The 71,084-nt window shown below is 48.3% G+C and overlaps 3 protein-coding genes across 5 annotated transcripts in view; 2 read left to right on the forward strand and 1 right to left on the reverse strand.

Moving 5' to 3' along the window:
• PTPRU (protein tyrosine phosphatase receptor type U) overlaps positions 1–17,881 on the reverse strand; it is a 92,989-nt gene extending 75,108 nt beyond the window's left edge. The window contains exons 1-2 of the mRNA XM_019657687.1: positions 17,713–17,881; positions 1,785–1,916 (exon numbers count right to left, since the gene is read on the reverse strand). Coding sequence (XP_019513232.1) covers positions 1,785–1,916; positions 17,713–17,785 — 205 coding nt within the window. The 5' untranslated portion in view covers positions 17,786–17,881. The remainder of the gene's footprint in view (positions 1–1,784; positions 1,917–17,712) is intronic.
• Positions 17,882–24,196: 6,315 nt separating this feature from the next.
• Positions 24,197–57,187, forward strand: MECR (mitochondrial trans-2-enoyl-CoA reductase). 3 transcript variants are annotated; one of them, XM_019660206.1, is made up of 10 exons: positions 24,197–24,398; positions 37,017–37,114; positions 37,580–37,711; positions 44,161–44,304; positions 47,153–47,255; positions 48,518–48,620; positions 50,183–50,256; positions 52,430–52,490; positions 52,647–52,719; positions 54,120–57,187. In XM_019660206.1, the coding sequence occupies exons 1-10, from the start codon at positions 24,238–24,240 to the stop codon at positions 54,275–54,277; spliced, it is 1,107 nt and encodes a 368-aa protein (XP_019515751.1). In that variant the 5' UTR covers positions 24,197–24,237; the 3' UTR covers positions 54,278–57,187. The 3 variants fall into 3 exon arrangements, with proteins under 3 accessions (XP_019515751.1, XP_019515761.1, XP_019515772.1); XM_019660216.1 differs by having other exon boundaries at positions 24,345–24,421; XM_019660227.1 differs by lacking the exon at positions 24,197–24,398 and adding an exon at positions 24,470–24,598.
• Positions 57,188–60,865: 3,678 nt separating this feature from the next.
• Positions 60,866–71,084, forward strand: part of SRSF4 (serine and arginine rich splicing factor 4) — a 26,866-nt gene continuing 16,647 nt past the window's right edge. Inside the window, exon 1 of the mRNA XM_019660197.1 lies at positions 60,866–61,333. Coding sequence (XP_019515742.1) covers positions 61,227–61,333 — 107 coding nt within the window. The 5' untranslated portion in view covers positions 60,866–61,226. The remainder of the gene's footprint in view (positions 61,334–71,084) is intronic.

Below are 71,084 nucleotides of genomic sequence, written 5' to 3' on the forward strand. Positions count from 1 at the left end.
CTCTCTCTCTTTCCCTAGGTTTTTCTCACTCTGCATCCTTTCCCTTCTCTTTCATTTACTCCCTTCACCCCCATGGCTCTTCCTTCTCCTCCCTCCTGCTCTCTGTCTCTGAGTGACTCTCCCTCCTTCCTTCTGTCTCCACCCCCAACACCCTTCCCTAGAATGTGAGCGCCAAGAGAGCAGAGACTGCGTCTGTCTTGCTGACCACGGCATGCCCACGAGGCAGCACGAGGCCCATGTTAGATGCTGAATGTCTCTCCCCTCTCTCACTGGATGTGCCTCTGCTTGTGTGTGAGAGAGAGAGGCAGAGCCCACACAGGGGGTCAGGACTGTTAGAGGTGAATTCAAATCACCTTGTACCTGACTGCCAACCATGTACCAGACTGGGCCCTGGGGATATGGAGACGGCCCACATAGTGTCCCTACTATGTGGGGCACCTTGACAGATCACTGTCACACAGGTCAGACTTTGACACCTGATAGTCCAGAGTTCAAACAAGGAGCTGAAAGCAACAGATGAATGCCCCAGGGAGGGCACAGTGGCCCAGAAGAGAGAGGCAGAGAGGGCTCCAGGAGGCAAGGCCAGTGGTAGATGAGGGTGAGGAGGCTGCCTGTGCCATGTCTTGGAGTGCCTTTCTCCTGTTCGCTTCAGTTCCTGGCTCCACCACTGAGAATCTTTGCTGCCCCTCCCCCGCACCTTTGACAGCAGGCGCCATCTTGGCCATGCAGTGAGCTGAACAGTTAGAGCCTGGCCCACTACTGTGATAGGGCAAAGGAGAGGGGTCTGCAGGCTGTCCAATGCTTGGGTGCCCTCAGCAAGCCCATCTGGTTCTCACGCTATGCTGTGTCCTCCGACCCAGACTTCATCGGTAATAATGTTGATAATTTGTCTTATCCTCTTCTTAACTTCCAGTTGATTCTGTACCCAGTGAAAAGGGGTGCTAATAATTGGGCCCCATCAAACACCTCCAACAACAGCAACTAAACCTTAATTGAACCCCTACATGCCACCTCCCTGTTATGCACTTTATAGGTATTATCTAATAATCTTTGAAATAGATTATAGTTCTCCCCATTTTACAGTTAAGAAAACGAAAACTCAGAGACGTTAAGTGACTTGCCCAAGGTCACACAGCTGGTAAAGTGATAACGCCAGGACTTGAAGCCTGGAATCAGTGCTCGAGGGGCCACCATCAGAGTAGAAGGCCAGTACTAGAATCCACATAATTAGTCTCCTGACTCCCAGTCCGGTGCTCACAATGCCAAAAGTGACTTTTCCTGAAATAGAGTCAGAGCAACGTGGAAGCTGGGAAGGATCTGGGACTTATAGGAAAAAGGGGACAGAGGAAGGAAGGTTTTACACACATGCAGCCTCCAACATTACTGCTCTGTCAGCATCTTCAAGTCCTGGGAAACCAGGCTTCAGAAGCTCTCAGGAAGAAGAGAACCTCCCAACAGGTGGAGGATTTAGGAAGACCTGGTGGGAGTAAGGGTGCATCCTGAGCTAAGCTGCATAAGGAGTAATGGGAGGTGGGTTTTAACTTATAGCTTGTAAGGGTCTTTGGTTACTTGAACCTGCACCCATTTTACAGGTAAAACTACCTGATATACACAACTGACAGTGTCCAGAGAGTGCCATGTTCACAATGTCATATATGTCATTACAGATGCCAAAGCAGATGCGGCCCAGAGAGGTTAAGTAATATACCCAAGGTCACACAGCAAGTGGATAGAATGCCCCTAGAAGGAGACAAAGGGGGAATGGTGATTAAGAATAAGCTTACCGTGGGGCAGGTCTGCAGGAGCCCGGGTACCAGGGTGGATCCGCACTTGCTCCCACTGGAAGTCATCATACTGGGCCTGGCTGTACTCGCATGGCACTGCTGGGTCACTCACCTCCTCGAAGGTACAGCCGGCTGTGAGAACAGAGCCTGGTTAATGCAGGCTAAGGCAGGGCTGCCAGCCAGGAGGGCTCCCGGGCCTTCCCTCCAGGTGCCCCTACACTGTCTCCTCCTACCCAGGCCTACCCACCCATCCCCCACTGCTCCCTCCAACAAAACTCTCCCTCCTCCACCCTCTCCCTCTACCAAGGCCCTCTTTTCATCGTTCCTCCCAAACCCAGACCTCCTCATACTGCCCGCTCCCCTAGTACTCCCCAGGACACCCCCCTACTTAACGACCCATCAGAGACCCTCCTCAACAAAAACTAGTTATCATGACTACTATCATGATTACAGCCTCACACCAGCTTGTGAGATCAGGACTAGACTTATCCCCATTTTACAGATGAGGAAACTGAGGCCCAAAGAGTCTGAGTGACTCCCTTAAGGTCACACAGCTAATTAGGGGCAGATGTGGGGTTTGAACCAAGAGCTCCTGACTGCTAGTCAGCGTTCTGTCACCTGCCCCTCCATCTCCTGCACAGAGGACAGACATGGGGCCCTGGGACTGGCAGGGTCATGAATGCCCTGAGCCAGCCCTGATGGGATCTCCTTAAAAATAACAATGGCCACGATCATCTCAGGCTTACAACAAGCCCTGCACAGTGCTAAATGCTCTAGGTGCAGAGTCTCATTTAAGCCTCACCTTCTGAGGCAGGTGCCACTATTATTCCGACTTGACAGATGAGCTTAAGAGATGCGGTGATTGTCCAAAGTTACCCAACTTAGTTCTCTGTCTGCAGGAATGTGACATGCAAAAGCACAGTCATGTGTGGGTCAGGACATATATGACTAGAGGAAGCAAAGTCTCATAATTTGGAACCAACCTTTACAGTTTAAATGAGAAGAGGAGGAAGGAAAAAGAGATTGAAATAGATGTGAGGCCTTTGGTTGGTAATGAGATCCATAAATCTTAGCTAGCTCATCAGAGCCCTGCGTCAGGCACCTAATAAACACCACTGGTTCAGAAAGTAGCCGAGCACTGGTCCCTGCACTCACTCCTGAACCTCAGTGTTTGCAGCCCCGTTGGGGGTCATCCTAAGCATCTGAGACCGGGAAACTGCCTAAGTGGTGAGGAAGCAGGCACACATCATGCCAGGCCCTGTCCTGGGTGCCTGCCAGTCACTGGTACTTCTCCCCATTTAACAGATGAGGTGACTGAGGCTCCAAGGGGTGGAGGGTTCATCCAGTGTAACACGATAGATAGGTGAGTGGGCTTTGGCACCAGACAGACTTGGGATTGAATCTTGACTCTGCAATTTACGGACCCCTCTGATTGTGGCAAGTTGCTTCTCCTTCCTGAGCCTCAGTTTCCTCATGCACACATAGGGTTGTGGAGGACTCGATGTGGGGGTCCACTGAGCACAATGCCTATCCTAGCATGTGCAAACACCCAGGAAATAGCAGCTCTTCGCATGTGCCTCTTGAGTCTACACGAGCAACAGAAACAGGATTCGAACCCATGTCTGTCAGATGCCAAAGGCCACATTTCCCACCAGAAAAGGCTTCCCTAGGAAAAGGAGCAAACATGAGCTGCTTCCCAGGCTCAAGAAGAGGAGGAAAGAGAAATGGACAGTAATTAGGGAGCGGGTACCCTGTGCCAGGCACGGTGCTGGGCGTTTGCACATACAGCCAGTGACTTCACTTTTGGAGGCTCTTATTTCATGTTAGGCAGATCGCGTGAAGCAGGATACGGAAACACACCCAGCAGAGCCAGGCACAAAGGGGCTCACCCTCGTTGGGGGGGGACTCCCTTTATTCTCCTTGGGCCCTACCAGAGTATAAAATGATGACAAGTGGGGATGAGGCTGGCACCGAGTGGATAGGAGGACATAACAAAAGCCTCTCTCCAGAGCTGGGGCAGGACCTGGACTGAGCTCTTTGCCTCTTGGTGTGAAAAACCCTGGTCAGCATAGTGGCTGTGGCCTGTGGAAGGTGGGTTTTAACCCCATCTGTGCTAAGAATGCCTCAGCTCTCCCACTAGAAAATGATCCACAGAGAGAGGACATGGCCAGTAGGGGTGGTCAGGGAGGGCTTCCTGGAGGAGGCGACAGCTGACTTCATTCAGCCTGAGCTGTCTGTTCCTGAGGGTCTTAGCCAAGGCCTCCCTGAGACAAAGGGATTGCCAGAAAGGAAAGCCAAGGATTTAGAGCCCTGGTTGGGGCTCAAGCCCTTCCTGTTTCCTTCACAAATAACAAGACAGCTGCCATCTCACCCATGGCCCTGGGGTGAGCCTGGAAGTGCCAGCTCCTTGGCTTCCTTCAGTTCATCCTGAGCCAGGCCACATGAGCTGCCAGGCCTCCCAGACTGACTGACCTGGTCAAAGGGATCCCCAGACCATCTGACCTTAGCCAGAGTAGCCCCCAGACTGACTGACCCAGGTAAGTGACCCCCAGACAGATAGTCCTGAGCCAGAGTGGCCCCCAGCTGATTGTCCCTGGCCATAGTAGCCCCACTGTCATCCAGATTATGTCAGACCATCTGACTTCAGCCAGAACGACCACCAGATTGACTGACTAACCCTAGACCAGCTAACCATGGCCAAAGTGACCCCTGACCTCTGCCAAATAACTCCTACAACTGACCCCAGCCAGGTTGACCTCCCCAGCTGGCTGACTCCATCCAGAGTGCCCCTTTAGGCAAAATGACTCCCTCCCCCTGGTCCATGTCCATCCCCAGCTCTGTGTCTCTGGGTCAGGCTTATTCTAGCCACAGCCCTTAGGGGTAACATTTCTGAGGTCAGGCTCCCCAAAGACAGCCCCACGCCAACCTCCTCCCCAGCTCACCCAGGGATGAGAACAATCAGCGCTCCCGGGTTCTGGGAAATACCCCATCACCTCCAGTCCGGATGGCTCAGGAGCCCCAAAGCCAAGTCCCAACTCCTGCCAGAGACCCAACTCCTGCTAGAAGCCACCAGCCCAGAGTAAAAAACTATATCAGACTTTGGGCTCAGAGCAAGAATGGTAACCACCAATAGAGATGGGTGGAAGGGCATTTGAGGCAAAGGGCCAGCAGCGGGAAGAAAGGCAGTGAGTAAACACACAGTTCATCCAGGGCACAGAGGAGAGCCCAGATTGGCGAAAGTAACAAAGTAACGGGAGCTAAGAGTGGCGGGAGGGAGGTTAAGGCTACATCAGGGAGGCCTTAAATGTCAGGGTGAGGAGTTTGGCCTCCTTTCGAGTTGGGAAGCCGCAGTTAGGTGTCTGAGCAGGGGAGTGCCTAGATTCAGATGCGACAAGTGATAAATATCCTATAACCAGGAGAAGGGCAGATGGCTTCTCCAGAGTGCACTATAGGATCAGGAGTGGGACAAGCCACCAAGGGGTTGAGAGTCAGGTGTCAGGAACTGGTAAGAAAAGGAACCTCAAGGGGGCCAGCCAACTGGCTCAGTTGGCTAAGAGCACGAGCTCTGATCAACAGGGTCACCGGTTCGATTCCCACATGGGCCAGTGAGCTGCGCCTGAGCTGAGCTGCTACTGAGCTGCCAACAAGTGGGAGGATAGTTCAGCTGGTGAGAGCACATGCTCCTAACAACAAGGTTGCCAGTTCGACTCTGGCATGGGATGGTGGGCTATGCCCACCCGCAACTAAGATTGAACACCTTGAGCTGAGCTGACCTGAGCTGCCTACGGGTCGGCCAGATGGCTCAGTTGTTAGAGCTTGTGCTCTTAGCAACAAGGTTTCCAGTTTGACTTCTACATGGGATGGTGGGCTACGCCCACCCGCAACTAAGATTGAACAAGGCACGCGATCTGCCTACGGGCGGCAGCCGGATGGCAACTGGACTTGGAGCTGAGCTAGCTGTCCTCTCCACAACTAAGACTGAAGGACAACAACTTGGACAACAGCGCTGTTCCCCTTCCCCAATTCCCCAACATTGTTCCCCTTCCCCAATTCCCCAATAAAATCTTTTAAAAAAAGAAAGAAAAAGAAAAAGAAAGGCAGTGAGTAAACACACAGTTCATCCAGGGTACAGAGAAGATCCCAGATTGGCTGCAGTAATGGGAGAAGACTGGAGGGAGGGAGGTTAAGGCTACATCAGGGAGGCCTTAAATGCCAGGGTGAGGAGTTTGGCCTCCTTTCGAGTTGGAAAGCCGCAGTTAGGTGTCTGAGCAGAGGAGTGCCTGGATTCAGATGAGACAAGTGATATATCCTATAAACCATGAGAAGGGCAGATGGCTTCTCCAGAGGGCACTATAGGATCAGGAGTGGGACAAGCCACCAAGGGGTTGAGAGTCAGATCTCAGGAACTGGTAAGCAAACCTCAAGCCCCCATCCTGGGTGCAAGCAGCACACACTCCAATCTTTACCCAGAGAGATGCACAACACACACACACACACACACACACACACACACACACACACACACACACACACACACACCTTCTCTCAGCCTAGTCCAAGCCTTGGGGACACAGTCTCAACTGGACTAGGGACAGGGAGCAAACCAAGCCCCACCCTGTCTCTGTCTGCCAGGACCTCCCTGAGAGGGTGAGTTGAATCAAAGCAGGACCCCCACGAGTTCCCCCAGCCTCAACTGAAACTGGCCCAGCTACATTCCTCAGCTAATCTCCCCAGTCTGGCAGGCGGTTGCCTGAGCAACCGTCAGCCACAATTTGGGAAGGCAGGAGGATGGTTTCTCCACATCCGGCTAGGCTCTGGATGGGGTAATGTAAGGGGCAAAGCAACCTCTGCAGGAGGATCCAGAGTGTGGGAGGGGGTCTCGCTGGTGTAAGCCTGGTGTGAGGGTCTCCACTCCTCCATGTGCCCGTGTTTTCACATGCCGATGTGTGTGCGTGTGTGTGTGTGCGTGTGTGTGTGTGTGTGTACATGGCTGTAAGAGTGACAGCCAGGTACCAACTTGTAAGTACTCAACTGGGAGGCAGGAGACCTGGATCTCATTCTGGCTGAGCCTTTTACTCCCTGTGTGACCTTGGGCCGGTGGCTTGCCCTCTCTGAACCCCTGCTTCCTCACTTATGAGATGAAAATAGGGAACTAGGTGACCTCTAAGGCTGCTTCCACCTCGAGAATTCTGATTCCATTTGTGTGGGTATGCATGTGAGCAAGAATTACTTGAGGGCAGAGAGACACGCTATGGGGAAGAGGTGAGGGTGTCTCAAAGTGTGGTCCGCTAGGCAGTGCGCTGTGAAGTTGTGGGCGTGTCTCACACATTTGTGTGCAGAGGTATATGAGCACATTCAGTGATAAGCATGTGCCTAAGGGGGTGGTGAGTGTATATGGTAGGGTAGAGGGGAGTTTTTGTGTGTGTGCGCGCGCGCGCGCGCACGCGCACGCGCACGCACATGTGAGCACACCCTTTCCTCCCCACCAGAAAGGGAATGGTGCTCTGTGTCAACTGCAGCTACCAGCCGCCACCAGTGTTTTCTGAAGACCCTAGGTAAACAGTCTGTTTGCAATGAGATTTTTGTTCCCTTTGGTTTGTCAATAGAACACCCAGTTCCCAAGGGTGGCCCCAGGAGAAACAAAACTTTTCCCAAAAGATTACAAATTTAAGGGCTGGGACCACACCCAACCCCAGGCACAGCTCCAGCCCTGGCCTGGGGAACCCAAATACTACCCCAATGACAACACAGGTCTATTTCATCATCCAAAGCCACACCCTTATTCTAGATAGCCCAGCCCAAGACTGGAATCAACACTGGCCTCACCCCTGGACATTCTTACCCAACCAGCCCTGTCCTAGGTTCTCTACCCCAGCTACAGATCCACCTCAGACCCGTCTAACCTCCACCTCCTCCCTTCCTGAGGTTAGGGGCTGTCTCTTACACCTTGGAACCCCATCCCCAAGCCCTGTGGATAGTAGATGGCCAACAGTGGCTGGGCTTATTGACCCCGTGATCCCAGAGAGGCTGACCTCAACCAGCCCCACCCAGGCTCAAGGGCCATGACTGCAACCCAGAGACCTGACCCGGCCTACTTCACCGCTCTCCTTGTCCAGAGCAACACATCCAGTCCTCAGCCAGGGAGCCCTGGAGCTGCCCTCCAGTGCCCTGAATAACTGAATCGAGTAAGAGCAGGGCTGGCAGCAACGTGCCCACCTTCTAATCACCCAGGGATCAGCACAGCTGCAACTGGAAGCTCACCCAGAGCCGGCCACAGGGAGAGAAAGCTGAGCTGGTACCCCTACAGGAGCCAACACAGAACCCAGAGATGCCAACATCCTTCCATCTCCACTGAGGCTAGAAGAAAGCCAATTACAGCAGGGGAATCTTAGGCCAGACACTCCCCATCTCCCTGATGAATATGCACCCCGAATCCCAAGGTTAAGGGCAGGGCTGCCATATCCGGTAGTATATGGGGAAGGCACAGGACAGGGCCAGACCCCATACAGTGGCCAAGGGCTGAATGGAGGGCTGGGCCGTGCAGAGGTAACAGTGGGCAGAGTACACAGCCCCTTGCAGTGCAGACCCCCTACGTCATCACATAAAAACCCAGGGCAGGGCAGAGGCAGAGGACTGTGCACAAACCCGTGCAGTGCAAAGACCTACACTTTCTAACTGCTCCGTGGAAGGACAGGGCTATGCGCTGGCATGGTGTGGTGTGTTGAGGGTGGAGGGCAGCAACGCCACACTGGACAGGAGCAGAACTGGTCAGTGCCAAGATGCAGCATACAGGTGCCACATCCAGGTGGGCATGACCCAGCACTTCACAGAGGCACAGCGCACCCGTGCAGTGTGTTGAGTGTCCACGGAGCTGGCGCTCAGTGCTCTTTGATAGGTGTGTGGAGGAATGCCAGGTGCTGAGGTCAAGCCTTACTAGTTCTTCCCCCTCCAGACACTAGCACAGGGCCAGGCACATCGCTGGCGCTCCATGAATTCTCACGGACGTGAAGTGTCCAGTGTAGGCATGCAGAGCAGCACAGGGATACAAGGAAGAGAAGGATGTGGTGCGGTGCGGAAGGAACTGCTGGGTGTGGAAACCCAGTCTTGAATACAAGCTCCACACAGTCCCAGAGTAGGTGCAGATGCGAGGATTGGGGTAGAAAGTGGTACAAACATGGAGTGCAGTGACAGTACTGTGTGGGACAGTGAATTCAATGCAAGGGCTCTGGGTCCTGAGATCCAGAAGATTGCACATGACCCAACAGTGAGCAGGTACAGTGCAGGGTAGGGGTCGGGGTCAGTAATTCTGGGCAATGCACAGATGCAGTGCTGGGCACTGTGCAAAGGTGCTGCCCATAAAAAACTCAGGCCAGTGCCAAAGCCCAACAAAGTGGCCCCATGCTGCTGTGTAAGTACAGACCCTCTGGGTAGTATGCAAGGAGGGGCAGACGAGCATGCAGTGAGGATGTTGCTCAACTGGGGCTGCCAACAGAAACCTGGGAAAGCCTACCAGCCCGACACACCTCAGCGGTAATACTGGGAAAGGCTGAGATCCCACAGCGGGCAGCAGTACAGAGGCAGTGGTGCAGTGTGAAGGGCTGGGCCAGGAGCAGACACATATCCAGTGCGTGCAGTGAAGCAGTGGAACAGGAGTGCTATGTGAGCCAAAGGTGCGCTGTGTTGGTACAGTGCAACTGTGGAATGCAGGGGGGCTGTGTCCAGAAACTCAGGAAGCCCCCAGAACCAAAGCATTACAGATGCCCACCACAACAATGCAGTGAAGTACAGCAAGGCCATGTGATGCAAAGATGCAGTGTTGGGGTGGCATGCCATCTGTTGGCACAGCATAGTGGTGCATTGCTAGGAGCTGTGCCCAAATCCTAGGAGAGTCCACAAGCCCGATACAACAGTGATATTCCACAAAGTAATAGAGCACGGAAGAGAGCTGCAAAGACACAAATGGCAGTACAACTGCAGGATGGAGGTACAGTACAATGGGACAATGCAGAGAAGGAGCTAGCAGACACTCAGGAGAGTCCATGCAGCCAATGCAATGCAGAATCCCAGCACAGGCAGGCAGTGCAGGGCTGAGGTGCAGTGCAGTTCAAGAACACAAAGGTTCCTGAGGTGCAGGAACCCCAGATAGCACACACTCAGAGCAGTCCAGAGCCATGATAAAGCTCAGTTATTAGTGTGAGGCAAGGAGGATGTGACATGCTGCAAAAGTGTGGTGGGGAGGGGTGCACGTGCTGGAAAACCCTGTGCCTGAAACTCTGTCAGGCTGAACTGGCTACCCCGTGGTCAGGAGCTGAGGCCTCATCTACCCTGTGGGCTTCCCTCCACTCCATCCCCCACCCCAACACCTTCCACCTCAGTGACTCTCCAAGGGCACAGGATGAAACCACTGCCGCCCACAGGACAGGCAGCCAAAACTGAGCACATTGTCCAGGTATTTATATCTGGCAGGCAAACAATGAATTCAGATTCTGCTAAAAAGCTTTTGGACAATTAAAGCACATCCCCTGGCCCCCAGCCCAGGGCAGGGCAGTGGAGGGCAGGGCAGGGGAGAGACAGAGAGGAAGACCTATTGGACTAGGTCACGGTCCAGGGTGCGCAGGAAGTGGGATGAACAGGGGGAGGATGTGAGGAGCCAGCCAGACACAACCAACCTGGCTGGTGACTCCTGCCCTTCCCTTCCTGCTACCATCACCCCTCGCAGGCCTGGACTTCATCAGAAGCCAAGACTAAGATTTTCTGAGCACACAGGATGCCTGCACACATAGACACACACTTAATAGCTAACATTTATATATAGGCCACCAGGATCTGTTCTAAACTATACACGTATGTATACAAAATATATCCTCACAGCAAGTCCATGCAGAGTGTTCTGTTATTATCCCATCTCATAGATGAGAACACTGAAGGCCCAGGGAGGTCAAGTAACTTGCCCAAGTGTTACACGGCTTGCAGAGGTGGAGCCAGGGTTAGAACCCAGATGGTCTGGCTCTTAACCACCACACTCTAAGTAAAGCACACATTTACATACATGCACAACCACAAGAGTGTACACATGTGAACACACACATACACACGTATACACATTCTGAGCAATGCATTTCCCACTCTCTTGGCTGAGACCCACCTATCCTGTCCAGATAGGCTTCTGACACCTCCCCCTTCTCTCCACACCCCCCCCCACCCATTCCCCAACCACTGGTTGTTCCCCCAACGCCATCTATCCCCTCATTCCCAGCTGTTCCCATCCCTCAGACATATCATCACCGCTAGTGATCGCTCATCCCCCAGTAGTCCCCCACCAGCTGCTGTGATCTGCCCATCAAATATCGCCAATGACACCCCTTCCCAATTTTCCTATCCCACTCCTTCCCCCTGATTTCCATAATCAACTCCAAAACCTCAGCAACCACTCTAAGCCCCCTTTGGCCTCATCCCTTCTGATTCACCATCAGGTCCTGGGGTCTATACCCTGCTCAAGACCTCCTCTAGAGTCATCTAGCCTCTTCTGAGCTATCTACACCAGGTATCATGCCCTAGCCATTCCATGGGCAATGGCAGCGCCTGCCCAGAGCCAGCCAAGGGGGCATACCAGCCCTGATCCATGACTGCCTTCTGGAGCCCCAGCTCCACCCTCCACCCCTGCCAAGTCTCCCCTGTGTACTCAGGGGCTCACATCAATGCAAACACTGAGTGGGCACCTGCCATGTACAAGGAAGGCCCTTGGGGACGGGAGATGACAAAGACTTGGCCCAGCCCTCAGGGGTTCCCAGCCTAGTGAGTGGGAAAGGAGATAGAAAACAAGCGCAGCACACTGGGATAGGGAGAACTCTGACCCATTGTGCCAGAAGGGGTCTGAGAAAGCTCTGCTGGGGAAGCGACGTCACAGCTGGACTCTGAAGGCTGAGCAAGTAGGCAGGCCCTGGGAGGTAAGGAGGGCAGGAGGGCCTTCTCAGCGGGAGGCACAGCATTTGCAAAGGTAGAGAGGTTGAAAGGGCCTGGCAGGTTCTGGGATCAGCACTGGCCTGGTGATCATGGATCACAAGGTGGACAGGGAGAGGTGGGGTCAGGGAGGAAAGGCCTGAGCATGGAGCTGTCATAGAAAGCAGGGGCTGGGTCACGCGGGCCCTGCCGGCCATGTTAGAGTTTGGGGTTTGTCCTGCGGGTGCTGCAGAACCTTCAGCTTGGGGCAACAGCGTGGCAGCATCCTATGTCTCCCTGAGAGAAGTCATTCAGGTCTCAGGGCCATGGAAGCACTGGAAGGCTGTTGGCAGAATGGAGGCCAAGGAGGGGGCTACTGCAATGGTCCAGGCAACAAATGATGGTCTGGGGACAAGGGGACATGGATTCAACCAAACCTTCTTCACCATGCGTGAGTGATGGTCTGTCCAGACCCATTCCCCTCCCTGAAGTGTTTAGGCCTCACTGAAGATGATGCGGGCCTCGCACCTCTACACCAGCACTGTCCACAGCACTTCCGGCCATGACGGAAATGCCCTCGACCTGCACTGACCATACGATAGCCACTAGCAACATGCAACTCTTGAAGACTTGAAATCTAGCTGGTGAGACTGTGGGACTGAATTTTTATTTTAATGAATTTTTACTAACTTAAAGTTAATAACCACATGTGACTAAGTGGCCACCGTATTAGAGAGTGCAAGTAGAGAACATTTCCATTGTTGTAGAAAGTTCTGTTGGGATTGTGTGGCTCCAAGCAGAGCCATTGGGGCCTCCTCCAGAGGCTCCTGGCCTCAGGGTCTGAAGGGAGATCAGGAGGCAAGTCCAGGGAAGGGGGTGTCACAAGTTGATCTGGCACAGCCCCAGTCCCTGGCCCACAGCTGAGCACAGTCACCAGGACATTCCCCACCCAATACATGCACACCCCTTTCCAAGAGACATACACACCTAAACATACAAACAGATACACAGGGCATGCCATAGCCAGACTCCCAAACACCCACATACTCCAATGCATGTGTACCCTACTGCTGGATACATAGACATCCTACACTCAGATATCCAGACACTTGGATACTCCACACCCAGACACCCAGACACGCAGGCACCTGGACAGCCCCACAGCAAGACACAACACAGAGACACTCCTGCACTTGAACATGCATTAACCTAAGGCCTCCCAGACACCGGGATACACCCACCTCCGGATCCAGAGACACTAGGATATCCTTATGTTGGCACACCCTGACCCTCATGGCACTGGGAGACCCACACCTAGATACTGAGACACCACCCACTCAAATAGCTCCACACCCAAACTCCAGGAATTGAACACTTAGAGACCCAGATACCCTAGCATTGGGCTGCCTAGGGATCAAAGCATCTGGTTGCCTCCCTACTCCAAACTCAGGTGCTGCCACACGTGGTAACCAGATAGCTAGATGCCCTGACAGTCCACACATATGTCCTATGCCTCAGGCTACATTCACACAACCACAGTCATGCACACACACACACACACACACACACACACACACACACACACACACGCTCCCCACTCTGACAGCCCAGATTCCAGGATCACACCTGCACACAACTCAACCAGCCTAACCCCACCTGCAGGGGTCACCACAGGGAGCAGCTCTCTTCCCTTCCCTCAGGCTCACAAGCAGCCAGAACAGAGGCCGTGACCCTCCCTGCCCACTTCCAGATCTGGGACTGAGGGAGGGTCCCCTCTCCTGACGCAGGAGCCTCCCTTCTCCCCAGACACTCACACTGACGGTTGGGACTCAATGCCTCTCACCAACTGCCAAGGCCTCCAGCACAAAGGCCTGTCCACTGACAGGCCTCGCCAGCTGCTGGAGGTGGGGTTGGAGGCCAGCGGGAGGCAGTGCGGGGAGCTGGGGGAGGGGCTGGCAGGCAGAGACCTGCTCCTTTTCTCTCTGCCAGGGACTTAACCTGCCCAGCTCACAGCTCCCTGATGACACTCTCTCCATGTCCTTTTCGCACACAACACCATCCCCCAGCAGAATTTTCCAGATTCCTGGAGGGAAACCTATTTTTTTAGTCTCAATTTTCAGTGGAATCAGTGCGCCCCCATCTGGCACCTCCAGCTCAGAACTTAACCCGCTGGACTTCATTCGTTCTTTCATGCCACATATATTTCACTCAGCACGAGTGGGCCAGGCCTTGTGCCTGGCACTAAGGATTCAGAGGTGAACTAAATACTCGATCCCTGTCCTCACAGAGCTCATGGTCTGTAAGGGAAAAGGAACAATAAACTGTAATTATAATAATTACAATGCTACGAAAACAATCCAATCAACCCCACCTTCCCTTCCTTGGCTAGAACAGGTAGTAACCAAGGAAGACTTCAGGCAGGAGGTGATGCCTAAGCTGAGACCTGAAGGAGGAGCTGGAGCTCACCAGGTGAAGAGGTGACGTGACAGAGTTTGGGGGAGAACGCACAGCTTGTAGAAAGGCACAGAGAGGAGACAGTGGGCAATGGGCATTTAGGGGATATTGATAAGTAGGTCAAAGTGACCAGAGCATAGGATGCAGGGACAAGGGGCACAAAATGAGATGGGGCTGGACAGGCAGGCAGGGGATAGAACAGGCAACAGAGCAAAGGGGGAGGGACTTAAACCCTGAAGGCAATGGGGAGCCTTCAAAAGGGTTCCAACATGCGTTTTTGTTTTAAAAAGATCTCTGGCACCATGGAGGAAGGGATGGAAGGAAGAGGCTGGAGCCTTCCTGCAGTTGAGAAATGGCTGAGGGTGGAGAGATGGGGACAGATGAGAGAGATCCTGAGAAAGGATAGGATGCATCAGGATGCAGGGAAAGGGCTTGGAGGAGGGAAGGGGGTTGAAGGAGAAAGAGAGAAACAACGAACCCCTACAATTCAAGCTAATCCAGACCTGCATGAACAGGCCACCCCCAACTCTAGCTTAGCTGATGAAAGCGTGGAAGGATGGCAGCATGCCTTGAGCAAGCAGGGTCCCAGCCTCGATTTTTCCTGACACCTGAGCTGGGCAGGAGCTGCCCAGGAGCTCAGCACTCCCATCTCACCACTTCCTATGGAGTCCCCAGCCCCATGGTTCAGAAGGGCCAGCTGCCCAGACAAGCCTTTATTGCCCAACCTGAAACCACTGGGCAGCCTCTCCCTCATTCCTGCTGTCCTCAACTCCAGCAACCAAAAGGACAAAATGAACTAGAGCACAGCAGAATAAATTACTGCCAGATTTACATGGCTGAGAGACATCACACACCCACCCTAAACGGGGTAGAGGCACTCAGGAGACATTCAGGAAGCTGGGTTGACTCTACCCAGGTTGGGGGCCAGTGCAGATCCCGCATTTTCTACTAAGGATTTCTAAATTAAGCTCTAACAGTAAGCAATAGCTACAAGGGTACCAGGAACTTTAGAAGTTGAAGTGACCTGCCCAAGGTCACAAGGACAGCAAGAGTTGGAGGCACAATTTGAACCCAGGTCCCCCAACTTCAAATCACAGCCTCTGGGGCTCTGTAACAGTCCTCAGAAACATCTTTTGTTCCCTGGTGCTCACAGACCCTTACGTTAAAATCTACCAGGTACCATACACCATTACTACAAAGCAGATGAGGAAACTGAGGCCTGAAGAATGGAAGTAATTTGCTCGAGATCTCACTTCCAAACCTCAGTTCTTAACAATCCCCCCTGCTGGCAGGAGTTGGGTCACAGGAGGGATCTTGGAGTGAAGGGGAAGGTGGCAGGTGTGTGAAAGCGTATTTGTACCCCCTGGGTTTGATCTCAAGGTGGGAGGGGAGGCAAAGTTGCTGCAGGACAGAGGAGGGGTTGGGGGAGCATAGGGAGGAGGTCTCCTTGGCGTTGTCTCAGACATGGAGCGGTGGAAGTTAAAGTTGTGCCTGATGACCCGGTGCCAGATGGCCCCGGGGCCTCAGGGCCAGTCCCCAGCTCTGACCCCGCGGAAAGACCGCGGGAGTGCGGGGAGGGGGGATTCGAGAGCCCCGAGAGGGCGGCGGGGCCACAAACTCTACCGGGGGAGACCAGTTCTCGGAAGCCGGAGGCCTGGAGGAGTCTCCCACACGTGTCTGGGTGCTGATCCCTACCTGGGGCGTCTCCCGGTTACTCTGCCCCCGGGGTACCAGACGGGAGCCGCCCAACAGGTGGAGATGGGGGAAGCTGAGGCCTCCTGGAGGGGGACTGACCACCCTCACCCCAGGGGAGGATCGGGTGCAACTCTGCTGGAGAGGGCCACAGTCTGGAATCCCAGGCCTCAGGGTGGGATGTGGGGGCTTTCAGAAGTGGGGAGCAAAGACACGCACACAGAAACATAGCCGACACATGGTCCACAGCACACACGGACACACAGACACGAACTCCAGATACACACGTTGATACGCCATCGCACGTACACACACACACACACACACACACACACACACACACACACACACACACACACGACGCCAGGCTCCGAAACACACCCAGAGACAGTGCAATCACACACAGCATACAAGCAGAGACATACGTACACACTCTCACACGTACGGCAGTCCTGGCCGGCGGGGAGGCCGAACAAAGTTGCGGAGTGGACCAGGGGAGTGTCCCGGGAGACCCCGGGGTCCGCGGCGCCTCCTGCGAGCAACCGGAGGGGGCGCCGTCCCGCGGCGGAGAGCCAGGCCCTGCCCGCGCCGGGACGTCGCAGCCCCGCCCGGGCCCGGCCCCTGCCCAGCAGCGGGATGTCGCTGCGGCCCTGCGCCCCCAGGAGCGCCCGCCGGCCCAGCCCTGCCAGAGGCCCCTCACGTCCGCCTCCCGCTCCGGGCTCTCCCCGCCACCCACCCGGCGCCCCGCAGCCCGGGCGCCGCCTCGGATCAGCCGCCTGCCAGCGCCGCGCGGAACTTGCGAAACAACAAACCGCCCGACATGTCGGAGTCGGCGGCCGCGGGGTCCCCATTACTCCCTCCGGATCCTTCGGCCCGGCCCGACCGGGTAGGGACAGGGACGCCGCCTCGACAACTTGTTCCGGGCCCCTGTGCCACACACGCACAAACGCGGGACACACACACACACACACACACACACACACACACACACACTCTGCCACCAGCCCCTCGGGCGGCCCTGGGCCCACAGCCCTGGGCACACAGCCACGGCCCAGGAGCGCACCACACTCGCCACATTCCTGGACACGCAGCCAGCACGCACGGACACACTCACATCCGCTCCAGACACGCTCCTACACACGCATTCTCGGTACACTTGGCATTCACTCGGACCCACGCAGCCCCCCGAGGCGCACACCACCAACCCCAGACACTCCCACACGTACACATCGCGCACACAGCGCACCGACATACGTTCCGGGCCCGTTCCCACGCCTTCACACACGTACACGAATCTCACAAGCACACACACGACACACGCGTTCCCTGATCCACACGCGGACAAAATCCACAGAGCACTCTCGGCCACACGCATAACACAAACACACAACACAGTCTCAGACACACAACAAACAGCACTCCCTGCCACGGCGTACAAAATGCAAACAAACGCAACACATAGCAGATACAACTCCGGACACACAAGCAAACTCAGATGCACACACAACGGACCCACATCCTACTTCGCCGCACAAACACTACACACGGGCAGACACACAGACCCTCAGCTCACACCCAATGCCTCTATGCACACAACATTCACTCCAACGTACTCGTGGACACACAACATACACAGCACCTTTTCTTGCACATACAACTCACGGACACACAACATCCACAGACACAGAACACCCTGAGCACAGGATCGCACATTCAACACTCAGACACACACAGGGGACAGGCTTGTAACGCCCGGTCACCCAACACTCACACTTTCTGCGGAGCTACGCCACGGGCCCGGGGACTCCGCGGGGCAAGCTTGGTCCGACCGACACTCGCTTACCTGCCGGAGTCTCGGTCTCCGGCGCGCAGAGCTGGAAGGTGAGCGCCAGGACGAGAGCTTGGGCGCGGGCCATAATGCACCGCTGCCTGCCCCGGGGCCCGGCGCGGGGGGCGCCGCCGGAGCCCGAGCCGAGCCCGAGGCGAGCCAGAGCCGGAGCGAAGCAGCGCCGCGCGGAGCGGGACTGGCGCCGAGTCCAGAGCGGGAGCCCAAGCAAGCGGGGCGCTGACGTCAGACCCGGCTGCGCGTTGCGCGGTCTCGCGGCGCCCCCTGCTGACAGTCGTGCGTGCCGCTGCCGGTTCAGGTTTCCCGCTACCCAGGCGCGCCCTTCCCCCACTCCTGCACCCACTCCTGGAAGTCCCAACGTGGGCCCGGACCCTACCCGCCTCTGCACTGGGCTGGTGTCGACCTTCTCAAGCGAGCAAGCTCACTGCCCACACCTAGTTCTCTCACAGTGCTCTCAGAGACAGAGACCCAAAGACACCGGGCCTCTCAACCCTTGTATCCCCTCTACCTAGGCCCCTCCAATTATGCACTCACACCTATCTCCAAGGACAGCGCGCTCATCACCTACCAATAGCTGGTGGTTGGGTCTTTGGAAATGCTAGCTTTTAGAGTTGGTCATAGTACTCCTTTATTATCTTTTTAATGTCAGTGGGATCTGTAGTGATGCCCCCCCCTTTTCATTTCTTGTATTAGTAATTTGTGTCCCCTCTCTTCTTTCTTAGTTAGCCTGGCTAGGGGCTTATTGATTTATTGATCTTTTCAAAGAATCAGCTTTTGGTTTGGTTGCTTTTTCTCTATTGATTTCCTGTTTTCCATTTCACTGATTTCTGCTCTAATTTTTATTATTTTTCTTCTGCTTCCTTTGGATTTAATTTGCTCTTCTTTTTTTAGTTTCCTAAGGCAAAAACTAGGATGGTTTATTTTAGATCTCTCTTCTTTTCTCATATATGCACTCTGTGCTGCAAATTCCCCTGTATGCACTGCTTTTGCTGCATCCCACAAGTTTTGATAAGTTGTGCTTTTGTTTTTCATTTAGTTCAAAATATTTTTAAGTTTCTCTTGAGATTTCTTCTTTGACCCATGTGTTATTTAGATGTGTGTTATTTAATCTTTAATCTCCAAATATTTGGGGATTTTCCATTTATCATTCTGCTATTGACTTGTAGTTTAATTCCATTGTGGTCTAAGAGCTATCAGTGTATGTGTTCCATTCTTCTGAATTTGTTAAGGTGTGTTTTATGGTCCAGAATGTGGCCTATTTGTTGAATATTACAAGTGAGCTTTTGAAAAATGTGTATTCTGCTATTGTTGGATGAAGTAGCTATAGATGCCCATTATATCCAGTTGATTGATGATGTTATGGTATTCAACTATGTCCTTACTGATTTTTCTACCTGCTGGAAATGTTCATTTCTGACAGAGGGGTGTTGAAGTCTTCAACTATGATAGTGGATTCATCTATTTCTCCTTGCAATGCTGGCTTTTAGAAAGTTCTTCCTTTTCATGCCATGAAGTCCACCTCTCTCACTCACTCTCATTGGTTCTAGTCTGCCTTCTGGCTACGCAGCTTAACTGTTATTTAGGCCTCTATCCTGTATAAGCCCTTGTACAAAGACCACAAACTAGTTATTCATTACTATGTAAGACCAGACACCTATGTGCTTAACCCACATGGACTCATTTAATCCTCACCACTATTGTTCCCATCATACAGTTGAGGAAATTGAGGGACAGAGACAGAAGTTACTTTCCCAAGGTTATGTATTAGTATGCAGCAGCACCGAGATTTGAATCAAGGTCATCTGGCTTGAATTGAATTGGGGCTGAGAACTGCCTTCCATCTGGAACCAATCTGGGTGCTGATTCATTTATTCAGCAATTACTATTAGCCAAATTGGAAATATAAAATAAAACACCCTCATGGAGCTTACATTTCAGTGGTAAAACAAGAACAACAAACAACCAAAACAAATTCCAATGGTATATGAGACAGTGATCAGCCACTGTTTCTGGTGTATGAGAGAGTGATATACCAGAGAAATGGGGGAGAGAAAGAGTGAACGGGGAAGGAGATTACTGCAGTTTTAAACAGAGCACCTACTACATGATGTATTCCTTATTTTTCTCCACCTCTAGAACATGAGCTCCCTAAAGGCAAGGACTCTTTCTTGTATCCCAGTGCTTGGTATCTACTATGTAGTTGGTACTCAATAAATATTGGATGGATGGATGCATGGATGGATGGATGGAGACATTGTCCTTGTCCTCACGAAGTTTATGTTTTAGTGGGAGATACCAACAGCAAATGTGCAAATAAATATATAATTACAATCTAAGATGTGTACTCTCAAGGAAATGAATGGAGTGTTGTGATAAATAATTGGAGGGGTAGGGGGTCTCCCTGAGGAAGTGACATGGTGACATTTGAGCTGACACCTGAAATAGGAGAAGGAGCTAGCCTCATGCACTCACTGAGGAGGAGCACCGCAGCCAGAGAAGACAGCCTGTGCAAAGGCAGAAGCTCATGGGTTTGAGGAGCAGCAAGGCCAACGTGGCTGGAATGGAGCGAGTGGGGAGAAAAGGAGAGACAGGTGTAGCTGGAGAGGCTGGCAGGGCCTGCAGGTCATATAAAAAACCATGAGGCTTTGGGTTAAACCCTAAGAGTAATGAGAAGCCACTGAAGCATTAAACAGAAGAGTAAAAAGTTTTGATCTCTCATTTTTATTAAAAAAAAAATCCCCCAAGCAGCCAAATGGAGAACAGGCTGTGGAGGCAGAGATGAATGAACAAATGGGTCTAACTAACGGGCAGTGACATTGGACAGAGTCTAGAAGTTCAAGGTGTTTCTAGGCCCTCCCTGTACACTGTCTCAGCTCTCAGCTTGCTCCATGAGGTTGGCACAACCGAGGTTACCCTGGGCCTGGAGAAGGCAGGGCTATGGGCTCCTTGGCTCTTGGTTTCCTCTTTTGTGATCACTGAGGAGTTCCAGGCTGAGCTAGGAAGGGACCAAAAAGACAGCAGGCAAGAACCAAGGGCAGATAATTAAACAAAGAGAGTCTCAGGGAGAAAGACAGAAGCAAAAAGAAAGTGATGGGGAAGAAATGGAGCCAGAGACATGCTGGAGCAGAGAAGAAACAGAAAGGATTACACAGAAAAGGAAACCCAAGGAGAGGAATCGGGTGAACAGCAGAAACAACCACAAATGCCGCTGTTTGCAGAGGACTCTTGCAGGAGCCTCATGACGGGTTTTACCACTGATTCCACTTTTTTGGATGTGGAAACCAAGGTTCAGAGAGCACAAGGCACTTGGTGAAGGTCACACAGCTAGTAAATGGGGGCTCAGGACTCAAACCTAGACCTGACTGACTCCACACCCATCCATTCTTTGTGCAGGGGAAGTCTGCAGGGCAGAGACTGTGATGGAAGGAGAAAGAACATAAGCAACAGATGAAAAGAGAACATTCTGTTTCACTTGAAAAAGACCACAAACTTCTATAGTTCTAGAAAGGAGAGGGAAGGAAAAAGGAAAGTCCTGGTCTGGAATGACCCAAATCTAAGGAAAAGGAGACGGCACCACAGACATGGCCAGGCCATTGGGAAATTCAATTACTTTCAACTCATGGAATATTGATGACACCTACCCTGTGCCAGGCCCCATATTGGGTGCTGGTGTCATGGAGATGCACCAAACATGGTTCTTCGCTTGCCTGGAGGAGGAAATGGGCACATAAATAAATAAGAGACTGAGTCGTAAAGGCCATAACACCAGTTCAGAGAAAACACAAAGGCAGCAGGGGTTGACTCAGCCTAAAGGTTTCGGAAACAACATCAAAGAAATTATATTTAACCCTGGAGTTTCCCAGATAAGCAAGGCAGGGAAGAGCATTTCAGGCCAAAGGAGCAAGCTAAATAAAAGCATGAGACATGGAGGTACTTGGGAAAGTGGGTATCAGGTGCAATTGGATGGATCATAGGCTATGCACAGTACAACAGCAGAAGATCAAGACAATGGGGGAGTCAAAGTGCGAAGGTCTTATGTAAGGTCAGCGTGATTGAATGACTTGAACCCCTTGATCAGTGGTTCTCAAACCTTCCCCTAGGGAGACCCAGGTGTTCAAGTTGAGGGGTTTTCCATAGAATTAAAACCATAGTCATATTTTTCTAATTTGCAAGACAGGAGATTAATTTAAAGGATGATAGTGTTTTCATTTTAAGGCGTTTTTCCCTCATACATTTTCCTGAAGATTTTAGTACCTGTCAATAATGTGAAAGAAGAATAGAATTAGCACAGAATCATAGTTTTGTTTACAATTTTAATATATCAATATATCAATAGCTATAAAGAACTGTAGCTTCTGGTTCTCCCTAAATATTGGGGAGTCACAGAAGGACTTCAAGCAAGAGAAAGACAAAACCTGGTCTTTCTGTTAGGGCGGGGGGGAAATCATTCTGAAGGCCTGAAAAAGAAGGAACTGTGGAGGAAGAAAGAAGGGAGAGGATTTCAGGAAGAAGGCTGTTGACACAGTTCAAATAAGAGCTGATGGCCTGGACCAAAAGTGGGGTTTATCAGGATGGATAGGAGGACTCAATCCAGCCCCAAGGAAGAAGACCCGCTGGATGATTTTCCAGGCTTCCTGGCCAGGTTGCCCCCGGAATTCAGAGGAGCCAATTTGGTACAGAAGATAACGTCAACAGCTCAATGTCACTTAGAAAGTCTTCCAACAGAAGTTGACCTGTGTGTGTGTCACCATGAAAATAGAAGATAAGCAAGGCTGGGTAGTGTGTGTGTGTGTGTGTGTCTGTGTGTGTGTGTCTGTGTGTGTGTGTGTACATGCGCATGCTCAGTGTGGGACTGTTTCATCCATCATGGGACACCAGCTTTCTCTATAATAAAAACAAGTACATACACTTTTTGAGCACATACTATGAGCCAGACCCTAGTCTGGGTGTTTTACATGTGACATTTTTCATTTAATCTTCACAGTAACCCCCTAATAACATTTATCAAATGCTTTCATGTGCCAAGCATTCTTGTGCTAAGTGCTTCGAGTGAAGTGAATATAATAATATCTCACTTGATCCTCACAACAGTCTTGAAACAGACACTATTATTTCCTTCATTTTAAGGATAAGGAAATGGAGGCGCAGAGAGGCCAAGTGACTTTTCCAAAACCAAATGGCTGGAAAGTGGCAGAGCCAGGACTCAAATACAGATTTGCCAGAATCCAGCCTGCATTCTTCATCACAGCACTTTGCTTTCTTCTCTTCCTCAGAGGAAAGGCTCTGACTTGGCAAGCTTTGGGTCAACAAAAGCCAGTAAAAGGAACTTTCTTTACCCTTCAAAGCCTGGCTCAGCGTTTCTCAACGCGGGTTCCCAGGGTCACCTGCATCAGAATATTCCTGAGAGCTTACAAGAAATGTACATTCCTGGACCCCCTCCCCAAGCTTCTAATTCAGAAGGTCTGAGATGGAACCTTGGGTGGTTTTTATGCATTTTGGAGATTTTGAGTCACAGGACTGATTCCAACAGCACCTCATCAAGAGCCCCTATCCCATCCCCATCCCCGAGCCCTTCTCTCCCTCACTCCAGCAGTGCACTCTATCATGCTCTAACATTCAGCTGGGGTTTTAGTTATGCTCACATCTTCACCAAAAATATGATCTAGTGTCTTTACTGGGCTACATCTTTTTACAAAGCACTTCGATTGTCCCATTTAATCCCTTTCTACACTGTGAGCATTTTTAGAGGGGGGGCCTCCTCCCTGTAATCCCTCCCTTATATCTGAACACGCTTAGCGTTTTACAAGGTGCTTTCCCATCCAAGATAACATTACCCTATTGTTTCAACCAATCCTCACAACAATTTTATGAGACTGACGCACTACCTACTGAGCTATCGAGGCACCTAACAATTTTAAAGAAGGTATATTCTCCCCCTTTGTACCGATGAGAAAACAGACTCAGAGATTCAGTCACTTGCCCAAGGTAGCTAAACTAGGAAAACCGTAGGACTGAGATTTGAACCTAAATCTTCTAACTCCAAACCCAACACTCTTGCCTCCCACATAAGCTAACATGCACTATACTCGGTGTAGGGAAATAAGCTTTGCCTCCCTATGCTATTATAATATATATTACATGAGATAATGTCTTGAAGGGCCTGGCACAGTGAGCACTCAATAAATGGTGGGGAGGCCAGGAGCAGGGAAATGTCTTCCCCCAAATCAAACACCAAATCGCAGACTGTAGATACAGCTTTGGGTCAGTCTCAGACTTTCCTTATCAGATCAGCTTTGGCGAGCTCGAAGTCTCCACGATTCTCACGGGTCCCTCCACCGCCCATCCCTCGCTCCCCGCGTAGTCTCACCAGGCGCCACCGCGCGGGCAGCAGAGGAAGGGGACAGCCCTTTAAAAGGAGCAAGGGGCGTGGCCACGCGGCGGGGGTGGAGCCGGGGAGCCGGCGCGCCGGCGCGGGGAGATGACATATCCCGGATGTCCGGCACTTAGTTGACTGGAGCAAGCATGTGGGTGTGCGGCAAGCTGTTGGGTCAGCTGCGGCGGGGCCTGCTGCCCGTTTCGGGCCGCCGCTGGTCTGCGGCTGCCTCCTACTCCGCATCTGCCGAGCCCTCCCGGGTCCGGGCTCTGGTCTACGGGGACCACGGGCACCCAGCCAAGGTCGTCGAGTAAGGCACGGCGCCGAAAGGAGGCAAGGGGACTGGGGTTCCTGGAGGGTTTTAAGACGGCTGTGGAGAAGGGAGGAGCCAGGGTCCTAGGAAGAAGGCAGAGAATAACAGGACCGAAACTGAAGCCCAGGGCACGTTCGGTAGCTCAGAAAGTCCGTACTTCAAAGAAGTTGAAGGACCCGAGAGGCACAATTATAACAGTAATAGTGGCTGAGTTTTTTGGCCCAGTACTGTGTCAGGTAAAACCTGTGTAAATGGATGAGCTCTTTTAATCGAACCTTTGGGGTAGGTACTTGATTTAGCCCCATGTTGCAGATGTAAAAACTGAGGCATAAGAGAGGTAAAGTCACACAGCCAATAAGTGGCAGAGCCGAAATTTGAATCCAGGTCTGACTGACTGATCTGCCCCAGTTCTTACCTTCTGTTGTTGTTTTTTCGAGGGGATTTTCAGAATACTTTTACGTCCATCTGGATCTTCACTTATCAGTCAAGTACGTCAGAGATCATGGTTTCCATTTTACAAAGGGCAAAGGACTTGTCCGAAGCGCTATAACTGAAAGATTGGAACAGGGATGGGAATCCATGGCTTCTGACTCCTGTCCTCATGCGATTTCCTCTCCGCTGCTCTGTATATGTGCCTTTAACTAGTTAAAAAGTGCCCCTGTTTTGAAGCCATCACAGACCTAAAGTCAAATACACACTCAGCCTCTTAGTAGCTGTTTGATCTTGGACAAGTCTCTCAGCCCCTCTGAGCCCCCATTACTTTTATAATTGTGTCCTCTTAAAATTCTGTTAGATTTTAATCTATGATTTTTGCATGTGGCTGATAAAAACAGTATGTGAATTGTCAACCATTATAAATCTGTACATAAGTAACTACAGGCATACCTCGTTTTATTGCACTTCACTTTATTGAGCTTTACAGATGTTGGGCTGCTTACCAATTGAAGGTAAGACCCTATACCTGCAAAAAGATTACAACTCGCCTTATTGCTATACTCACTTTATTGGGGTGGTCTGGAATTGAACCCACAATATTTCCAAGGTCTGCCTGTATAGCCATTCAAAAGGGCTAGTGGAATCATTATAGTGGAGCTAGGTAAAAGCACTGATCTGGAAATCAGAAGACCTGGGGTCAAATCCTTGCCCTCCCTGCTCTATCTGTGTGTGTTTGACAAGCTACTGAGATTCTCTGAACCTTGGCTTCATCACCTTTAAAATTGAGATAATACAGTCATAGCTTATAGTGCTCATCAGCTGAGATCAATCTAATGCTGTCTATAAAAAGTATCTGCGTACTCTCCCGCAGTTCTTTATTTGCAGCTCTTTGATTCCCAGCAAATGGTTTGATTGTTTTCCAGAGGATAAGCAAACAGAATTATTTTCATGATTAAAATATAGGCTAAGGGCCGGCCGAGTGGCTCAGTTGGTTAAGAGCTCGCTCAAGAGTTTGAGCTCTGAGCAACAGGGGTTCGAGTCCAGCCCGAGCTGAGCAGCCGCTGAGCTGCCAACAGGTAGCAGGATGGCTCAGCTTAAAAAAAAAAAAAAAAAAAAAGATGCACAAAAAAAAGACACGCTGGATGTTTTGACAGCCCAAGGGGATAAAATTCAGATAAATTCAAGGTCATATACTCAGCCTAGCCATACCCACCATTGGAATATTGAGACCAAAAGAATTTTTAGAAGACTCATCAGTCAATAAACGCCAAATTGTATGTTGCCCATAAGTAATAAATCAGCACTAAACCCCAAATTGTATGCTGATCATAAGTAATAAATTACCATGAGGACTGTGCTGTAATGAGCTGGTAAAGCTCTGATGAGCACTCCCTTTCCAGGAATGCACCCCAAACAGGAACAATGTAGCACCTCTCTCACAGGCTTGTGATTTATGTGTCTGGTGCAGGGCCTGCCACAAAACAGGTGCTCCAAAAATGTTACTGAATTTGTATCTGATTTCAGTAAGGAGTACACCTTTTATTGAGTTCTGTGGTGCTGAGGCAGGTATCTCCGATGTTATGTTCAGGGACCCTGAGAAAAGGTCGGGGAAGGCTAGGCAGTTGAGTGCAGTTGCCTCCTGATTGATCACCTCCTATTAGAGAGCTAGGGAGGCTGGAACAGACTGGTTGCAGATGCCACTTAGGGGAAAAAGACAGCTGTTTTGTCTCCTTGTGTGGAACCCTACTAATTTTCCAGAAGTTCAAAACATGGTACTTCCATGAAGCATTGTATTCAACCTTGGCTTCACATCTGTCACCTATGGCACTTTTTGGAGCTATGTATTCCCAGGCATCACCCCTGAAGTACATAGTAGGTCTAGGATGGCCCGGAAATCTGTGTTTTGTAAAGCTCTCCAAGTGACTGATGCCAAACCAGAGTTGAAAACCATTGCCCTGTGGATGTGGACTGTCAGGCAGGCAGTAATTCTCCCTCTGCCCCAGAACGGCAGCGTTCCCTTCTGACCCAGATTCAGGCGACTTGACTTGTTCGTGTATGGACTGAGGCCAGAGACTGGGATTCTCTTCTTTGTAGTCATGTCTTAGGCGGTTTAGGGTAACCACAGTGTCACAAAAAGAATCAGGTGTCTTCTAAACATCCTGGTAACTGGGTATGTGGGTCAGGTTACACCAGGTAGGGTCATGGAACTACCGAGAGCCCAAGCAGAGCATTCCCCAAACTGATTTGGTTTGTGACGCTGGCATTGTGGGCCAGAGCTCTGGGAGCAGCAGGGAGGGAATGAGGAACAGTCTGCTGAGGTCTGAGGGGTTGTGGAACTTCTCAAAATGAGGCTCCAGGGATCTCCTGTTCTCGTGTCAACATTCTGAATGTCCCTCTCTTTTGTCCTGTTGGCCCCCAAACATTGCAGCTGTTCCCTCCTCTACTAAGCCTTTTTGCCTGGTCTCTGAGAGTTTCTTTCTCTTCCCTCCAAAATGGACTCCCCTGTATACTAGGCCTTTTTTCATTTAAAGAATTGAACTGATCTAAATAAAGTAAGAATGCAGGAGAAAATGACAACATGGAAGAGTGACAAACATTCTAAAAATTTCTGAAGTCCGCATGGCCATTATCCCTTGTACAGAGTTCTGGACTCTCTGTCAGATAGTTCCCAGATAGTCCAATGTCCTTCTCTTTCCTTTTGTTCCTGAAAGTCCCCTTTCAGAATTTTGCATTCTCTGGGTCTTACGGCAAAAGCAGCTCTCATAGTGTATGCCTACTATGTGGCAAGCATTGGGCTAAGTTCTCCACATGTATTATGGAATTTAAAACTCACAAGAACCCAGTTTGGCCATTGTTATCCTCATTTTACAGACAAGGGAACTGAGACTCAAGAAGCTTGATAGTCACGCATCTCCCAAGATCATACAACCAGATGTCCCTTTATTAAAAGTCTTTGATATAGACATAGGCCTGAAAAAACAGTGATAATCATCCGAAATGTTTTTCGAGAATGAAATGGAAGGTAAAATTGGGAGTAAGATAGGTCAGAAGAGAAGGTGAGATTTAGAGGTCATTGAGACGATCCCACATCTAAAGCCCCACCCTGGTGAGAATACTGTCTGTCCTCTGTCTCCCCTGTTCAGGATCCTAAAGCTTACATAAGACGGCATCCTGGTCATAACAGCTTTCTCACCTGCTTGCTGCTAGCATAAAATGAAATGAAGCTGTGAAACCGTTGGACACGTACCCATTCTCTTAGCCAGATGGGATTTGGGGAAGCAGGTGGTGGGGAGCCAGGCTGTATAGATAGTGAGTTCCCACTGTTTACTGTCAGGGGATTTCTTCTTTTTACAGTTGATGTCAGTGTTTAAAACCAAAACTCTATGCTGGTGACTTGGTTTTAAACTAGAATTATAGTACTTTGAAAACATTTTAGCATTCTGTTTTGGCACTCTGTTAAAAACTGGGACTTTGTTTTGTCTCCTGGAGCTCTTTATTGTCATGAATGAAAGAGGAGGGAAATAGAACTCATTGATTCAGTAAGTTCGTCAGCATTTATGCTTTGAGGGCCTACTAGCTGCTAGGCACTGAGGAATCAGATGAATAATCTGTGGTCTTTGCTTTCGGGGCACTCCCACTCTAGTCCAGGAGACGGGCGGCCATAGTCCATTGGGGTTGAGTACTATGATAGGATATGTTTAGAGTGCTATGGACACCCAGAAGAGTGGTACCTAACCCCCTTGGGGTGGTCAAAGAATGCTTCCTCTGAAGACATGAGGTCTAAGTTGAGGCCCCAGAAGGTATATACCTGTGCAGTCTAGGAAGAGAGAAGTGTTCCAAGCAGAAAAACCTGTTTATGCAAAATCCCAGAAGGAAAAGACAATGTGTGTCTCATTAACAAATACAGTAAGTCCCCAACTTACAAACATTCGAGTTGCCAACTTTCACGGATACGAACGGACCTCGCATTTCGAACATTTGTAGATGCGAACAAATTGCAGAAGTAGCTCACGTGTCTGCCAGACACTGTCACAGTGGTGCTGCTGTGTGCTTACTGTCCAGTGCGATAGTGTACAGTAGTCCAGTGCCCAACCAGAGCCTGGGATGTCTGGAAGCAAGAGGAAAAGCAGAGGTGATGTGGAGGGGACTGCTGGGAAGCGCAAAGCAATAGCTATGGAAACAAGTGAAAATAATTGAGAGATTGGACCGAGGTGAAAAGATGGTAGATGTCGCTCCTTCTTATAACATGAATCATTCAACCATTGGCTTTACATTGTACATTTGTGTCAAAGGTGTATAAGACTCACTTTGTTGGACTCACGAACGAACTTGACTGACGAAAGTTCTCCCAGAACGGAACTCGTTTGTAAGTCGGGGACTTACTGTATAAGTGCCCACTGTGTACTCAGTATGTAATTCTATGGGGGAGGTGTCTGCAGAAACCAGCCTGAGGCCACAGATTCAGACTCAAGCCAGCTTCCACATCCTGTAACACATTCCTTTCCCTCTGGACTTCATACTGGGTTGTGAGTTTTGGGGTCAAGCCCTTCCACCCTCTTTCCCCATTCTTGCCTCGAAGGTGAAACTTGGCAGGAACACAATAGACAGGGTTTTCCCTGCTGTGCCCAGAGTGTCCGAGAGGAATGCTGCCACCCAGCGAAACGCCAAGTTATTAGGATTGTCTGGCCCTCTCCTAGCAGGCCCTGCAGCTCTGGGTTTGGTTCCAGGCCTTTCCCACACTGGATGAGGTAGGCGCGTCCTCATTTAGAGAAGGAAAAGCAAAGAGGACACGAGGTGAGTCTGGCCTGGGTTCTAGTCCCAACTCTCTCACTCATCATGACAGTGAGGAGATCACTCCAGTGTCCCCTATTTTCAGTTACTCTTTGATAAAGGGCTTGACCAAGGTCAGCAGTGGTAACTACAGGCATTCATGCTGCCCCCCCAGCCCTGTCTTCTGTGCCAGTGACAAACCTTCACAGCTCCCTTTTCTGTATACCTCAAAGCCTACGCACCTCTTTACCCCAGCCTCCCCAAACAACACTTCTTCCTGCAAAGACAAGGTGAGGCCTCAACATTTTTCTCAACATAATGCTACAGCCATGGAAATTGTTATGAGACATGAGCCCTCTTGACTCCAACAGTTGTGCAGCCCCGACAACTCCATGAAATTGAAGTTGGACTGCCTGCTTGCCAATGGTTGCTCTAGCAACCTCCCAGGAGCAGGGCTGTGGCTAGAAATCTGGGACCTGGGCACAAGGTTTCACCAAGGGCCCCCTTTGCTCATGGTTGCTTACATAATCAGCAGCCCGCCAGGCAGGGCTACGTGGTGATCTTTGTAGCGGTCAAAGAGACAAAAGCTGCAGCCAGGGACTCTGCCTCCTGCCATGGTCCAGTCTGCTCCCTGGAGTAACAAGGAGTTAGGCTCAGCAAACTAAGCCACGGAGACTCCGAGGCTCCCTTCAAACAAGTATCCTGATGTCAGCGCATGTGGACTATTATGGGGCTTACAAGCTTTCTGGTACTCTTAATTGAGGGAAGGTAGGGAGAGGGTACCTTTGCCAACCCTGCGTAGAAACTTCCAGAAGTTGCCCAAAGTCTCTGATTCCCTTCCATTCCAAATGATTGTGCAAAAAGTCCTGGATGGTAGGAGGGCAAGATTACCTTGAGGCAGGGAAGCCGGAGGAGCCACAGGGAGGCAAGCAGGTGCAGCTAGAACACCAAGGGACTTGGAACAGGTGAGTTTTGCTTAGGAAAAGCAGCTTTCCCTAAGGGTTCAGGGCTCCCTCAGAACCCGACCAATTGAAGCTGCCCATGTCCCCTGCTGGAGGGGGGGGATGAGCTGTTAAAAGCTGTGAGCTGAAGAACTTCGTTCCTCCACAATTTCCCAATCATGCCCTGCTCATTAATTATTAACCAAGTTCAGAACAATGTACCCAGCACGCTAGGCATTTCACTAAGTCACAGAAGGCGGCTTGTCTATGACCGTGTGGGTTGCATACAGACCAGGAGAGCCGCATAAGATGTTGGTTACTTTCACCCAGTGCCCTGTGATGGAACACACGTTTTTTTGGCTCTCTGTAATGAGCAGATGAGAAAGCCTCTGTGGTCTGTGACTGCCTCTTCCTGCCTGTTCTTCCTGCTCAAAATGATATTGACCAGTTTGAGGTGACTGAGCGGAAGATGTAAGATAAGTACAAATGGCTGCTAATTAATGCAGAAGGCGGGAAAGCTCTCTTCGGGGCGCTGGCGAGGGCCCACCTTACACAGCACATATAACTGAGCCAGTCCCCAGAGCACTGGCCTCGTTTTCCCCCCTCTCAAAAGGCTCTTTCTTCTGCCTGCTTTTGTCTCCCTTGTAGTTCATATGGCATCACAGGTGTACAGCCGCAGCCTCAAAGGAGCCATTGTGACCTTATCCAGCCTGGGATCTGCTGAGTGGCGACAGTGGCATCCCTCCGAGTTGCGTGGCGCCATTACACTCACAGAGGGAAGCCCTGGGCGTCCTGGGGAAGTGCCTTGAGATCTAGCCAGGCTGTGTTTGGGTGCCTCGTTTGTACTCCACAACACAGCCACCAGTTCCTTTGGCGAGTTAAAAAAAAACAAACCAAGAAATTGCTATCATTATACCAAGAGGTCCAACTCCTGGAATTCAGACTCAGCCCCATTTTCCTTCCTGTCTCTGCAGAACGGTATCCTTGACGACGCTGTTAGAACTCTGCAGGTACAGCAGCGTCTGTGGGGTTGATGGCATTCCATGGGGCAGGCCAGGGCTGGTCTCCCTGGTGAGAGGCAGCTGGACCAACACACCTCCCCCAGGCGAGCAGCATGTGGCAGGCCTGCCTGCTGCCTTCACCCACCTGTGTTTGCGGCTTCAACTTTCCATCTCCTTCCTAGGCCCTCGTCCCCGCCCCACTCTCCTTCCCTCCCACTTCTGTGAATTTCAGCTGGCACAGAGCCGCTGGGGGGGGGGGCCCCAAAAGACAAGAGAACTGGGAGCAGATCATAGCCCAGTGCAGGGCTCCTCAGACTGCTCTGGGGGCAGGCAGTTATCCAGCATGATGTGAAAATAGTGTCCCCAACTGAGTTAACTCTGGAAGCTCTGGATTGCACAAAGCCATGTGGGTTTCTTTACTGGAGGACTTCTCAGAGCCTTTATGACTCTAATCCTATACAGGGAGGTTAGTAGGCAGCGTTTCCCCAATGTATTGGACCCCAGGGAATACCCAGTGATATTTCTCAGGATGAGAATTCCACAAATTAGTGTTCAGCAGCCTGAGCTCTGGAGTCAATCTACAGATCAAGCCTTGTCACTTACAATTCAACCCGGTGCAAGTTACTTTACTTCTCTGAGCTTCGGTTTCCCGTCTGTAAATTGGGGTGATAACACCTTCCAGATAGGTGTTTTGAGGACTAAACAGCATTGGGTCTATAAAATGTTAAGCACGATGCCTGGAGCTTAGTAAACTGTCAACATTAGCTGTCATTTAATTGTCCAGCCATCACCCATAATACGTTTCCCAACTGCCCTGGACTCCACCTACACACAGCTGACTCACAGTTCTGCATGTCTAGCCCCAAGCGCCCTCTGCTCCATCCCATACTGCAGGCCGCCCGCTTCAACTTCCTCCCCACTCCAAACCACCCTTCCTTCCTTCCTGTGTCACCATCCGGTTGCTCAGGCCAGAAGCCCAGGAGCCATCAGACTTCCCAGTCCCCCCATGTGGAACTGGTCACCAAGTGACATCAGTGCCACTTATCTAAGAGAGTCTAGGTTACCCAGCCCTTCTCTCCTTCCCACGGCTCCCATCCAGATAGCACCTGTTGCCTTGTCTACTGTCAGGTCAGATCCTTGGCCATTCCCTCTGCAGGGAAGCCTGCCTTCCTCTCTCGGTCCACCCAGCGCACTCCTGTTTATCCTTCGAGCCCCAACTACACTATTACTTCTTCCAAAGCCCTTTGCTCGCCTTTCATTTTCTTCCTCTGCCTGTTAAATGCTCAGTCAGCTTTGGCACCACAAGCCTGCCTCTTAGAGAGCACTTCTCCCAGGTGTGAGTCCCCACACCATCAAGCTCCCAGGCAGGAGATTTGATTTTATTATTTTTTTATCTTTAAACCGCTTGGCACACTACCTGACACTTAGTAGGACTGTCATTAAATATTTGTTGAATTAAATTTACTTGAATTTTCCCCAAAAATGCTGTCTTCCTTTCAGTGATTCAAAGATTCTTTACAGAGCTATAGCCAACTAATTATTTCAAAGGCTTCCTTGGATATTCCTACCACTGATAACAGCTGCCATTTCTTCAGCATCTACTGTGTATCAGGTACTCAAGCAGATGCTTTGTGTACATTAACTCATTGAATCCTGTGAGCTGGGGTATAATGTTCTCCGCATTTCACAGACAAGCATTTTGAGGTTTATCTAGCTGGCTGAGATAAACTGAGGCAGGATTCAAACCCAGGACTGCCTATTTCACTCCAAATCTATGCTCTGCCCTTCATCTATGAACTGAGATCTACCTGTATTCTCATCTTGATTAACCATGGTCATCTAGATTTTTAGGAAGTGCAATTTTATTACAAATTTGATTTGTACTTCCCTGTGAGGAAAAGAGCTGTGGGTTTTTGCTTAGACCGAACTCTCTTAAGGATAACCTCCATTTGTATTTGCACCCATCCTTCAAGGCTTTTCCTAAATAGCCCAGAGCCAGGAAGATCAAGTACAAGCCTTAATATCTAAATCCCTGTGGTTTGTGCCTCTCCCCTGGTTCCCTGAATGACTGGCTCTTTTATGCCACATTTTCTCTCTAGAGAAGAAAGTTGGACAATTTCGTTAGGAAGCATTGAGTGCTGTTTTGGTCCCAGGCCAAAAGTTCTCTGCCCTCCATGAACTCACAATCTAATAGGGAGACAGCACACACACACACGCACACACACTCTCACATCCTGACTATAAAACTAGGAGGTCAGTGAAAAGAGCCCAGAACTGAGTCTGAAAGACCTGGATCTAAATCCAAATTCATATCTGCCACTCCAAAATCCAAAAAGCCCTGAAAACTGACAGTTGTTTTTATTTGTTTGGTTTTGTTTTTTCATAACTCTCTTGAAGGCAAAACCTGATCTCCAACATGAAGTTTTTATACGATTATTCATTCCATTTAGTGTGACTATTCATACGTTTTGCTGCAAAACAACGTGTCTGATCACAGAACGCTGCCCCAGCCCCCATGGGGGTGGGCATAGGTAATACATGGTTCTGAACTCAGAAGTATATCTCACCCCAAGAGTTTTCAAAAAGGAACGTGAACTTATGCCTTGTGATCAATTGGGAAAAAATGTATGAAAAAATTTGATAAACTGAAAAGCAATGAACTCATGTAAGATAGTCTTAAATGGTATGGTCACCCCTTCTGTGTAATGGGAACACTCGGGATGGATGACATGATTTTGTTCAGGGCCAAGAAGTGGGTCAAAAGATGTCTTAGGGGAAGTAAAATATGAGCTGGGTCTTAAAGGGTGAATTTGATTTCTCACTTTGTGGAGAAGCTGTGGAAAAGAAATTCTGGACTGAGGCAAGAGCATGCAGAAAATGTGCAGGAAGAAATATCTTTAAGTAGCTTGAGTGCATGGACTTTGTCGGCTTACAGAAAAACTTTGATTATCTGTCAAAATGTAAGCGGGAAACAGAACAGATAATATATAAAGGGGCCACTAGTCCATAGTCCATGTGCTCTGAGCAGGGTTTTTCTTTGGAAGGCAGACTTACACATGCATTCATAGAGAAATATCACCGCCTGGCAGAAGCCTCCCCGCTTGGCATGCCGGGGAGCCTGGGGAGCTGCTGAGCCCTCCGCCTCCCCAGCCCTGTGCAGCAAGGAGCAAGCCCGCACACCACTCCCCGCTGCTGCTCACCTCGCTGCCCTCTGCCTGGTCTAAGGTGAGCCACTAACCATCGAGCGTCTCTCTAGCATCAGACTGCCAGGATCACATCAGAGCAGCAACCTACTATTTCTGGTGGCCTTGAGCAAGTTATTTACCTCTTTTGTGCGTTTGTTCCTCAGGTATAAAATCAGAATAATAGTAGAACGCTGGCATGGAAAGCACTTAGCAGAGTGCCTCACTGGTAAGCACTCAAAAAGTACTTATTATTATTACAAGGACTTGCCCCCTCCTCCAGCTGTTAAAACAATTTTTTTTTAAAAGCCCTTTCTTTATTCTCTCTGCCCTGGTCATTAACTTCTTCCTAGTTAACCATTTTCTGTAGAGTTACTATTTTGCTTTTTTGCAGCAGTTTCTCAGTCATGGTGAGGCACACCCTCCCTGACTTTGGTCATGATTCAGTACAGGGATTCCCCAGATTGGGGTACCCAGATCCCCAGGGGTCCTTGTAGGCAGTCACCGAGATTCCCAGACTTCCTCCAGGACGCTGATATAGAGGAAGGCGAATAAGAGCACCGGCTGAACGCAGAGAAGCCCTGCCACTAACCGGTTATCTTACCCTGGGTACGTCTCATAATCTGTAGGCGCCTCCATTTCCTACTTGATAGAATGGGAATATCAATACTTTGCCCCCAGGGGTGTTACATCTTAGATCATATATTTAAAGCCCTTAACGCAGGACCTGGTGTGTAATAAAGACCTCATAAATACCTGCTACCATTATTACTATTAGTATGAGAGATGTCTTGCAAGTCACACTTTTATCCCAAGATGGAGCCTTAGGTGTAGTTAAAAGGTGAGATTTCTGTAGGAAGTAGTTAGAATTACATCAGCTTAGTGCGGTGGCACTGTTGCCTAGTGTTAAGAACCTCTGCTTGGCAGTTATATGTGCCTTTGTTAAGTAAAAATGAAGAGAATTGTTACTTGAGAAGTACATTTGGGCAGAGAGAAACATTGCAAGCATGAAGTCTGAGGGAGAAAGACAGGAATCTGGTCATAAAAAATCATGAGGACCTACCAGTCTAGTATACTGATCAGCGCTTTCTGGTTGGAAGGTTTTCTTCTTTAGAAAACAAAAGTAAGGGCCGGCCGAGTGGCTCAGTTGGTTAAGAGCTCGCTCAAGAGTTTGAGCTCTGAGCAACAGCGGTTCGATGCCAGCCCGAGCTAAGCAGCCGCTAAGCTACCAATAGGTAGCAGGATGGCTCAGCTAAAAAAAAAAAAAAGAAAAAAAGAAAACAAAAGTAACAGGTGGACGTTGTGGTTTGGGCCTCCCCCAAAAGCCCTGCAGCAGGTTTCACCCATTAATCAAAGTTCCCATGATGCCTAGGGCCCACCACGAGTTATCACATACTTGTAGACTTGAAATGGGAAAAGGCTCTTGGAAATGATCAAGACCCCAGGGGACACCAATCTGGGCAATCCCTGTACCAGATCATGATCAAAGTAAGGGAAGCCATGCCTCATCATGATTGAGAAACAGCTGCAAAAAAACTAACCCCCATTTTACAAATGGAGAAACAGAGGCCTGGAGCAGGAAAGAAACTTGCCCAGGGTGACACAGCCATCACATGGTGAGGCTTCACACATAAGACACTCAGCTCTCTGTCCATTGTCCTTTCTGCCAGACTAGAGTCCTCATCTGGAAGGGACACCACTCCAGGGGGTGAACAACAGTTACCCAGAGATTTCTTTCTGAACTATATAGGCCATCTCTACTTCCCTCACACCACCCCCCCCTCCCCCTGCAATTAACGGAAATGTCTCCTCTCCCCTATGCGTATTGTGAGGGGGGAAAAGTGGGGAGAACAAATGAGCAAGGCCAGGGTTCCCCAGTTGTGCTTGTTCCTAAGAACTACTTGGGGTTCCCCTCTCTGGAGATCTAGTTCAGCAGTTAAGAGCTGGGGCCTGAGAATCTATGTTAGTAAGCATACCAGGTGACTCTCATAAGCAAGTTTTGGAAAACCTAAGGCTAATCCCGTCCAACGGAAGTTTGTAACTATTTTCTGCCCCAGAATGGGCAGTGGGGTTGCGAGGTCACTTGCAGGTAATGACAGAGTTAACCTGTATCCTGTGCTAATTCCTAACAGCACCTTTCCCTTTTCTGACAGAACCCGAATTCCTGGGCACACAATGGCAGCTCAAAAGTGTTGCTGTCTGACCTACTTTGGAGAGATGATTTGAGCAAAAGCTGCCCTGTCTAGCCTGGGTAACATTAACATCTTTCTTTGGCTTTGTGCTTAGACTGAAGAACCTGGAGCTAACTGCTGTGGGCGGATCAGACGTCCATGTGAAGATGCTGGCGGCCCCTGTCAATCCATCTGATATAAATATGATCCAAGGTAACCTTGGTTTGCGCGGCTTATGTTAATTGGCTTTTTTGCTTAGCGGCCACCTCATTTTCATTCCTCCCCAGATGTGGGTGTGAAATTCCTGTGATTAGCAGCCCGCTGTTCTCCATATGCGAGTCTGCAGACTGTGTGAGCTCCCTCTGGCCTCCCCTCTCTGGATTGTGAGGCTTTTCCAGAGTTAGGAAGATTGCAGTGGGGAGTAAGCCGTCCATAATGACATGCCTGTGATATGCTGGGCTCGTTTCATACATTACCTTATATAATCTTCCTCATAACCATGAACGCAAAAGATTATTAACTCCCCCTCTATCGATGAAGAAGCTAAGGCTCAGAGAGGTTGGTTAGTAACACAGCTGGTCAAAAGCAGAACCCGGATCAGACTTCGGTCTGACCCCAACATCCATGCTTTCACTGCCCAAGCTTCGTGGGATGACCCTGTGTGCGCTTCTCCCTTAGGAAATTATGGCATCCTTCCCAAGCTGCCTGCTGTTGGAGGGAACGAAGGCGTTGGACAGGTGGTTGCAGTGGGCAGCAGTGTGACTAGGGTGAAGCCAGGAGACTTGGTGATTCTTGGAACAGCTGGTTTGGGTGAGTTTCTCCAGGTAACTGCAGCCTTTCTTTGTTCCAGATCCTATTTCACCCACACTGTAAACATTTTTTTTATTAGCTCAGTGTGACTAACAACTAAGCAATGCAGGGTGTATTATTAAGTCCACATACCTACCTCCAGGAGACATGGGAGCTGAACTAGGAGAGCAGGAATTGTGTTTCTTTTGCTTGAGAGGTGATGAACCTGCTCTCTCATCTCCTTGAGCCCGAGTGGATTGGAGCTGTGATTCTCTGAGTCCCTACATCCCGAAATCGCTGCTGCAAGGTACAGTGAAGGACACAAATAGGACTTAACCTCCAGGAGGTTAAGATCCAGTTAACGAAATCTCCAAACCAATAACCTCAATAAAGAAGAGTGTTACAAGCTCATAGGAAGCTGGGGAAGGATCAGGGCTTCCTGGAGGAGGTTCATTGGAACAGACCTTTGATGGATGAATTGTGCGAGGTGGAGAGGAGCCCAAAATTATTGCTTGTGGAGGAAACAAAATGAGCAAAGACACAAAGGTGACTTTGGGAAATGGTGGAAAATCCAGTGTAGCCTCGGCAGAGGAGGTGCACATGGGAGGGGATTGCATAAGTGAGACAGAAGGTGACAAAGGTAGTGGGGCCACATGGGGGGAGGCCCTGCAAAAGCCAAGCTAAGAGTTAGTGTCTTCTTTTATATATAGTAAGGAGTCAATGGTGAATTTTGTTATTTTACCCTTGATGGTTTTTGAGGCATAAACATTATACAAATGGATCCTGACAGCAGCCACAAGAGAGCAGCAGGGCAGACGTTATCCATCCCTTTTGGATATATGAGGAACTGAAGCTTAAAAAGAAGCCCTTTCCCAGACGTAAGCAGCAGACTGAAAGACAGCTCACCAGACTCTTGTCTCCTCTGTTTTTCTTGCTACACCCTAGTGCAAGGACCCTATGGGTCATAACTTACAGAGAGTCAACTCAAACTTTCTGTACAATAAAAGAAGTTAATTGGTTTCTTGAACTGAGAAGTGCAAGAGCTGGAAAGCTGCAGGCAGAGCTGGATCCACAAACCCCAATGATATCAGCGCCCTGTCTTCCTCATGTTCTTACCAGTTCTCAGGTGGGACACCCCCACATAGTGACATAGTAATAGCAACAAATATTAATTGACTACTCCCTTTGCACCTGGCACTGTTTTAAGCCCTTTAAATATTTAACTCAATTATTCCCACAATTTGAGATAGATACTATTATTATTCCCATTTTGCAGATGAGACAATAGTACATGTAAAGGATTAAGCAACTTGTCCAAGGTCACCCAGCCAATAAGCGGTGGAGCTAAGATTTGAACCCACTCTGTTGTATACCTTTCATAGAGGATCACCAGCAACCTGAGGTTTACATCATCTTGAAAACAAACAAACACATCATCCACAATCCATTCAGCACAACCATATCCCCTGGAAGGTGGGATATGCTAACCAACCCTACCTGGGTCCTTGCCCACCCGACCATGAACCAGTCACCAGAGGGATGGGGTTGGGCCACTCCAATTGCCTAGTTGAATCTCTTGCTCACCTCTGTGGTGGGTGTGGGGCCCTGTGGTTGGTAGCCCCAGAGTTTAGGAAGGAGTCACTCTAGAAAGAAAAAGGTATCAGGCAGGAAAAAATAGTAACAGAAGTCTGCTGGAAGTTCTTTGCTTCTCTGAGATCCGGAATGGCTTCACCCTCACCTACAGCCACCTGGCAGAGAAAGCCTAGCTGTGTGAGCAAATTGAGAGCTGCAAGGATTCACTGGGTACTGACTGGTGCTTTGGGCCAGCCCCCATGTTAAGTGAAGGGCACACATGACAGGTCAGACAGCCTCTGCCTGCAAAGTTCTCTCAGCTGGGAGTGGAAAAAACAATACTTAATACAATGCAATATAAGTGCTATAATCACAGGATGGACACAAAGGCAAGAGTCCCCAGTCTCAGCAAGCATCAGGAAAGGCTCCCCAGAGAAGTGATGCTTGAACTTGGCCTGGAAGACTGAGCAGAAGCACAGTCAGTGGGCTAGGTGAGGAAGGGCTTCCCAGGTAGGGAGTGCAGCACGTGCAAAGGTCTGGTGATGGGGGAAGGCACAGCACCCTCAGAACTGCAGTAGCTCAGTTTGGCCAAGTCAGGAGGGATGGAAGAAACAAGATGAGGCTGGAGACGAGGCCTGGGGCCCAGTCACGGAGGGCTCACCTTCACGGTCACAGGGGGCCTGATGAAGAGCTAAGAAGAGGAACGATTTGATCAGATTTGTGCAGTGCAAAGAGTGCTCTGGAAGGGCGGAGGGTGGAGACAGGAAGCCCCAAAGGAGGTAGCTGAACAGTTCAGGCTTCAGATGATGAGCATCAGAACAAGACAGTTCCATAGGACTGGAGAAGACAGTTGGATTTAAGAGCTCAAGTAACAGGACTTGGTAATTAGATTTGGAGAGAAGAATAGAGGACATCTGCCAGGTGTATGGGTAATTGCATGGCTGGTGGCGGTGGTGGGATTAGCCAGAATTGGGACTTCTCCCTGGAGAAAAGGTGAGTCTTTTAAACCAGGTGCCAGTCAGAGAGGATGAGGATTTTATAATCGTTGGGACTATAATTAACTCAGTTTATTCAGTAAACATTTTGTGAGCATCTGCAGTCTGGTGGGCTCTAGCATACAGCAGTGAACAGACGTGGTCTTGTGAAGACTAGTAAGAGTGGCAATCATTAAGCAGATAAGTCGCAACTGGCCAGATCATGGTCACTTTTCATGATACCGAGCTGCCCAGCTGTTGCTGTGCCCATAACCAGCTTTTTCCCACATGCAACCCACCAGTCACGGGGGAGATGGCCAGAGACTGTGCCAACTGGCTTTCTCATTAGAAACACTTACCGTATTTCCCCGTGTATAAGACGCTCCCATGTATAAGACGCACCTTAATTTTGGGGCCCGAAATTTGAAAAAAATGTATTACATAAAGTTATTGAACTCAAGTTTTATTCATCATAAAATTCATACAACTCCTCATCACAGTCAAAACTCCCAACCATTAGCTTGTCCTCATCTGTGTCTGATGACGAATCACTGTCTTCATATATTGCCTCGTCCTCTGTTCCATCTATGGCATTTGAAATCTACAACCACTGTATAAGACACACCCAGTTTTTAGACCCCAAATTTTTCCAAAAAAGGGTGTGTCTTATACATGGGGAAATACGGTAAAACCCTCCTGAGGCAACACAGGGCAGGAGACAGAGCGCTGGCCTGAGAATCAGATGCAGGTTCTTCCATCTCCCCTGCATGACCTTGTTTAAGTCACAACTACTTTGAGCCTCAGTTTCCATGTCTCTAAAATGGAGCCAGTAGTCACCACACATACTTCAGCCAACTCTTAGCATCTCCACTGAGGGAATACATGCAGCGATCTTTGCAAATGCTAAATTACAGCATGCGTTAGATCAGGGGTCAGCAAACTTTTTTTACAGGGCCAATTAGTAAATATTTAGGCTTTGCAGGCCACACTGCCTCTACTCTGCTGTTATAAGTAGCCATAAACAATACATAAAAAGTGAGCACGGCTGTGTTCCAATAAAACTTTACAAAAATCAAACTGGTGAGCCAGATTGGGCCCCTGGGCTGTAGTTTGCTGACCCTGCATTAGAAGATGGAGATGGTTGTGGGTCAGTTGCACATGCATGAGAAATGACATTTCTCAGAGCGAGGACATGGGTCTTAGGATCAGTAAAAGGAACCAAGGGGTGTCACACACCTGCTACGAATGAGGCACAGTGATAGTCGATGCAGACGCCATCACATTTAATCTTCACACTATAATGTGAGTGTTATTCTCTGCATTTCATAGATCAGGAAAAATGAAACTCAAAAAAGGCAAAGTGAGAATTTGAAGTCACATCACTAGTGGGTGGCAGAGCTGGGTTTTGAAGCAGGTCCCTCCAACTCCAAAGTCTAAGGGTTTCCAATTTAAAGCCCTGAAAGCCCTTGGGGTTGACCGTGGGCACTGTCCCTGTCCCACCCAGGCCCTCTCGAGAAGAGGATTAGGGACTGGCAAGCCCCAGAAACCCTCACCAAGGGCTGGATTCCCACTGCCGTGCCATTTGGAGGAATTAGAAGTCACCCTTGATTTCATGTATTAAAGCCATGCACCAAGCCTTTGGTGCAGAGGAGAGTACAGTAAGTGTTGGTGAAGATGAAGGGGTGATGATCATGAAGAGGATGATGAAAATTTGAAAACCAGGCTGAGTAAAGCCAGAGAACGCCAAGGCACCTCCTGGATTCCCAAGGAATCCTTGGGTTTTTCAGCCTCTTATTTCCTCAGCCACAGAAATACTCTGAGATTGACACAGCCTTTAATAAAGAGTGTTCCCGCCTCCCACCCCCAATTCCTGGTTCTGAAAGCCCACATTGTTCCTCCCCTCCTGCCGCGCGATTAGTGGTCGCCTGGGCTGCCCCTCCTCCCCACACCCCGGCCATGTAGTTCCAGGGTGCTGTTACAATCCCAGCAACTGGATAGTGAATGCACACATTCGCGAGCTTTGGAAGTGTAGGCCAAGCGCCCTGAGACATCACAGCCACCAGGGTACTGGCTCATCACCAACAAAGCTACAGGTATAATAATAGTTTCCCTGAGGTGACCTAGCGAGTACCTGGCAGAGCCAGGGCTTAAATAAGCATCTGATTCCAAGGTCTGTCCTCTTCCCCTCTGCTTTATACAGGATCCTGCTTGCATGGGTGAGGACCTGCCACCCCTCACCCAGTACTCATCAACCCTGTTGAGTCTATCTTCAAAAGATAACTTGAATCCATCCACTTTCCTTCAGCCCCACTGCTGAAGTCTTGGTCTAGGCAACCATCATCTTCCATCTCAACCGCTCCGAAAGCCTCCTGATTGGGCCTCTCCATTTCCACTCTGCCCCTCGTCACCCCACCATCTTTTCCACACAGCAACAACATGACCTTAAAACATAAATCCAATTGCCTCAGACTTCTCTTAAAGCTCATTAGAAGCTTCCCGTTCACTAAAATAAAATCCATTCTCCATGCCCTGACCCTGAGCCTTGTGTTTTCAGACTGCACTTTGTGACCCATTAGCTAAATCAATTTAGTGAGTGGGAAACATTTTTTTTTTTACTAACATCAAGCAGACTAGAAGAAAGAATAAGAGGGCAGGGTAAATATTGTTCCATGAAAATTTGGCTTCTGAGATATATATATTCATATATGTCTATATACTGAGTTACAACATAACTCATGATTCCTGTGGGTCAACACCATGAACTTCTACGTAACACTCATCTAGCCCATGACACATCAACCACATCTCAAGTCACTCTTCCCATCACCCTCTGCCCTCCAGTGTGTATTCTTCCAGTTCCATTCTTATATCTGTCCTGCCTCAGAGTCTCTGTATATGCTTTCTCCTCTGCCTAGAATGTTCTTTGAGCAGCTAGCATCGCTATCCTTTCACTCTTAGCCTGCTGCCTCCTCAGAGAAGCTGTCCCTGACGCCCATCTAAGGTGACTCTCTCCACTGTCCCTCTATCTCTTTATAATCTATAATCATTGTATTTGCTTGTTTGTTTCTTGCCTGTTCTACTCCACTAGAATGAAAGCTCCATGCAAGTAAGGGACGTGTCTGTGTTGTTCAAGTGCCGAGCTCACAGTAGGTGCAGGACAGGTTCTCTGCAGATGGAAGGGAGGCAGCCCAGATTAGCCAGGTAACTTTGGGCAGGTCACTTCCTCAGTTTCCTGCCCTGTTGAATGAGGAGGTTAAACTCTATACTCTTACGGGCCTTCTTAGTACTGACATTTTACGATTCTTCTAGAACTGAAATGTGGGCTGGGGCTTAATGACAATTTCTTTCCAGCTTACAGGATTTTTTCATTTCCCTTCTCTCATTTGATTTGTGCAACAGCTCTCCAAGGAGGCCAGTCAGGCTCGTCTTGCTGATGTCACGTATATATTAGAGTAACCAAAACTCAGTGACTTTGGGATTTGCTCGAACTAGCAGACTGACAAAACCAGGTCTCACACCTAGGCCTTCAACTTCTACTTTCATGCTTTTTCCCATAATCTCACCCCAAGTGCATCAGGCCTCGGTGAGAAGAATGAGGACTGAGTAGGGAAATGGGGGCTTTCTCAGCGTCTCCTGCCCTGGTGGTGATGTTACTGTCCTGCCCTCAGAGTCCAGTAGTTTGAGGTCCTTAGCCACCTGCTGGGTGACGTGCGCTACATCTAACGGTAGCTAACATGGGAATAACAGAAATCTGCCTTAATTATCCTGAGGACTCACAGACATTCAAAAGGACTTCAAGATTTTTTTCTCTACACATTGTTTGAAGTCTGCTGTCCTAGATGCCCATTTACTGAGGAGGGTGGACGGGGGTCGAGTGTGGAGCGGGGTCCTTCCTCACTGCCCTGGCCTCCTCCCCTGACTCAGGAACCTGGCGGACCGAGGCTGTGTTCAGCGAGGAAGCCCTGGTAGCCGTCCCGAGTGACATCCCTCTTCAGAGTGCTGCCACCCTAGCTGTCAATCCCTGCACGGCCTACAGGATGTTGATGGACTTCGAGCAGCTGAAGCCAGGTAGGAGGTGCAGGCCAGGATCTCCGACTGGGGTGTGACCCAAATCCTGGCCCTGAGGCCACGGGGACTTCCAGGAGAGGAAGACCACCCCTGCCCTGGGTAAGTGTGTTGCTGTTGCTTTTGCTTAGAAAGATGTTAGCTTGGTTCCTAGAAAACATGCTGGAGCCCCGTGAGGCATGCGCTCCGGAAAAAACCGCTGAAGGACCGCATTCCTCGAGCTGGGGATGGAATTCTGTCATCCAGCAAAAACGTATCAAGCTGTGCTAAGCCCTGGGGATACAAAGCCAAACAAGATAGACACAGTCCCCGTGTTTTCAATAAAATGCTGAACTTGGTGTTAGTAATTCCGCTCAGCATTTATGTCGCACTTTCCAGTTCACATAAGTGCCCTTGCTCACATTACCCCATTGAAGGGGTTAAATCGCCAAAGCTGTGCAATGAGGCTGATCCCGGTTAAGAGCTCAAGCCGCAGGCTAACAGCCTGGGTCAGGACTCCAGCTTCACCTTTCACTTGCTGTGTGCGCTGACCTCTCAGATCAGGCTGTTCGTCTGTAAAATGGAGACTAAGGAATCCTGAGGATCAGCTGCAACACTGCAGTGTACCACTTAGCCCGGGGCCTGGCATACAGTGCTGCTTTTATTAGTCTTCCTTTTTATAAGTGAGGAAATGGAGGTCCACAGAGGTCATTTATTAGCATGCGATCACTTAGCAAGGAAATGACAAAGCCAGGTGTTTTATTTGGGGGCCCCTGAAAGCAGAGCCTGAGACAAGGACTGGGGGCAGACAGCTTCCTGGGGAGGTGACCCCAGGAAGCAGGAGTGAGGGAGTGGGGAGAGCGAGACAGGGACGGAGAAGCCAGTGAAGCTGGTGACTGCTGTTGGAGGCCAGGGCTCAGTCCTGCTGGGGTGGCCCTCCAACAGCCCTCACAGAACCTACCTCAGAGTTAACCACCAAACCCACTGACTCTCAGGCCCCTTTGCGGGAGGGTTACCCTGCACACTGCATATCCGCAAGCTGGTAGGACCGTGGAAGTCACCCAGGCTAGTTCTGTCATGTCAATGAGGAAACTGAAGCCAAGAGACATTGGAGTCTAATAAACTTAGGTGGCCACTGCTGCCCAAGGCTGGCTGAAAACCAGTCCCAGCATCCCGCAAAGAGAAATGCCGGTTCTCACAGCTGTGGCAGACCAGTCCTAGCAAACTTCAGTGGAGAAAGCCAGCAGGTGTGACCAGGGACACTGGCTCAAGTCCTAGTGCAGCAGACACTTCAGTCATCTGTGTCTCGTCCCTTCAGGCCACCCCTGATTTGGGCCACCGCTGTGGTGGGCACATCGAGGCATTCTGACACACCCCACCTCAGGTGCCCACAGGGCCTGTCTCCACTTTCCTCCTTGGGGCTGCTGTGGCCTGGGTTACATCAATGTTAAACTTAAGGCCTTGACCTACAGTGAGAATTACACTTACTTTGAAATCCAGTACATAGACATACATGAAAAATATATATATATATACACACACACATATTATACATATGTATACATATATATAATGGAAACCAAAGTTTCATGGAACAATATTTACCCTTACTATGTGTGATGCACTCCACTATTTTGTATTTTATTTTCCTCTATTTTAACTGAAAAAACAATGCTACTTACAACCCACTACGTTGATTTTATAACCCACTAATGAGTTTACAACCTGTATGCTGACCCCAGCTGAGGAGAATGGGCATTCTTCTTCCAGGAAGTCCTCTGTTTCTAGAGCCAGACCCTGCTACTTTCAAAACCCACATAGCATTTCAGGGGTAACAGAGCACCTTCTTGGACAAAAGGGCATTGACTAATCAGGAGCACCCTGACTGGTGCTCACAGGACTCCTGTTTTATGGGGAGGAAACTGCAGTTCAAAGAGGCCATGACGTGCCCCGTCTCGTTCAGTTACACTCAGTGGTGAAGCTGGGACTCACACCCAGGGTCGTCTCACTCCAGACCCCACATTTTTCCTCACGTGCCACACTGCCTCTCCCATTGACTAATTCCAAAGTTGGGCCTGGGCTTAGACCACAGACTATCCATAGGACTGTGTTTCAGAGGCTGCTGGTTTCTCTACTACGGCTCTGATCCCATTTCAAGGCAGTGCGCCTTTATTAAGCAGTACAGAGGGGAAACAAGGCACGGCCCTCCCCTTGAGAAGCTGCAAGCTCTTGGTACAAATGGACCTCGTATAAGATGAGGCAGACCACGTATGTTGACAGAGATGCCCGCAGAGTGCTGTGGGAGCACATAGAGGGGAGAGTCTGGGAAGGCTTCAGGAAGGAAGCCACACGTGTGCTGCGCTTCAAAGGATATACAGGATTTCAAAACACAGAGAAAGAGAAAAGCATTGCAAACCAGAGATGTAACCTAAACAGAGACTTGAGGACATAAAAATTGGAGGATGATGGAGGATATAAAATCATTTCCAGGGAGCCGGCCGAGTGGCTCAGTTGGTTAAGAGCTCACTCAAGAGGGCGAGCTCTGAGCAACAGCAGTTCGAGTCCCGGCCTGAGCTGAGCTGCCAACAGGTGGCAGGATGGCTCAGCTAAAAAAAAAAAGAAAAAAATCATTTCCACAGCAGAGTCTAAATTACGTCTAGTGTAGACTCTGAGTTGCTGAGTCTTAGGAGGCACCAAGGGTGTTGTGGAAGTTTGGGGTCACTGGGAGAAGAGTGAGCAACAGCCAGGTCCCGGGTCCCCTTTGAGCCTGAGCACTCCCTCTCTTGCCTTATATAATGGACTCTCAGGCAGGAAGCCCTTGACCTATTTCAAGGCTCCAGGGCTTGATGTGGGTCTCTTCCTGGCTCCACAGGGGATTCTGTCATCCAGAATGCATCCAACAGTGGAGTGGGGCAAGCAGTCATCCAGATCGCCGCAGCTCTGGGCCTGAGGACCGTCAATGTGGTCCGAGACAGGTGCGTGGGGAGGCCCAATGCCAGATCAGGACCTGGGCCTTTCTGCTTCGCCTCCCAGCGTGTCCACCAGATGGCTCCCTTGCCTAAGCAGGCCTCCTCTCTGGACAGGACGCGACTTGGTCGCTGATGAGTCAGCCCAGAGATATGAAGTCCAGGTGGCGTCTGGCAGTAGGATGAGTGAATTTTTTCAATGTAAAGGGAGGGCAGGAAGGAGGTGGAGACAGCGGAGTTTTTGAAATTCTTGACTCATGATAACCCCATGTTTTCAAAAGCGCATGTGGGAATGTTTTAAAGATTTTTTTAAATTTTTTAATTGGGGAACTGTGTGTTTTTTCCAGGACCCATCAGCTCCAAGTCAAGTAGTTGTTTCAATCTAGTTGTGGAGGGCGCATCTCAGTGGCCCATGCGGGGGTCGAACCGGCAACCTTGGTGTTGTGAGCACTGCGCTCTAACCACCTGAGCTAACCCACCACCCGACAGGAGTGTTTTAAGCTGTGTTATTCTGCGAACTGTCTAGCCAAGGGCCCCTTTCCCTTGCATTCTGTGTGTACTTTGAAGTGCACTAAATACAGATTGAAGGAGATGGGGCAGGTTTGTCATCTCTGTTTTACCAATGAGGAAACTGAAATTTCACAGAAAGGAAGCACTTGGCTCAGGGAGACACAGCAAGTCAGTAAGAGACTTAGTTTCCTGACTTGTTCTCTCTCCCTCATATCTTCCAGTTTTCTTAAGCCTCACTGTCCACGAGTGGGGCCGTGTCTGTCTTGGAAGTTCAGTCTTAGTAGGAGAACTGATACCCACTTCAGTTCTTTATGCCCTCAGTTGTGCTAACAAAACTATTGTTGACCTTGGCCAAAGAGGCCAGAGCCACTCCTAGGCTGGAGCATGTTTGCACAACACTCTGAGGAGCCCCTTGAAAAAAGAGGGGGCAGAAAGGAAGTGGAGTTTGTCATTTCAGTAGAAGAAATCAGGAAGTGAAATGACTCTTCCCTGGGCACAGATGGTTTCTAGCATCCTTGAACTTGCAGGAGCTGTAGAAATCTCCCAGTCTAGCTCTCTCATGCCAATGAGGAAACTGAGGCCAAGAGATGCTGGCGTCCGATGAAACTGAGTGGCCAGCCCCTGCCTGAGGCCTGGCTTACACCCAATCCCAGCTTCCCGCGAAGAGAAACTCACACTCTCACAGCTGTAGCAAAGGGGTCCTAGGAAACTTCAGTGGAGAAAGTGAGCAGGTGTGACCAAGGATTGTGTTTGCTTTCCAGACCTGACCTCCAGAAGCTGACTGACAGGCTGAAGGGTCTGGGGGCTGAGCATGTTATCACAGAAGAAGAACTGAGAAAGCCTGAGATGAAAAACTTGTTTAAGGTACCTGGGATAGGGGACACTGCACCTCCATTCCATGCTCACCTCCCTGAAGAAAGTTGGCTTGAACTAGAAAAGCTGGGGACTCACCCCATTGTTCCTCTTCACATCCTCCCTTCATCTCTTCATGGAAGGCTAAAGCCCACCCCTCAGCCAGGGGACAGCACGCATCAAGTACCCAGATGCCGGCAGGGAGGCAGGAGAGAAGACGGCTTCAGAAACCCTGTATGATTTGCAGTTTTGAATATTTGTGGTGGGCCATCAGCCCGCACAGACAATGTGCATCCCAGAGTTGAGACAGGACCCGAGGAAACTGAGGCACAGAGAGGAGAAAGAAAGAAAGACGTACCGTATTTTGCCATGTATAATGTACTCCTGTGTATAATGTGCACCCACATTTTTGGCCCAAGCGTTCAGGGAAAAAATATTTTAGTTTTTTAATTCAAATGTTTATTTGTTTACATTAAGGTACTTGATTTTTTGTATTATAAAGGAATTTTAGCATTTAGGGGTTTTTTTGTTGTTTTTTTTTTAGCTGAGCCATCCTGCCACCTGGCAGCAGCTCAGTGGCAGCTCAGCTCGGGCCGGGAATCAAACCGGCGACCCTGTTGCTCAGAGCTCACACTCTTGAGCAAGCTCTTAACCAACTGAGCCACTTGGCTGGCCCTTAGCATTTAGTTTTTAACATATTATGGTACAAGAAATTATATGTAACAAATAATTACAAACCTCAAGAACAGATACAAGGAACAAGAAATTTTATGTATTGTCAGAAAAGTCATGACGTATTTTTTCTATGTTTTTCATTGCAAAAATGCGTCATGACTTTTCCGACAACCCAATATATACGGAATTAGTACCACCCATGTATAATGCGCATCCTTATTTTTCCCTCACAAATTTGGGCAAAACAAGTGTGCATTATACACAGCAAAATACGGTAGCATTTCCTAGGCACTTACCTTACATTTTATCTGATTAATACTACACAACTCTACAAAGTAGGTGCTATCTATTTTATAGATCAGGAAACCAAGATTCAGAAAAGATAAAAGATTTGACACAGTTGTAAGTGGGGAGTTAGGGCTTGCTCCAGGCCTCTCCAAACTCAGTGCCTCTTAACCTTCCAAAACCTCTAAGTGACCAGAACCTCTAGCACACTTAGTAAGTGACCAAACCACAGCCTCTTTTCACTGAACGCTGAAGGAACCATACACACCTCTTGAGAACATTTCTGAAGCAGTAGATCAGCACATCTAATATAAACGGAGCTCTCAGTGCTGAGAAGAGGCACACAGGGAAATGAAGTCCTTCGAAACGGACTGTGGATACCCTTTGTCTAGTCTTTCCCAGAGGAGGGGAGTTTTGAACAAAACCCCAAAACAGATAACAGGATTAGGCTGTAAAGAAAAGGCCCTTCCAGGGCAGAGAAAAAAGGGAGTTCGGTCTGTCTTCTGGCTCCCTCCTCTGACACAGTATGTGGGCCAGGGAAGGGCTGTTTGTAGCAGCTTCAGACCCCACAGGAAGAGGGGTGGCTCCCTCACTGCAGGTCCCTTCTTTTCCAGGACATGCCCCAGCCGCGGCTTGCTCTCAACTGTGTCGGCGGGAAAAGCTCCACAGAGCTGCTTCGGTGCTTAGCGTAAGTTGCTCGGCCCGCAGGTCCAGCTCACCGGTGCGCTCCAGGTCCTTAGCTAGGAGGACCATCAAGTGACCAGTCCCAATGGCCAGTGCAAGCCCAGGCCAGGTCAACATGACCCTGAGTAGGAAACTGGTACCAAAGCCACGGCCTAGTTATCCGGGCACTTCCTTTCCCAGCCACCTCCTTTGTAAGTGACTTGAGAAACCCATCTGGATTTATTTGTCCAAGGGACCCCAGAAGTAGACTGCTAGGCTCTGTGACAGGGGAATGGTTAAGGACCTAGGGGCATCTTAAAATGCCACTTAGCCCTAGCTTATTAGCTTTTAGGTTTTTTATTAGCTTTTAAAAATAGATTCTAATTTTGGAGGTAACGTGTGTTAATTACAGAACATTTTGAAAGCATATCAAAGTACAAAGGAAAACTTATAGCACCAAAGTTACCTATCATCCCACCACCGAGGGGGATAAGCACTGTTGATGATGTGAACAGCGCATGTCCTTCCGTTCTTTTTTCCTTTACTGTAAGCTCCTCGAGCTGAGGGCCACCTGAAAGGACACGTCCCAGCTAAAGCAGGACTCCCGTTTCTAAACAGCATTAGTTAACACATGTTTGCCAGCACTCGCTAGCTACGGGATTCAGAGATGGCAAGACACTGGGGGTGCCCTCTGGAGCTCCCAGCCTAGATGGGAAGATGGGTCATGTGGTCAAAGAATCGTGACAACAATCACTGAGTGTTCACCGTGCACGGGACGCTGTGCAGAGCGCTCGATTTACCCTCAATCACCTAGACGTTCCCATCCCTGTTTGTACGAGGCCCAGACTGCATAATTACCTACCCAAGGTCTAGGAAGCGGCTGAGCCAGGCCTGACCCGAGTTATTGTGAGCACACCTCTTCAGCCCTTCTCCCGGCAGCCTCCAAGGCAGGCTGCAACCCCCATGTCACTTGTTGTAGGAGGAAACTTGGGCAGTGGTTACAGCGTAGGCATTGGAGTCAGGAAGGCCGGGTTCCAGTCCCAGCTCTGCTACTGACAAGCTGCGGACCTCTGAACAGTCAGGCAGTTCATGGAAAACTATCCAGGCCTCAGTCTCTTCACCTGTAAAGTGGGGGGGGGATGTAAACCCTTTCTGCCTCAGAAGTTTAGTCTGAGGAACACTGAGGTAATGCATAAATCGCTATACAAATGAGGGGTGGGCTTCAGTTTTCTCATCTGCAAAACGAGCGTAATAAAATGCTCCCCAGGGTCACAATAAGGACTCACTGGGCCAGTGCATGTAAAGTGCTCAGGCCTGTGCTGGGCACATAGTAAACACCCCATAAATGTTATGATTCTGATGAGATGAAGTGCAGTGGGGGTGCAGGGAGGGAGGGCTTCGTCTTCCCAGGAGCTACTTTCTGGAACAGGTGGCAGTTGAAGGGAAGTTAAGACCAAACCACCCACCAGCCTCAGGGACAAAGAGTTACCTGCCTTGTGCAGCCGTTTCCATTTTGTAGTTTACAAAGTCCCCATGCTCATCCTTGATCGATGAACTCCAAAAAGATCCAGGTGGTAGGGAGGGGAACGCAGGGTAAATCGAGCATGTGATGCTTATTAGCTTTTAAAATTCACATGAGCCTCTCTCCTGGTTGACTGCTGGGGTGGGTGTGGGTTTCAGGCAGCAGGTCCTGGCAAGGCCCCTCCTGCAGTGAGAGGACAGTCGCCTTCTTCCTCTACACCAGCCACACCATTCCTTCACCTGTAGCTACTTCCTCTCACTGGTCCTCTGCAAGCAGGTAGAGGAGGCGAGGCAACCTGGACCCACGTCAATGCCATGCCCGTAGGTGCATACCTATAAGTGGAGTAGAGCCGGACCGAACTTGGGCCTTGAGCTTTTCTCAGCAGAGCCCCCTTCTTGGCAACCCCTCGTCAAAGCCTGACTGGGTGGTTAGATTAGTGGGTTCCCAACTCTGCCTAAACACCCAGGTCGTCTGGAGCGGGGATTGTTGTTTTCAATATAGATCCTGGCCTCCTGGTTCATTGGGTCTGGGGTTGGACCTAGGAATCTATTTTTTGACCCTTCCCAGGGATTCTGAAAGCAAGGTTAGGCTCCAGGGTTGTAATAGAAGCGCTGTGGTGGGTTCCAGAAGGGCTCCGATTCCGCCTGCACCCACTCTGTTCTCTCTGACCCTTCAGGCCCAGAGGAACCATGGTGACTTACGGGGGGATGGCCAAGCAGCCCGTGACAGTGCCTGTGGTAAGCTGGGGGGAGGCAGGGCTAGAGACCCGAGACTGGACACCACAGGGGTCTGTCCTCAGGCACTGCCCTGTCCTTGCGGGAGGAATGTGCTCCTTAAATGGTGTCTGAAGTCTTTGCCCTCAGAGCCCCAGTATGTCCTTCCTGTGTCCACAGAGCCTGCTTATTTTTAAGGATCTCAAACTTCGGGGCTTTTGGATGTCCCAGTGGAAGACAGACCACAGTCCAGGTGAGTGGGTGATGGCTCCATTACCAGGGTCATACAAAAGGTTAGTGCCTACCGCAGACATGACCGGCCACTCTGAGTCCTGGAGAGGTGACTGGAGCCCCAACCCCATAACAGAATAAAGGAAAACAGTCTCTAACTACAGCTACAGTCGGCAAATAGTTATTAGACTAAAGTGGGTCAGTCCTTGGGGGCACAGCATTGAACAAGGCGGACACTGCCCCTGTTCTGAGGAGCAGACAGTGGGGAAAACTGGCACGGGAGACAGCCAAGTAAGGAGAACACACGCTGGAGCCAGCCTACCTGGGCTCCAGCCCTGCCTCTGCCATCTGTGGTTGTGGGCTCTGCCTAGCCTAGCTATGGGACCTGGACAAGGTACTTAACCTCTGCCTCAGTAAATTGTTGTTAGCCCTGTTTGACAGAGGAGGAAACTGAGGTTCAGAGTAGTTAGTAACTGGGCCAGAGCCATCCCACCCAGGGAGTGTGCAGCCAGGATGTGAACAGCTAATCTCTCTGACTCCAGCGCCTGAGCCAGTACACCATTCTTCCTCAACTAGAGGATTGGCCCCCCCAGAGAGTGACACCCCGCCCCCACCCTCCACCCCCCCACCCCCAACTAAGACTGAAGAATAACATGGAATTATCAAAGTGAAGGGGAGGAAAGGGGTGGCGTGAGTGAGGTGTTTCAGGCAGGAAAAAGTAGCATCAGAGAGAATGGGAAGCCAGACAGACTGGTTGTGACCAGATTACAAAAGGTGTTCAGAGTCTGTCTTAAAGGCCATTAGGGAGCCATTGAAGTGTTTTTAAGCAGGGGATATGATTAGGTTTGAATGTTGAATTAATTGATGTCTACGAAAAACAGCACTTCCCAGCTTAGGCCTTCACTTCTCATCTTCCTGTACCATATTGGGTCCTTAGTGGGAGAGGATGTTAGTGGCCTCAACTCTTGGGGTTCTAAGGGAGTAAGAGGCCCTCAGGGAGAGCTCCTTTTCCTGGGCAAGCTCATTTGTTCCACATCAGTTGGTGTGCCAGGCACACCCACCTCCCTGCCTGTGCCTTTTCTAGCTTCCCTGCCTCAGAGTAATCCTGCCCCTCCCATATTCGGGACTCCCGGTTACACCCCAGTCAAGTTCTGTGGGTCTGAGCCATTTTAGTCACCACTCTGCCTGCCCGCCAGCTCCTGGGGCCACTCCCCATGTTCCCCTGTCCCCACCCTGACCCTCGCTGTCCTAAACACAGGTGGGGGGGACCAGGCAGCCTCCACAGCCACCCCATCTGTGGCCAAGCCCTGGGCTTTCCTAGAGTTCAGCACCAGCTCCTGCTGGCAGGGGTGACACCCACGGATGCCATCTTGCCAAGCCCTCCTGCTGCTCCCCCATCTGATTTCCCCCAACCTCCTACAGACCAGTTCAAGGAGCTGATCTTCACACTGTGTGATTTCATCCGCCGAGGCCAGTTGACGGCCCCTGCCTGCTCCGAGGTCCCACTGCAGGACCACCAGCGTGCCTTGGAATCCTCGATGCAGCCCTTCGTGTCTACGAAGCAGGTTTTCACCATGTGATCATCCCCGAGGAGCCAGAGCGAAGTGGGAGGGGAAACGGCTCAGCAAGACTGGCTTTGGCCCCTCAGCCAGGGCCCGCATCCTTCCCCGGGCTGCTCCTCTCCTCACTGGCAGTTTGCACTAGGAGAGCTGTGAAGCAAGCCAAGGCTTCCCCCAGGGCCAGCTCAGGGTGTCTAATAAAGTCTGAACTTCCTAAAGACAAAAACCAATAGAAGTCATCCCTGTTGAGAAGGCCCATCACCGTGCTCCTGCCATATCCCGGGACTGAGAAGCTCCGCACCCCTTGCCTGTCCTCCTTTTGTCCCTGAGCAATCATTTCCTGAGACCCTGACAGCAAAGCTGGGGTGGGCCTGGCAGGTACAAAAGCCAGTGAGACACGATCTCTGCCCTCAAGCCGTCCAAGCCCACAGAGGAGAACCTTCAAACAAGGAAAGTTTGACGCATTCTCAGGTGGGTGCAGCTTAGTCTGGGGCCGGGGGAAGGACCAGCTGCACGGGGGAGCCAGGCTGAGGAACCGAGGAAATACGGGCTCAGGTGGCTGGACCACCACCTGGAGCGTCCATGCTAACTGGGGAGACACGTTACGCCAGTGGTTCTCAACCTGAGGTCACTTTACCGCCAGGGGACAAATTTATAATGTCTGGAGACATTTTGAGTTGTCATAATTGAGAGGGTGCAACTGGCATCTAGTGGGTAGAGGTCAGGGATGCTGCTAAACATGCTACAGCGCACAGGACAGCCCCCCACAACAAAGAATTGTCCAGCCCAAAATGCCACAGTGACACTGATGAGAAACCCTACATTAAACCAATAGTTCCCATAGTGATCAATGTACTAAAGAAGACACATGTGAGGTGCTGAGAGAGCGTCACTAAGGTCTTGTCCTAGGCCTGGGGTCGGTGCCTTCCTGAGGTGAAGCTTAAAGGTGGGCCCTGGACAATGTAGCTTTATTCAAAGAGAAGAGTTTGACATTGTATGACTTTGGTGTTACTTCCCTCACCCAAAGCAAAGAACTAGAGACTTTGGGATGTCTTCCTTATCACCTGGCCCTCTGTCCCTTAGCTCAAGAATCTCATTCAGGAGAGCTTACTGGGTGCCTCGTGTGCTTGAGACTAAGGATGCCCGTGAGAAATTTGGGCTGGCCCTCCAGTTGCTGAGCCTCGTGCAGAGAATAGGCCTTTACAGTACGCTAATGACAAGTACAGAGATGTTCCCGGGGCTGAGGGGACCCTGCAGCTCTGCCTCAGAGTTTAAGGAAGGCTTCCCTGAGGAAGTGTGGTCACAGCACATCTTGAAGGCCTAGCAGGAAAAGGGGACCAAGCAAAGCCAGCACATGTGAGAGTTTGGAGTCCCCAGAGAGACTGGCACTCGGGGAACTGCCAGCAGGTGAGCATAGCCACTGCTTAAGACGTGGGGGAAATGTGAGGACTGAGGTGGGAACGGTGGGCAGGGACCAGAGCAGGAAGGGTCATGAAGTCAGGACTTACCCTGAAGACCAGGGAAGGCACTCAGGGTGTTAAGCCATGGAGTGATGATGTGGGAAGACTGGCCGGGAAGGCCAGGGCACACTTGAGGTTTAGTTGCATGCCAGCGTGTGCACAGGCCCCTGTCATGACCCTCTTGCCTTTGGGAGCATCTTATGTGTCCTCTGGAGAAAGGACTTGGCTTCAGCCTGGGGCTGGGGAAGGTCTGCAAGTGCCCTCTGGATAAGATTTGCCACCTTGTACACGGGTGCACAGGATCAGCCCCAACTCACCCAAGTCCCTCCCATCCCCCCATCCTCTACTCTCAAAGTTAGTGGGACATGATTTGTACAGATGGCCAATGTGGGCAAGTGAAAAAAAGCCTGAGAGGGAGTGGGGGGCTCCCCAAAGGCTACAGGAGTGACCGTTAAGATTAGGTTCTTCAGGGGCGGTCCACGGAGCTGGGCTTAATGGGAGTGATGAGCCTTCAGCCATGGAGAAGGAGTAGGCCCCTGGTATAGACTCAGAGGAGGCAGGCAGGCCGAACGTTCATAACACCACAGTTAGAGACCTCATGGAGCGCTCTGCAAAATGTCCCGAGAACAGTACCTCGAGGGGCCTGGAGGTGACATGTAGGCTGGGCTTTCACGGATGGTTATTGTTTTCTCAGGGGAGAGACAAGCATTACAGACTAAAGGACCAGTTTAATCAAAGGTATAGAGGCAGGACATTTATGTTGGAATCTTCTCATTTTCCCCAAACATCCATTTTCTTCTGAAGAATTAAAACTGATGACTTATAGGTGGGTATATGGTAAGCCGGAACAAACACTGTTTTCCCTGCCTCCCTTGCAGCAGACAAGTCTGACCCTTGTGATATGAGCAGAGGTGGGAGGTATCAGTTTCTTAGGAATCTCTTTAAAATATAGCCAGCATCTGTCCTGCACTTTTTCTTCCCCTTCCACCGTCCTCCTGGCTGGGATGCAAACAGGATTCTTGGAATTTGCATAGCCATCTTTGACTGTGTTAAGAATGGGACAGCAATGAGATCACAGGAACCTGGGTCCCTGACACCCAGAAGCCCCGACTGCCCACCTTGGGACTTGAGAAATACATTTTACTTAAGAAATAAGCTTCTATGTTATTTAACCCCGTAATGTTTGGGCTTTCTCTGAACCTAATCATAACTGATACATATCCTATGATTTAATTTATATTGAAATCAGTCAATCAATCTGAAGCTAAAAAGTGAGTTGTGGCAGTTTGTGATTCCCAGGTAAGGAATGTGGACTTTATTCCATTGGCAGTAGTAACCAATGATTTCTGAGCCAGAAGATCAAAACTGTGCTTTGGAAAAATCCCTGCTGGCAGCAGGTTGGGAGACAATATGGAGAAGGAAGGCACTAAAGAAAAACAAAAAACAGGCTGGCTGAGTGGCGCATTGGTTAAGAACTGGCTTGGGATGCCAGAGGACCCCAGTTCGGATCCCACATATGAGGGCCAGTGACACTGCCCTCTACAGCTAAGATGCTGAACAACAGCTCAACCTGGAACTGGGCTGCCGTAAGTCGCCGGCAACAGCGTAGGTCGCAGTCCCCTGCTGCAGTGGGTTGTCATGGGCTACTGTGTGTAGCCAGCAGCCGCAGTGAGCAGCCGTCCAGAAGCCGGCAACTGATCTGCCTCGCCCCGGAAGAGCGCAATGATGGTGCCAACTTGGGCCAGTGAAGCAACATCCTCCACAATTAGACTGAAGAACAAAACAACAGCAACTTGTATGTCCCCCTTCCCCCAACTCCCCAATTAAAAAAAAAAAAAGACATTCCCAGGTTTCTGAATTTCAGCTAAGTAAAATCTCCCTCAATGTGGAAGACCAACATAGGGATTAGCAATATGTAAGAAGCCAGCAGAGGAGACTGCGACAAAAACATCAAAAGAGAATCTGATTTAAAATGGATTTTCTCTCCCATACATTACAAGTACAGGAGATTGTTTTTAATATTCAGGCTGAATAATCTCTGTGGGGTTGGGATAGCTCTTCTGGCCCACTAAGTAAACAATCCCCTTTTTAATAGCTAAAGGAGGAACCTTTGGCTCCAAGAAACTAAAAGAAGACAAACAGGCATTACCTCCTGCAGGAAAGCTTGGGCACACCTGAAGTCCTGAGGCTAAGTGACTCTGGCTCTCCCTGGTATCTTCTGGGAGCATCTACCCTGCCACTGCCTAGTATTGATGACTGTCTTTGTGTCTTGGAAGATGAGATAATGAAGCCTGCTTCCCTAACAGAAAAACTGAGGCCCAGAAGAAAAACGGTTCTCGCATCAACCGGTGTGTGCCAAGCATCCCTGTCTTTGCGCCTTGGAAGCTGTCAGCAGTACCCACCAGCCCCATGCTTATTGGCAGGTGCCATGCCCTGGGTGGGACAGTGAGCCCAGTCAGAGCAGCTGGAGATGGTGGAGAAGAAGGACTCAGTCCTGGCACAGCATCTTCCTGCATCTGAAAGCAGGAAAATCCTGGAGAGGTAAGTGGGAAGAAGACATTGGCATCCTCTGAAAGGGAAGAAAACTTTCCCTATATTTCTAACCCTTTGCAGTGTACAAGCTCTTTGATGTGCATCTTCATTTGATTTTTACAGTTTCCCTATATCATTGAGATTTTGATATCACCACTTCACCTGCTCAAGGTCAGTTGAGGTGAGTTGCTCAAGGTCACAGCAGGCAGCAGAGCTGGCACCAGACACAGTCACCGTACCAGTCAGTCCCAATTCTACTGGCCCCACAGTTGGCCTTGAGTGCCCTCATTTCTCAGGACTCCTTGATTTTGTGCAATGAGAATTAATGTGTCAATGAGAAGCAAGTTCAAATTTCCTTGAGTCTGTGTCTTATGGAGAAGCATGAAAAAAACAGGGAGAGATCAAGAGGTCATTGAAGCAGTCAAGATCATTCATTTATTCATTCAGTAAATATTGTGAACACACGTTACTTGAAAAGCATTGTCATAAGGGCTAGGGATACAGCAGGAGACAAAAAGTACAGCCTCTGATACCAAGGAACTTACATTCTAGTGGAGGAAAAGACAGTGAACAAGTGAATAAATAGATTGATTACAGAGTGTGATAAGTGCTGTGAAAGAAAAAAATACAGTGATATAGTGAAAGGGGGTACTTGAGATAAGGTGGGCAAAGAAAGTCTGAGGCCTGAACAAGAAGGATCCAGCTATCTTCCAGTCGGCGGACAGCATGCTTAAAAAGCCCTGATATGATATGATGAGGGAGGCCTGCACTAACTTAGTAAGTAGGAGTGGAGAGAAGTGAATAGATTCGTGAATATTTAGAAGGAAAACTCAACAGGACAAATTGAATGTGGTGATTAAAGGTTAAACTTTGGCACCTTGCTGGTTGGAGGTGCCATTCCCTGAGTTAGGGGACTCCACAGGAGGAGCAGGTTTTAGAGACAGATAGTTCCCCTCTGCGGGGCTCTTTCCCATCTGTACAATAGGCTGAGCAAATCACAGGACAACCAAGGTTAGTGCTAGTTCTTAAAAATATTATAATTCTCACACTTTACTAAATTCCAAATGGATCAAAGATTGCAATATAAAAATAAGCCCTAAAAATAACTAAGCCAGGGAGGTATTTAAAACAAAACAAAACAAAAACACCTCAGCGTGAGGACGGTCTTTCAAACTACAGCACAAAATCCAGAATCAAAGAAAAATAAAGAATGGATAAATTCGACCCCGTAAACATCTAATGTTTTCACACAGCAAAAAACACTAGGCAAAGTCAAAAGTCACCAAACTGGGAAAAAATATTTGCAACTCATTTGACAACTGATTTCCCTATTATATTGTGAGCTTGTATGAATCAAGAAGAAAAATGGGCAAGAGATATAAACAGACACAGAAAGTAAAATATAAGTGTTTCTTAAGTCCATTCAAAATAAGATAATTTCAATTTACACTACCCGAGATACCATTTTTCAGCTATCAGATTGACAAAGATCATAAAGTTTGATAACATGGTATTGAGGAGGAGGTGGAGAAACAGGTATCTATGGAGGAGAATTGAGCAATATCTATCAAAACCACATTTGCCTACACCCTTGGACCCAACTATCCTACTTCTAGGAATAGATTCTATACATATGTATATACAAAGTTACTCACTGCAACAGTCATAACAAGAAGTTTGAACTTAACCTCAATGTCCTTCACTAGGGCGCTGATTTAATAAATTGTGTATAAAATGGTATATTATGAGCCATAAAAATTGTGCTGAGGCAGCTCCTCTTGTACTCTTGATTTTTAAAATATATTAAGTGTAGAACTGTATGTATAGTACACTACTATTTGCTTTATATGTGTAAAATAACGTCTGAAAGGACATTTCAGAAACTGATTACCTTGATTGCCTCTGGAGAGGGAAATTACAGAGAAGAGATGGAAAGACTTCACTGTATATCACTTGAGTCAGTTAGTGAATTATCCTTTCAAAATATGACTTTAAAAATAAAAACAGCAAATAAAACTTGTGGTTCTAGGTAAATTGGGTTAGTGGGAAGAGAACCAATGTTTATTGAGTTCCTTTCACGTTCCAGATACTGTTCCAAGCCCTTCCACATACACTAACTACCCTATTTAGTTATCCTGGTAGTCCTCGTTGAGATGGCATAAATTATTCTAATTTTACAAATTAGAAAGTAGGTCAAATTGGTCAAGTAATTTGGTCACTGTCAAGACTAACCTCTCTCCAAAGCTCCAGCCTTCTCCACTTTCCACGCTTCTATTGAAGCAAAACGTCCTATTTTTAATATAATATTGGTATTTATTGGGCACTTGAGATGTGCTGGGAACAATACTAAGTGCTTTACATACCTATTCTCATAATTCTCAAGACAACTCGGGACGTTTGAAATTACCAGCCCCCTTTTACAGAGAAAACAAACGGGGCTCAGACAGGTGGCGTGTAACAAGCCCAAGGTCACAGATACGTAGATAGAAGCCAGGTTTAATTCCAAAGTTCCAGCTCTAAAGTAGAAACCACTCCAGAATCAAAGGACAAAAGCAGGAACGTTCTCTGGGCGAGGAGCGCGGGCACTTCCGCGGGGAGGGGCAAAACCAAGGCTGCTGAAGGAGGTGCAGAACCGCGAGCTCGCGAGAGGACGTGCCGGGGGGAGGGGCGGAAGGGCCAGTGCCGCCTGTCGATCAACTGGCCCCGCCCACCCGGGCGCGCCCCCTGGCAAGCCCCGCCCCTACTCCTGGCCGGGCGGGAAGAGAACGCGCGCTCACTCCCGTTACCCTCCGCCTGCGGGGAGGGCGGGGGAGGCGGGAGGTGCGCGCTCGCGAGCTGCGTGCTCGCGTACGTCGCCGGGGTTCGGCTGCGTCGGTCCCGCCGCCCGCCCGTTGCCGCCGCCGTCGCTGCGCTCTTGCTTCGCCGGCCGCCGCCTAAGGGGGCTGGGGCCGGGCCAAGCTGCTGCCGCCGTTGCCGGAATGCCGCGGGTGTACATCGGCCGCCTGAGCTACCAGGCCCGGGAGCGCGATGTGGAGCGCTTCTTTAAGGGCTACGGGAAGATCCTGGAGGTGGATCTGAAGAACGGGTGAGGAGGGCGGAAGAGGGGCCGCCCGGGTGGAGACGGGGTCCCGACGGGGGCGGGGAGGCCGTGGGGACGGGAGAGGGACGGAAGCCCGGCGCGGAGCTGCTACCGGCCTGCTCCGGCTCCGCCATAGTCGCGGCGCCTCGGGGGCATGGATAGGCCCCGGTTCCCACTGCGCCTGCGCGAGTGGGGGTGGTGGAGGGATAATGGGAGCGATGGTGAGGCTCAGAGTGGGACGGGGAAAAGGAAAACCCCAGTGGGATTGAGGCGCCGGGCGGGAGTGCACAGCTCCAGGGCGCCGGGGAGGCCGGGGTTTTTCCTTCTCCGGCCCTGGGACTGGGGCCCGGGTTCGTCTCCGGCTCGATACCCACCTTTTCCTCTCTGAGGGCTGCTGGAAATAGACAGGATTTCCTGCTCCCCTTTTACCTCGTGGATCAGTCACAACGTACCTTTCCCGGGGACAGGAGCTCCAGAGGGAGGCCCTGTTTAGACTTGCCATGTGCCACACTTTTTTGGGCGGGAGACTACGGTTTGAGTAGTCTAGTGACAGTTTCGAAAGTATCGTCTTGCCGTGCTGAAAGCCTTCACCGCTCCCTCTACAAGGGTAAATTAAATAACTCGCTATCTTTAAGACTCCGTACAGAGTTTCCAGGCTGTGGTTTCCGTTCCCCAACTTGCCAAAAAAATTGCTTTGCCATTGAATTTGGTGGAGAATAGTGGCCACCCTGGCTAGTGTCTGCGTCAACTAGTTAATGTAGACGGAGACACACAGCTCGAAATTGCTCCCTTACTGCCTCCCCGGGTATGGTCGGTCTGTTACTTGTATTCCTAATCTACTTTGGTAAGGCAGGTCCCGCAGGGGCTCCGTGTTTCAGGGAAAACTGGTGAGGAGTCAGGCTTGGAGGAGATAAAAACCGGGGAAACTTGTCAGGACCAGGAACTTTTAGGTAGGACTTCATAGACATGGGTATGAAAATTAAAAGGAGTACGGGGAACATTTTAGGGTACTGAACCTTGGGTGTTAGAGAAACTCTTGGCTTTTTAATTTTTTTATTTTTTTATTTTAAAGACCTTTGCAACAGGTCTGATATGGCTACAGTTCGCTCCCCAGTGTAATACTAGCAATTAACACTTGAGAAGTTATGAAAGATGCCTGAATGTAAGTTGCATATTTGAGAAAAATTCGTAGCTACTATCTACTCATTGTTGGCTGGGTTTAAAAGGTATTTCAAATTGATCATTAGGAAGAATCACCTTCTTACTAAGGCAGATATCCTCAATAAGTTGTTTGCGTGTTGACCTCTTTTAGAGTAAAAGACTTAGGAAATGACTCATTTTTGTACAATACAGCTTTCAATTCTTAAGGAATTTACTAGATAAAATGTTTTTTGTTGTTGTTATTGTGATATGTGTATATATATGAGAGATCAAGTTAAAACTACCAGTTTTCTTCAGAGCCCAACTGAGTTGATAGAATAACTAAATTTTATGGGTTAACCATGTGTTTTGAAGCCAGAAAGACCTGGGTCCAATCTTAGCTTCACCACTTACTATCTGTGGGCAAGTTCTCAGATTCTAAGTTTCCTCATCCAGGAAGATTAGAGATAATTGTGAAGCATTTGGCTCATGGCTGTAAATGGTAGCTGTAATCAGAGGGATCTGACTGATCTTTAGGAGGCATTTTACTTGTGTTTTGTAACATGAAGCATATTTGGTGAGGTCTGTTTTCTAAGGTTATACAAGTGATAGGGAGAAGAAATGATGTTGACGTTAAAGGGAAAACTGGCTAATTGAACAAATATGTTGATAACCCAATAGGATGCCTGCTACTGTGCTAAATGAATTGGCGAAGAGAGGCATAAAAGACTTCTGCTCTTGAGTAAATTAAGTGTTTATGGTTATAACGTGCACTTTGAGTTAAATGCTTACTCTCGCTTTGCACTCAAACTAGTAAAACTTGGAATGGTTTGTTTGAAATGGGCTTTGAAGAATGGGTTGAATGGGTCTTGAAATGAGGAGAAGTGTCTGGGAATAGTGTATGTCATAACTGATGATAAGATGGTCCAATAAGGAATAATTTTGAGAAATAATAAACTAGTTTGTATGAGTCTCATGAAGGATCTAGAAATTTAACAACATAAACCAGAAAACAACAACAATAAGATTTTACACTAAAAAATTCAGTCATGCTAGGAATTCAAAGGCTCTGGAGGGAAAATTTGAGCAACCCTGGAAATGGTGAGATAAGAGGAAGGACATATTCTTCCAGGACCCCAACTATCTAGGTCTCTTTTGGGGAACTATCATTCTTACAGTTCTGCTGCTAGACCATGATATGCATGAAATCTGTGATTGAAAGTCAAGGTTGATTAAGGAATGGGAAGTCACTTCAGGAATTTGAAGACAGGTGTGATCACTCACCAACTGGGCACACCTCCTGGCAGCATTCAGGAATCATTGCAGAGGAAAATGACTTCTGAGCAAAGGACCAATGGTATAGATATAGTTCAAGCGAGAATTGTCTGGACTAGATGGCAGAAGTGTAGAGGAGTCTGAAAGGAAGGAGTTAGGTACAAAAGAAAAGGATGGCATAATTTATCAACATGTGTAAGCTTATAGTCCTGGAATCTAAGTAGGATAGTAGCTCTCCCTGAGAAGTATTTTTGAACATATCTGGATTGTGATTACTAGTAATTGAAACTCAAAAGCAGATTTTGGATGGATAGGGCTTTGAAGAACTGCTGAAGAGTTCAAACTTGTGGAAGGGGGATACATCAGTAGACAGATAATGTTAAGCTGAAGGGTTGTGGGTAAAGTTCAGAATTAATTAGGTAGGCATAAAGTATATTGGTATAATAGAAAGTTGACCAAATGAGGAAGCAGGTGAGCTCTCCAAACAAGATTTTAGTGTCCAGAAGAGGATTTTATGGGCCCTTTTGGGATTTGGGGAAGAGGTGAGGTATGTGTGCAGTAGCAGTTCATTGTACCAGGCAGCTCTAATCTAGATTGCGTTTGTTTTAAACAACTAGAAAGATGGTTCACTTTAGGACCACAAAGATGATGTAGATCTTACAGGACCACAGAGACCACTCCAGATCCCCTTCGGGTCTCCTACATTCATACCTGCCACACTGATTCCAGCAAGAGCCACCATGGGACCATCGCCAAGGAAGCAACAGTATTAACAGCACCTGTTTATAGCCTTCTGACTCAATGGCAACTTTTGCTGCCTTTGATTTGAATTCTGTGGGCTTTTTTATTAATAAAACCATTGTCTTCATGTAAAGTAGAAGGTTTTTTTAATATAGTAGTTTCTCTTGCCACAAAGGCTTGTGGTTTTGGTCATAGATCTTTATATCTTAATTTTTCCATATTTTAGTTAATGAATAAAACTTATCACATCCCAAGGTTATTTTACTTGCCTAGTAGCTGGACAGGTAAACCCCCAAATCATTGAGGTGGGGTTTTGTGGGGGTTTTTCCGTTTGTGTGTTTTTGTTTCTTAAAGTCATGAATTAAAACTCTCCAGGGAAGCTTGGCTGTAAATTTCAGAAACTGTGGTTCATATTACAGTGAATTTGTGAATAGCCAGAATTTTCAGGGGATGTCCTGGTCTATTTAATTGTATTTTCACGATATCTAAGTATTACCAGGAAGTTTTTGTTTTCATCCTTGTTAAAAATTCCTTCAAGTAGAAGGTACCTCAGTTAATTTTTCAAATATGTTAAGACTTTCAGTTAGTCAAGTTGTTCCATTTGTCCCTGGTCACTGTAAGGCATTGTTAGGCCTCAGATACTGAGATGAATCTCCACTAACCCCAGAACCTGCACAGGAGTTTTCTCTTTTAACTGAATCCTTGATGAGAACTTGTCTTTTCTTTTACAGAGGAGATAAAGGAAATATAATTGATTTAATGTCCAAGTTATTGTTTTCTGGTTAATTGAGCCATTAGTTTCTTCTGAATTGTGTGGGAGATTACCTTTACCCACCGCCAAAGAGCAGATAAATGCTTTATCATTTTTTTATGGTACTGCTACAACTAATGGGTGACAAGAATGACAAAAGAAAAAAACACTCTCCCTTTAAGGACCCCACCACTTTTTTGTTCTTGGGAAGTTTTTTCTGCCCTCAAAAATAATGTCACATTTGACCACAGGGTCCCAGGCTTTGAATCTGTGTTAAGAAAAGTAAGGCATTCGGTTTTGGATTAATTTTATGATTATCTAAGAAGAGATTAAAACAATTTTGTTTAAAGGAGCATTGGAACAACTGTTTATAGTTAAAATGAACTAATTTCAAAATAGCACATTTATTTCTGATTATTAAAATTTTACATGTTTATTGTAATTTTTTTAGAGGGGAAATATAATCATCCAAAGATGATACTGTCTACATTTTGAGACTTTTGCCTTTGCCTTTTCTCTGCCTGTCTCTCAGTCTCTCTCATACACACATACACGCAGGAAAGCAGGCACTTCTTATGTACCCCTCCCCCAACCTTCTTTTTACAAACTTGGGGTCATATGTACATTTTATTTTGTTACCTTTCTGTTTCCATCGAACAGCCTGATCCTTTTCCTTTGTCATTAGGTATTCTCCTATAACCTGATTATTAATGGCTAGATAATATTCATAAATGTTAGTATTTGTCATAGTAGTCATAAAACGTTACTTAATGTACATAATTAAAACCATGTTGCAAAACATTTAGGTTGCCTTTGGTTTTTAACTATTTCATGTATATATAACACTGGTGAATATCCTTTATGTAAACCTTCATACACTTTTCTAGTTATTACGTCAGGGCAGATTCCTGAAAATGGAATGTTGATAAGAGTCAAAGTATAAACACATTTTTAAGCTTTTTGCTGCCTACTCTCTTGACAAATAGCATTTATTTATATTTTCACCTTCCGTGTTTGAGTTCCTATTTTTCTTAACTCTCAACTATCACTTACTGTAAATTTTTTAATATTACAATTTTTTATTAGAATGTTTAAAATTATATATGAGGAAGTTGCCTTGAAGCTTTTAAGGCTTATCCATTTAGCTTACTGAGTATATCAGATTAAAGAACTTTTTTAAAAAAATAACTTGACTGATTAGAAAATAAGTATAAGTTCACTGTAGATAATTTAGACAATACCAAAAGCATAAAGTAGAAAAGAAGTATCATTAAGAATCCTTTTAACATACGTATGGTCCTATGTGCAATTTTGTGTCCCACTTTTTTTTACTTTATCTCATGTATTTTTCTATTACTTTAAAATCTTATACACATCATTTTAATGGCTGCATAAAATGCATTGTATGGTTATAGCACGATTTACCCAACCATCCCTTCTAAGTTGTCTCTAAATTCTTGCTGTTAAAAATAACACTGTGGTGGATATCATGTGTGTAAAACTTGGTTTACATGTTTGTCATTTCTTAGGACAGATTCTATGAAGTAAAATGCATATGTCACAGCAGGAATGAATATTTTCAAGGCTGTCAATGCATATAGCCAAATAACTTTCCCTCCTGGCAGCCTCACCAACGTTGAGCATCCATGTTGTTTAAAATCTTTGCTGATTTAACAGGTGAAATGGTCTCATGTGTTTTAACCAAGAACTTTTTCTTAAACAAGTAAGAAATAATGAGAAATAGGGCTATGGGTTAAGTAACATTCTATCATTTTGTTAATAGTATGACTAATACAAATGTGACCAAGTTGCTTTTTTTTTCTTCTTCTTCCCTCTAGCTGAGCCATCCTGCCAGCTGTTGGCAGCTCAGCTTGGGCAGGGAATTGAACCGGCAACCCTGTTGCTCAGAGCTCACGCTCTTGAGTGAGCTCTTAACCAACTGAGCCACTGGGCCATCCCCGCAAGTTGCTTTTATACCGAAGTCTCTTTTTGGAGTCAACCTACCTCCAAAAATTTGTATTAATAAGCATGCTACTTTATTTTTTCTAAAACATGGGTAATTTTTAAAAATTTCTATCATTTTGATCAATCATTGCCAAGAGACAATGCCGTACTGGGATTTTGTCCAGATGTTACTAGCATAAATTGCCCTGGCTTGAGACTTCCACTCCTTGGTCCCAGTTTCCCAGTCAGTTTGTTGATATGAATGAACATTATCTGTAATTATTTGGCCAAGTCATTTTAAACCCCTATTCCTCAGTTTAATGTCTTGCTCCTCTCTTCCTCACTGAGGTGTCATCTGAGTAAAAGGGCCACATGAAGGATTTGTCTCTTCTTACAAGATAGGCAGGCACAGGATGTAGACTACATAAGGTACACTTTGGGTTCCCAGTATTTTGGGATGCCTCTCGGTAAGCTAAATAGAAAAATTGTACTTTGAGCTTTTCAGAAAAAAGGTGCTCCAAGCATCTGACGAAATACTATTGGAGATGGTATTTAGAAATTTGTAAGCTACCACTGAAATTTTGAAACTTTAGGAAATATTAACTGTATGCTTATATGATTTAGCTTTCAATCATGTATCAAAGCACTTTACAAATAAGTGTTGTCTTTAGTTTGTACTGATGGGGAAACTGAGGCATGGGGAGATTAAGTGACTGGCCCGAGGTTACAAAATGAGTTATTGACAATTCTAGAAATTGAAGTTCTTTCTTACTCACCTACCAGATATAGCATGGCAGTGTCAGTCAAAGCTCTCATGCTCTTTCGTTCCAGATGGTTCAGTCCTGTCCTTTTTGGGCTTGCCTCCAAGGGTGAGAAGGTAGTTCAGGTCCCACGGCCTATTCAGACTTTAGTCTCTTAGCAGAGGCTTCCAACAAGCTAACGAGTTACTGCCAAAAGTGTGACAGCCTAGCCACTATGCTGTAAACCTGAAACTAATATAAAATACCATTGACTGTCAACTGTAATTGAAAAAGAAAAAAAGTTTGTGTTTTCATATATTAATAACAAAATATATGAAAAAAGTAATAAAGAAAACAATCTTGTTCACCAGAAAAATAATGTATGACAGGTGGTACTTGTTACAACGGACATTGTTCCCAGACGGAGACTGCTAATGCTTCTCCTTCTCAGGCTACTCTTTGAAGAGCTGTCTGGTGGTATCAGCTTTGTCATGGCTGACTGGGGCAGGATCTGTGGGAATAAATGCAGCCAGTGACCTCTGTCCTATTCACATTGCTAGGGTTGTCTGGTCTGGGAGCGTCCTGAAGGTGAAAGAACAGGCTGCCCTCTGAATTCGCATGCCCGTATTTTGAGGAAATGCCCTAATGACCTTTCCTGTGTATTGAGATGAAAGTCTTGAGGTCTCTGAACTGCAAATCATCCCTGAAGAAGCACTTCAAGGATACTTGTTATACCTCCTTTAGGAACCCCAACCATGTGTTTAGCCCTGGATTGGGTGCCAGAATGGAGGGGCGTTCCTAAACAGAGACCTCCAAGATCTAAGGAGGGAGGCTGGAATTCAGCCTTCTGGAATGAAAGAAGCAAGTATGAGATGAGGCTCAGGCAAGGAAGTCAGGAACCACAGACCAGAAACAGTGACTTTGAGAAAAGTTATTTCATGTGGATGAAATGAAGCTATCCATCCATTAATGTTAAAAGAATTTCATTAAAATATGAAATGGCGGGCCGGCCGAGTGGCTCAGTTGGTTAAGAGCTCGCTCAAGGGTTTGAGCTCTGAGCAACAGCGGTTCGAGTCTGGCCCGAGCTGAGCTGCCACTGAGTTGCCAACAGGTGGCAGGATGGCTCAGCTAAAATATATATATATGAAATGGCCAATTTCAAGGGAAGAGCATCCTCATGAAATAGCATAGGGAGTGGCATCTTTAACCAAAAATAAAAATGAGGCAACACATGACTGCAGCCCAGGGCCTGTGGGGCAGTTATGAGAGACATGAGAAAAGCCAAGATGGTCCCAGAGGCATAACCTCTACGAGGCTTTAACACCTGTCACCCCACCCCTAGTGTCATTTTAGAGGTGAGTAGGAACTGCTTTTTTTTGTAGCTTTGGTATATTGTCAGGTAATGCTTTCTGCTGAGTGTAAACCTTTATTTCATTAGGTACAAGAAACAGATACAGTAATTCTTTTTTATGTCCTAAGAGTTTTATTCTAAACTGGTAATATGACTTTAATCTCTTGAGCTTTTAAAAGTTATTTCTAATTGTGATTGAGTCTTCATGAACTTTAGTGTGTCATCAGGGAATAGTTGACCCCATTTTAACTTCATTTACCCTTAATGTTGATAAGTGTCTGAAAATTGAAATGGACACAGGTGTGATTGTGTTTGCTACCTTTAAGAAAAGCAGCCATGTTTACTTTAAAATGTCAAAATAATACATTTAGTTATGACAGGTGGTTCTGGCTGTGATAATTTGATCCACAAACTGTTTGCAAGTGTGTTGCTTTCTGGGGGTAGTCCCATTTTGTAGGGAAGAAATATGGCAGTCTAGTAAAAGTGAAATCACTTAGTAACTTTAGTTCATTTTTTAAACAGTTTCGAATTATTGAAACAAATTGACAGATAGTTGCATAGGAGTTACAAAGTAAGACAAAATTTGAATTTGATACATATCCTCTCTGCCTCCTACTGTTCTGGAGGAATTTTGTTGTATTGCTGTTTTTAGGCTAATTACTGTTTCTATTGTATTTGCCTCACCCGAGCATGTGAGCATTCCTTTAGAAATGAGTTAGCATTATCTTAATGATTTGTTACCTTTCCTCTACTGGTGTTGAAATTTGATAGTTAATTTATAGGTTTGATTCCACTAGTAGCTTAGAGACTAAATGTTCACAACTTACTAGTATTATTAGTACACATCAGATGCAGAAATGATATTTCTTGCCATTTAATTTTTCTCATTAGATGCTAATATTCATTTGGGCATTTATCACCCACCACACATAATTTAATGAAACTGATTTTCTGTGCTCCTAGAGCTTATGTTTCTCAAACTGTTTGCTCTTATGGACCACGTCTTTCTATTGGTGTGTAAGAGGCAGTAGAACATGGTGATGGAGTGTTGAGTTTAGGTTAGGACCCAGGTTTGAAGAATCCCAGGTGTTGAGTAGCCTTGGCAAGTTACTTAACTGCTCTAATCTTGGTTTTTTTTTGTCTATGGGATTACAATAAGCCTCAGAGTTGTGAAAGTTATTACAAAGGAATTTGGAAAAGGAAAGAGTTCTGGTGGGCTGTAGTAGTTGTGTTAATAGTAGTTTCAAATGAAATCAGACCTTAAATGCTTATCTCAAACTTTTCTGGTTGCTGCTGTAATCCTTATACAGTTGGAAGTCTGTAAACCTTTAGTATTCTTTGATTTCTGGTCCATTTTTCCCCACCATTCATGCTTATATTTATATTTTTTGTCCCAGTCATCATTCCTTACAAACTAATTAAATGCATTCTTAAATACATAATATTGTCAATATCCGTTCACATCTACTACCGGTAGGCCCAATTTTCTGTCATCTCTATGCTGGTCTAATTTTTGCTGACCCTAAAACCAAAGACAGATTCTAGGGGTTGATATGGGACCTCCCGAATGGGGATTGCACAGAATAATCTTATTTTTCCTCTATTCTTCTAGTCTGTTATGTTCTGAACCCACACATGTTTTCGGAAGGACCAGATGGCTGACACTGGCTAATGGGAACCAAAAGACGAGTGAAAAAGTAACCTGGTTGTCACATACCCCAAGCTTAGAGGTGCTTCATCCTGCCCCAAGATAAATTTCTCTTTTCTCTGGAGTCTACCTCACTGTGTCAAAAAACCTTTAATACGACCTGGCTT

The sequence above is a fragment of the Hipposideros armiger genome, unplaced genomic scaffold (genome assembly GCF_001890085.2).
Source record: "Hipposideros armiger isolate ML-2016 unplaced genomic scaffold, ASM189008v1 scaffold_10, whole genome shotgun sequence".
In the NCBI taxonomy this organism is placed as follows: domain Eukaryota; kingdom Metazoa; phylum Chordata; class Mammalia; order Chiroptera; family Hipposideridae; genus Hipposideros; species Hipposideros armiger.

Coding starts and splice junctions, on each gene's coding strand:
- MECR (XM_019660206.1), top strand. CDS start 24,238: ATGTGGGTGTGCGGCAAGCTGTTGGGTCAGCTGCGGCGGGGCCTGCTG. Junction 47,256..48,517: donor GTCAATGTGGTCCGAGACAG/GTGCGTGGGGAG, acceptor TTTGCTTTCCAG/ACCTGACCTCCAGAAGCTGA. Junction 52,720..54,119: donor GAAGACAGACCACAGTCCAG/GTGAGTGGGTGA, acceptor AACCTCCTACAG/ACCAGTTCAAGGAGCTGATC.